Here is a 72,089-nt window from a genome sequence, read left to right as displayed (position 1 = left end):
AACAGCGGGATCTGGATACCCATGTTGGCTCCCACATGTTCCACGATGATCTCATCGGATGAACCACGATGTCGAGGATTCAATCAATCCCGTATACAATTCCCTTTGTCAATCGGTACGTTACTTGCCCGAGATTCGATCGTCGGTATCCCAATACCTTGTTCAATCTCGTTACCGGCAAGTCACTTTACTCGTACCGTAATGCATGATCCCGTGACCAAACACTTGGTCACATTGAGCTCATTATGATGATGCATTACCGAGTGGGCCCAGAGATACCTCTCCGTCATACGGAGTGACAAATCCCAGTCTCGATTCGTGCCAACCCAACAGACACTTTCGGAGATACCCGTAGTGCACCTTTATAGCCACCCAGTTACGTTGTGACGTTTGGCACACCCAAAGCACTCCTATGGTATCCGGGAGTTGCACAATCTCATGGTCTAAGGAAATGATACTTGACATTTGGAAAAGCTCTAGCAAACGAACTACACGATCTTGTGCTATGCTTAGGATTGGGTCTTGTCCATCACATCATTCTCCTAATGATGTGATCCCGTTATCAATGACATCCAATGTCCATAGTCAGGAAACCATGACTATCTGTTGATCAACGAGCTAGTCAACTAGAGGCTCACTAGGGACATGTTGTGGTCTATGTATTCACACATGTATTACGGTTTCCAGTTAATACAATTATAGCATGAACAACAGACAATTATCATGAACAAGGAAATACAATAATAACCATTTTATTATTGCCTCTAGGGCATATTTCCAACACCATTAGTATGCCTCCCAGGGGGCCATATTTAACCATGTGCTCTGGCTTACTAATGGCGCACTTGTTGATGATGCGCCACTAGTGTGCATTTTGCAGTGCGCCACTAAAGTGCTGGGTGGTGCGCCACTAGTATGAATATTAGGGATTTTTTTCTTTTCTGATATTTGCACAGGTTACAAAACATATTACTGCACAGAATATAGACAACACAACATATAAACAGCAGATTTATCGAATACAATGGAAGATTAGTCTCCGAATACAATTCATCATATTAGTCTCCGAATTCAAAAGACCGAACAAAGTTAGAACATTACAAGTCTTGCGACCGCGAGTAGCGAGTTTGTCTTCACATTACAAGTCGATATCGATCATCTAAACTACCATCACATAGAAGAGAGCTGCGGTCATCACGATTAGCATCATCGCGATGAAACTGGTCTTCATCCGGTTCCTCCTCCGCTCCCTCCTCTCTCTTGCTAGATAGCGCGCGTATCTAGCTTCCGCCTCCGCCCTAGTGGTGTACCCTTTGTAACTGTTACCGCTGAAACGGTGAACCTGTCTCCGACACTCCTCCCAGTCGTGGTAGACTCCGGGAACCTTACCCTTGTACACGACATACGATGGCATCTCTATGCACTAGCCAAAGAAAACGTTAGTAGCAATTCACAGACAATACATAAGCAATATATAAGTATGCAACAAAAGGATCGGAAGAGAAAAGCAACACATTAATAGCACGATTCATGGTCCTACTAATAAATAGCATCGATTACATATAAGTTGAACGACTATCCAAACCAAAGAGACATACAAGTTCATTAATGTTTAATATTACAACATGAGCCAATCGACATTTCAGAACTACATAGCATCACTACTTTCGACTCGACTCAGGGACCGGAGCGTGGATGAAGCCGCCGTCTTTCGTGATGGTCATGAAATCGCGGGCGTTGTCAGCCTGCATTTGTAGCGTTGTTTCTATCTCACTGTTGGACGGTTGATATCTGAGATAGAACTGCCCCGAGGTACGAAGGACATCTTGATGGATGATTTCTGCAAACTCCGACTGGATGCGAAAGAATTCTTGTCTGATGTCCGCGTCCTGCATTGCTGACAAGCGTGCGGCCCAATCTTTGAGATTATTTGGTAGCAGAAGGTGATTATGGTCCCGTACGATCGCCCGCATGTGATGGAGGGCGTAGTAGGCATCCTTCTGACCTCCAGGCGGCTGCTTGACGCAGGGGAACGTCGTATTGTGGGTGAACATGTGCTTGCCGTACCTACGAACTGGCCTGCTGAAGGTGCCTCCAGATCTAGCGTAGCCGGGGAGAACATCATCAAGAACTTTTTTGATATTTGTGTAGTCTTTCCTCGACTGACGGTCCGGGTCGAAATACGTGGCCATGGAATATTTCGGGCTTAAGAGGATGAGTGTGCAATGTGTGTCACTGCACAAAACACGGAATGTTAGAAAAAAAAAGAACGATCGAAATCTAAAAAATCATATGTTACGGGGCGGTGAGGGGATGACTTACTCGGGAAAGTAAGGCATGAGGAAGTTATCCTTATCTGGGTTTGCCAGAATGACGCCTTCTAGGTATGAACTCGCGACTTGCCGGTCCCCAGCGCTGCCCAAGATCTTGGCACGCATGTAGAAGGGGTTGACTATCACGATGTCCGGGGTCTTGTCTCTAATGATCCGCATCTCCATACTCAGCGAAAATAGCCGAACGAAGGTGTAGTGCAACGGACGAAGGTTAAACATAGTGAAGATGTCATCAAACCACAGGACGATCGTACCCCCGATGGCGCTATCCACAAAGCCCTTGCCCTCTGGCACCTTGGCCATGAAAACCGGGTATGCCACATCATTCTCAGAGAGACGCCGCTTCTCCAAAGAAAGAACACTATCATGCAGACTCCGCATAGCACCGGTTGCAGCATTGAGCAGATTAGTCGGTAGCATCAGCCTTCCCGCCACATGCACCCTCCTCGACATATCCTTAGGTGAAGGTGGCCCGTCCTGAGCACGGATCGTACTCGGTGCCGGCTGGCTCGCACCGCCCTTGTCATTCTTTCGTTTCCGTCCCTTCTTCCTCATCTGCTGCAATGGGATCGAGTTCTGCTTAGAGACCGCCTTCTTGAGTGTGTTGGGGCTGATAATATTCCGCACCTCGGCTATCTGAGGCTCGGTGAAGGTGGCAGCTGGAGGCGTCTCCTGAGAACTGAACGCCAGACGACTCCTGTTGCAATTGGATTTCTCCGCGGTACCAGCTAGATCGCGGTCGTCTTTTTCAGGGTTGGGTTCTTGAGAAGGAGGCCCGAAGAATTCGTCACCGTACCCATGTTCGGCAAAGTACTTATCGACGTTGGTAAATGTACCGTCGTCGTTGTCGTCGTCCGGATCCTGTGCCATATGCATGTCCGGATCCTGTGCCATAGGGATGTCCGGCATGTCCGGTAGCGTTGCGGCGGTCTTGCCATGGCTTGGCGCCGGCACGACTGGCGGTGTTGTCTGTGGGGTGGTGTCCCCCGCCCCCAAACGAATCTGGCTCTTCGGCCAAAGCAGGGGCCAGCTTACGCAGGCGCTGACGGTCATCACATCATCTTCGTCGGCCCCAGCGGGTCGAATCGGAGGTAACAACTCGTCGCAGCCTGGCAGCACCCGAACCAGTTCAACCCTATACACGGTGGGTGGCATCGGATTACCGTGGAACATGGGGTTGCCCGGTTGAACGATTCTGCCCTTGGCGACATCGATCAACTCGCCGCCCACGAAGTGCAGGAGAGTGCATGGAACGTCGGCGGCACCCTGCGAAAACATGTAGGGCGTCAGGGATGCCCAGTCAAAGGCAAGGAGATGAAGTCATCGGCCGAGAGGCTTAGTTACCGTGATGGCGTCGAGCTCGGCTAATGTCGAGGCACCGCCAACGGCGGGTGTGCAAGTGACGGAGGGGCCGCTTGCTGCCGAGGTGCCGGCCGGCGTACACCCGGGTGCATTAAGCTCCAATGCCCGTGCCGGCGCCGGAGACACCAATACCGCCTCCGCCGGAGACACCAATGGCGCCGCCTGCGCATTGTGCGAGTTGCTGGCCGTGAAACTGGGAACCGGGGCGGCCCCTGTTGGCCGCCCGCAATCCATGTCTGCAGCCCCCGAATCAAGGTAGGCACAATGGCGGTGAGCGTCGTTCCCAGTTGTTGTTGCACTTGCTCTTGGACAATCTCCGGAATCCGCGCCACTTGTGCCTTGAGTTCTTGAACCTCGCGCGACTGGCTTTCCGAGCTGGTCTTTTTCTCCTTTCGCCCACCAGCGTTATAGTATGACAACCATTTTGTGGACAAGCCTTTGCCGGCCACACGACCAGCTGACGACGGCTTACTGAGCTTATCCTTGTTTTTCATTATGTTCAACGCCCTATTTAGAGTGCTGTCCCAAGGGGAGCTCTGAGACGACCCCGCGCTACTGCTTTCAGTCTCCTGCGGAAGGAATGTGAACCATTTAGAAATTTGGCTTCATTAATTAGAATACAACCATATGGAGCTAATTACGCGGGGGTGTATTCCTTACCAGAACACGCTCAAGTGCCTTGGTCTTCGGATCCGTGGTAAGCTCCTTAGTTACCGGGTCCTCCTTGTACCGGGCCCTGACATAGTTCCTGGTCTGCTTGTCACGGTATTTCTCGAAGCGGTGCGGTAGGCCTTGCTCGGCACGCTCTGCGTCCTCCTTGTCCCATATAGGTTCCGCCACTCTGTAACCGCCGGGACCGAGTTTGTGGACCCCTAAGTTCAAGTCCCGCATCTCTTTCCCCCACTGACTTGATTCCTCGAATGCGCCGCTCTCGCACTTGATCTTGAACTCCTTGTAGTCATCTTCGCTGATCGAAGGATTTTTCGCCTTGATCTTCTCATAACTATCACCTTTGTTAATCATCCTCTTCACCGCGCTTCTCCAAGTAGTCAGGGTTGTGCTCATCTTCATGAGGGTGGCACTGTTCACTTTATTCCCTGAGAGGCGTGTGTTTGCAAAGTCAGCGGGGAACTTGTATCGTTCGTGCAGCTTCGTGTAGAGGAGGTTGCGCAAATTCCCTCGGTCCTTATGCCTTAGGTTCTCGGTGTTGATCGAGACGGTGCTCCGGAGAATGCACCCGAGGTGAACCGAGTACCCCTTGACTAATTCTTTGGGCGCCGTTGGATCCCCGTCGGAGTTCACTTCAGTAAATTCCTCCTTGACGGTGTCGAGCACGTTCGGGCGCCGGTCCTTCTGTTACCTCTTCGGTTAGCTGCCATCTGTGCGTGCGCTGCCATGATCAGTGGTGGCATCCTCGGTGGCACCATCAGTGGTGTCATCCCCGACACCACTAGGGGTTGTGTAGTCAGGATCAGTGTCTTCCGCGACGTCCTCATAGCGGTGAGGTTCTTCCTCCATCTCTTGGGACAGCTCCCAGAATGCCTTGCCGCCCGAACCGCCGGCCTCATCGTTTTGGGCCATGTTTCGCTCTAAATAGGAAAAAAGTTTGGTCAAAAAGTTGGTTATTGTCAAGGAACAAGATCATGGTCTCATCATTTAGGGTTTGTCGACATCGAGGCATCCTAAAAGCTAAGCTTTTATCATTTAGGGTTTGTCGATGCCGAGGCACCCTAAAAGCCTAAGCTTTCATCATTTAGGTTTTTATCGACACCGAGGCACCCTAAAAGCAAAGGTTTTAAAATTTAGGGTTTGTCGACGCTGAGGCACCCTAAATGCTAAGTTAAGTTTTCATCATTTAGGGTTTATCGGTGCCGAGGCACCCTAGGTTGACTGATATATATGGGTATCTTCTAATAATATACCCTATCAAGAAAAGGGAAGGATGATTCTAAGTTGGGCCTAATCACCTGGCTCTATTGCCACCTACGGTTTAATGCAGCAAGAATAAAGGGGCAGTTGATCCTACTTAATTAAGTACTAAGATACCCCGGCCCATGCATTAGTCGCAAGTACCCCATATGTCCTATTTTTAGCAAAGTCATGCTAAAATTCACGGAAAATTTCAGCATGACCTTTGGTGTCGGAGTAACCGAATTTGCCGGAACGGAAGTTAATCGACATGCCGGCAAACTCAAGGGCCTCTCGGGGTACCTGCAAAATCATCACGACACGATGGTCGGAGACAAAACCCAGCGAATTAGCAAAGTTACTGACGTGTTTACAGAAATTGTTTTCTGTAAAAGATGACCATCATCTTTACAAGTCTTTTTCAATGTGATCAATTGATGGATCAACACGTAAAACATGTCCAATAATAGTTCTTAACTCCTACCAAATAGTAAAACTGAACACAACATATGATCATATTTACAAGCCTAAGAGTTCTTTACAAACACGTAAAACATGTGATCATCTTTACAAGCCTAACAGTTCTGAGCTCCTGCCAAAACTGAACACAACATATACCAAGGAAAACTAACACTTCTAGAGTCATATCAGACTAACACCCAACACTGCATAACAGTTCTGAACTTCTGCCAAAGCTGAACACAACATATACCAAGGGAAATCGACAGTTTGGGGTCACAGTTTGCCCCCAAATGGACAGTTAACAGAAAGAAAAAATAATAATACTTGCATGTTCAAAGAAAAGCACAGGAACTTTATAGCCCCTTTTCTACTTTCTTTTATTCCATAGGTGAGCAAGAAACTTTGGTCTTGTAGTTACAGTCCTATAGAACAAAGCTAACATAATTCTAGATGTCGCAAATCATGTCTAGAAGATCAAAATGGCACAGGGGGCTGATGATTCAAGATACAATTGTGGAACAGTCACAGCAGTAGTAGGAAAGTAGTAGTTCACAAAGATTATGTTTCAACTAGTGTGTTAGAAGGCTAGTATATGCAACTAGGGTGTTAGTATCTTTAGTGGAGTATACAATGCAGAACCAGGCACAGAGAATTATACAGTATTAGTTTGGAAAAGAATGAAGTTGCCATCCTTTTTATTAACCTATTAAGCTTAATATTTGGTCACATAAAGTAGTACTACTTCCACTACTAAAGTAAAGCAATAGAATAAACTGTGCACGTGTACTTCGTAGCTCACTCACATTACCAGTTCACTTACAAAAATAGCACTATAGTGTTCCCTCGCACATTTGTACTAGCATATAGAGATTTTCGAATACCAGAGGAGTAGGAGCAGAACATGTATACCAGAGGAGTAGGAGCAGCACTATATGTGGACTTACTCGATCAACAAACAAACTCTCCTTCTTACTGGTCTTGAAAAGCGCCAACTGAAACTCCTCCTGCACCACGTCAACGCACAAGCATCACAATTCAGGTTATTCGTCACTCATCATATAGTACTGCATTATCTGAATCGATGAGAATAGTATGAAATCAATGCTTTCCATACGAAGGTTGTGTGTAATCATCTTTCACACTTATCTACAAGACCACAACAGTTGCCGAGAATTACCAACTCCTGACAGTTTCCGACTACAGCAGTTTCAGTTAACTATTTTTTAGACTACAACAATTTCAGTGAACTTGCAAGATGGAGCCAACAAGTAACAGTAAAGCACACATACTAAATGACATTGGAGAAATAAAAGACAATAGTACGGCAGCTCCAGCTACTTCGCATAGGTTCAAACAGATCCAAAAGTGTGTTTATGGGGTAAAGGGGATTATTATGCAGATTCAGACATGTAGGCTCCAACTAATTTATTGTGGTAATCAGGATAAATGCAGATAACAGTGCTATGCAACAAATTTAAGTCACATCAGCTATCTACACAAAAGAACATAGTAGCATGCACGGTCATCGCACAACAAGGCAGCAAATATTACATTTTACAGGAGATGAAGCATATCAGAGAGGAACGCACCTTCGGTTGGCCTTCTTCCAGTGGGTTTGCTGCTAGCCTTCTGTAGGTGGACTCGCGGCTAGCCTTCTGCGGGCGGACTCGTGGATTGCCTTCTTCCAAACCCTAGGAACGAGATTTCAGACGATTCAAGCATGAGGGTTCCACGGGATCAGTAGGAGTAGATCGTCGACCATTCTAGGGAACCATGGAGGAGGGGCGGGAAGGGGAATGATGCGCACGCACCTTCTTGCCTTCTCCCTGTGGCTTCTCTGCTCGCCTTCCGCCGGTGGATCCGCCGTTTTCCCGCAGCCGCCGCCGGGAGCGAGAGAGAGATTTGGGGGCGGCGGCGGTCTGGTGGGGGTCGGGGGCGTCGGGGGCGGTGGGGGTCGGCGTCGGGGGCGGTGGGGCGACGGGCAGTGAGGCGCCGGGGCGTTGGGGCGGTGGTGGTCGGGTGCAGCAGGGGCGGTGGGGGTCGGTGGCGGGGGCAGCAAGCACGGGGGCGGAGCGGGTGAGGTGAGGCAGTGTAGGGGGGCTGAGACAGAAAGAGATTGGGGATTTTAGTTGGGGGGAGGGTTAGCAATGGCGCACCCCCTAGCGGTGCGCCATTAGTAATTTTTTTAATAGCAACGGCGCACCTCCTGGCGGTGCGCCATTAGTAACCTTTTTTTATAGCAATGGCGCACCCCCTAGCCGTGCGCCATTAGTATTTAGTTCAGTTTGTGAATTAATATTAACTAAATAAATTATTACCCTTCATTTGTGAATTAATATTAACTAAATAAATTATTACATTTAAGTACTTATCATTTAAGTAAACTTTCGAGATATAAATTTTATTTTTTTCATATGTATTATTCATTTAATAGTTCACATACAAAAAATTTATATGTAGTGGCGATCCCGGCTGACCCGTTGGCTTACTCGATGCAGACGGAGGAGGCACGGCTCCTGGAGTGGACGGAGGGGGCCGCAATCGAGATGGGGAGGGTGCGGGTGGTCGTCGGCGGTGGTGAAGCGGGGGAGGTTGCGGGGGGTCGGCGGCGGCGGTGGAGCGGGGGAGGGTGCGGGGGGTCGTCGGCGGCGGTGGAGCGGGGGAGGGTGCTGGGAGTCGTCGGCGGCGAGGGGGATCTGGCGAGGGGGGATAGCGCGCGATCGAGATGGAGGGGGATCTGGCGCGGGGGGCGAGGGGGAAAGGGATAGAGGGGGGAAAGCTAGCAATGGCGCACCTCCCAGGGATGCGCCATAAGTAACATTTTTTTAGTTGCGTCTAATAGTTTTTTATTTGTTATTTGAAAAAAAATTATGAATATGAAAATATTTATGAATATGAAAACATTTGTCGAAATACAATCGAGAAATGAAGGCTACAATTTAAATACAATCGATCTTAGCTAGCTATTTGTTCACAATCTTCTTGCCCTTATTTTTCGCAAATGGAGTTCTTCTCTTGAACGGACGTCCTTTAGGTAGGGTGGTCCTGCTTCTTCTTGTGGTGTATGCTGGTACTTCATCGTCGTCGTCATGTTCCATCTTCGGGTCGCCGTACTTGTCAAAGTCTTGCTCATTGGCGACTCCATCCATTCCGATGATCTTCCTTTTGCCTCTCCTCACGACAACACGACTGGGCTTTGACGGGTCGGTAATGAAGAAGCATTGGTCCACTTGGGAACCACTACCCATGGCTCATTTTTCGCGGTGACGTTTGCACCCGCAGTCTTGGATTTGGCTTCGGGTATAACCATGGTGGTGAAATACCGGTCTTCTTTTAGGACGCTCTTGGCCCATCTGACACGGAACATCGGGACCTTCTCTCCAGCGTAGTCAGCTCCCAGATCTCCTCGATCCTTCTGTAGTATCTATCCTTGTCGTTACCGGTGTAGGATTCCATCGTTACCCCGGAGTTCTGATAACCATCGCTCTTCATGTCCTTTCCCTCGGTGTAGAATGTGTAGCCGTTGATATCGTACGCCTCATACGTCATCAGGTTGTGCTCGACGCCCTGTGACAAGGTGAATATGAGTTGTTCTTCCGCGGAAGAATCCTCATGTAAAGGGTACGACAGAAGCTTCCGCTTGAACCAACGCGTGAAACATGAGTTGTGCTCTTTGATTATATCTCCGTCCGTCCTCTGTTGGCCTCGGTCATTGTACATCTTCTCAATAAAGGTTTTTTGTTCTACCACCCAAGGATCGACCACATCTATGTGTTGTAGCACGACTAGGTTTGCTCTTTCAAAGTCGGCGAGCCGACCCTCGAAGTCGACATGCATTTCGCGGCCACCCTCACGGTGACCCCATCCATCGAGCCTGCCGAGGTGCCTGTTGACGGGCAGACCAACGGGGTTCTCGATGCCTAGATAATTTGTGCAGTAGGAGATGCACTCTTCGATCAGAAAGCCCCTGGCTATGCTTCCCTCTGGACGTGACATGTTGCGAACGTATCCTTTGATGACACCATTCATCCTTCCGAACGGAATCATGTTGTGCAGGAACGTCGGCCCGAGTTGGATGATATCCTCCACGATAAGGACCAGCAGATGCACCATAACGTCGAAGAATGCGGGCGGGAAGTACATCTCAAGCTCGCATAGTATCACCACGATCTCTTCCTGTAGCCTTCGGAGTTGCCTCACGCCAACCGACTTCCGAGAGATGACGTCGAAAAAGTTGCATAGGCCAAATAGCGTTTCAGGAACGTGTGCGTCCATGATCCCACGGATTGCAACTGGAAGTATGTGCCTCATCAGCACGTGACAGTCGTGAGACTTCATCCCGCTGAACTTCCACTTCGCTGAGTCTAGGTATCTGCTTATCTTCCCCGCGTAACCGTAAGGAAGTTTTACTCCTACGAGGCAGGTGAAAAACTGATCGATCTCCTCCTGACTTAGAGTGAAGCACGCGGGAGCGAAGTCATTTCCGGTCTTCTTGGCCTTTTTTCCTTTGCGACGACTTTCCGTGTCCTGCTTCGCCTCATCATCATCATCATTAGCGTGAAGCTCCTCCCTGATGCCCATTGATTTCAAGTCTGCCCTTGCTTTCGGCCCATCTTTGGTCCTCTCTGGCATGTTGAGCAGGGTACCAAGCAGACTCTCGCACACTTTCTTCGTGATATGCATGACATCAAGGCTGTGAGGCACACGGTGGATCTTCCAGTACGGCAAGTCCCAGAAAACAGACCTCGTTTTCCATACCTTCAGCAGTGGCTCTGGCGCCTTTCGCTTCTTTTCTGGCTCTGGCGCCTTTTGCTTCTTTCCCGGCAGTGGGCAATCTTTCCAATTTTTCAACAGCTCGTCTATTTCCTCGCCGCTCCTCGTACGCGGGCGTCTTCGGGTTTCAGTTTCACCATCGAACAGATCCTTGCGTTTCCTCCATGAGTCATCATCGCGAAGCCACCTTCGATGTCCCATGAACACGGTTTTCAAAGACCCGGGATCTCTATCTAGCTGGGGATACGTTGTGTCATCCATGCACCTGACGCATCCAGAAAATCCGTGGACCACCTGCCCCGCGACATATCCGTAACCGAGATAGTCCTGCACTGTCGTGAGCAGTGCGGCTCTCATAGGGAAATATTCTTTCTCTGCGGCGTCCCACGTATTGGCTGGCGTTTTCCATAGCGTGTCTAGATCCTCTTTCAGCAGCCCCAGATACAGATTGATGTCGTTCCCTGGTTGTTTCGGCCCTTCAATTAGCATACTCATGTGAATGTACTTCCTCTTCATGCACAACCAGGGGGAAGGTTGTACATCCACACAAACACAGGCCAGGTGCTATGTGTGCTTCTCTGGCTGCCAAACGGATTGACTCCATCGGTGCTCGCGCCCAGCACGATGTTCCTTGGATCGTTCCCAAATTCTGGGTGTTCGAAGTTCAACGCTTGCCACTGGCTCCCATCCTTAGGGTGACTCAGCATCTTGTCTTTTTTATTTATCTCCGGATCATTTGCGTCATCTTCTCGCTTCTTCTCCTCCCTATCCGCGTGCCAACGCAGGAGCTTTGCTACCTTAGGGTCCGCGAAATACCGCTGCAGACGAGGAGTGATCGGAAAGTACCACACCACTTTTCGAGGAGCTTTCTTCCTCTTCTTGTATCGAGTGACGCCGCAAACCGGACATACGGTAGACTCCGCGTGCTCGTCCCGATAAATGATGCAATTGTTCATGCACACATGGTACACACGATTTTCTTCGCCTCCTCGAAACTGGTTAGGCACTTGTTCCCCTTGGGAAGACGTTCATGCCAGAATGACATGTTCTCGTCGAAGCATGCGTCGGTCATTTTGTGTTTTACCTTCATCTCCAGAGCCATGAGCATTACTTTCAGGCGGGTATCCTCGGGCCCGCATCCTTCATACAATGGAGTAACCGTGTCTATCTCCAGTTGATCCAGCTTGGCTTTCTCTCGGGCGGCAGCTCTTGCGTTATCAGTCTGCTTGAGAAGCAGCTCTTGAATATGAGGGTCCTGCACCCAGCCCATCGATGGTCCATCGTCGTCTGCTCCGGCATCTTCATCTTCATGATCATGCCCTTCGTCTGCTCCAGCATCTTCCTCATCATCATGTCTGGCATCTTCTACATGATGACTGTGTACTGCATCTACTTCGTGATCACGTCCTGGAGATTCTTCGTCTTCTCACCCGCCCTCGCCGCGGTTGTCTTGCTGCCCTTCCTCATTTCTTGCTCGGCCCCCATGGACGACTTCATAATCATCTTCATCACCTTGCCACCGATAGCCATCCATGAAACCACACAAGAGCAGGTGGTCCCGCACTTGTACAGAATCCGGGTGCCTTCGGTCATCGTGCGGACCATGGTCGCCTGCGGGGTGGAGCAAAATGATATTTTAGAACCAAGAAAAAATTTGGCATGACTTTGCCTAAAAATAGGACCAAAAAGAATGCATAGTGCCAAAATTCTCACCGAAACGGAAATGAATCAACATTCCGGCAAAATATTGGCAACTATCGCATTTCAAATACCGGTACCTGCAAACACAAACATATATGCAACACCACAAACATACATAGATCTAGCTAGGCCATAAAAAGTGCATGTGCACGTTGTTGGAGGGAGAAAAAAGTAGATCTACAACATAAAGAAAGCTTTCCCCTTACTTACCTATCAAAAAAGGTAATTTAACCACTTAATTTGGATGAATCTATGGTGCAAATGAGGTGAGGAGGAGGAGGCAGCCGAGACAAGCTTGGAGGAGGAGGTGGAGAGAATGAAGTGGGGAAAGTGAGTGTGTAGGTGGCTGTCGAAAATATCTAGCTGGTCCCAGGTTACTAATGGCGCACCACCCACAAATGCGCCATTCGTAACCCTGGTTACTAATGGCGCACCAGCTGGCGGTGCGCCATTAGTAGTTTTGCAAAAAAAATGATAGTAGTGGCGCACGGGGTGACTGGTGCGCCATTACTAGTTAAAACTAGTAATGGCGCACTGTGCCCTGGTGCGCCATTAGTATTTTTGTAAAAAAAAATTGTTAGTAGTGGCACACCATGGTTGTGGTGCGCCATTAGTGTGACCAACACACGGTGCGCCACTGCTATATAGTAGTGGCGCACCGCATGTTTGGTGCGCCATTAGTGTCCATATTATCTATAGCCCTTTTCCTAGTAGTGGCTTTTGCAAGATCATATTCCATGAATATAATAGTATCATCCGCGTATTGTAGACCGGAGACACCCCCCTCTACAAGGTGGGGCACGAGTCTTCCTACTTGTCCACTCTCTTTGGCCCGACCAATAAGTACTGCCAACATATCCGCTACAATATTAAACAACACAGGAGACATGGAGTCTCCCTGTCGTAACGCCTTACGTGTCTGGAAATAATGTCATGTATCATCAATGACTTTCATTTCGACACTACCTTTCTGTATGAATGAATCCACCTGGGATCTCCAAGATTCATTGAACCCCTTCATACGTAAGGCTTGCTGTAAGAAGGGCCATTTGACCTTATCATACGCTTTTTCAAAATCTACTTTGAAGATAACACCATCTAGTGTCTTCTTATGGATTTCGTGCAGCGTTTCATGTAGGACCACAACCCCTTCAAGGATGTGTCGTCCTCACATGAAAGCAGTTTGAGTTGGTTGCACAACCGAATGGACTATCCGTGTCAACCTATTCGTACCAACCTTTGTAAAAAATCTTAAAGCTTACATTGAAAAGACAGATCGGTCTGAATTTCTTAATGCGAATAGCCTCATGAAGGAAATATGCCCTAGAGGCAATAATAAAGTTATTATTTATTTCCTTATATCATGATAAATGTTTATTATTCATGCTAGAATTGTATTAACCGGAAACATGATACATGGGTGAATACATAGACAAACAGAGCGTCACTAGTATGCCTCTACTTGACTAGCTCGTTAATCGAAGATGGTTGTGTTTCCTAACCATAGACATGAGTTGTCATTTGATTAACGGGATCACATCATTAGGAGAATGATGTGATTGACTTGACCCATTCCGTTAGCTTAGCACTCGATCGTTTAGTATGCTGCTATTGCTTTCTTCATGACTTACACATGTTCCTATGACTATGAGATTATGCAATTCCCGTTTACCGGAGGAACACTTTGTGTGCTACCAAACGTCACAACGTAACTGGGTGATTATAAAGGTGCTCTACAGGTGTCTCCAAAGGTACTTGTTGGGTTGGCGTATTTCGAGATTAGGATTTGTCACTCCGATTGTCGGAGAGGTATCTCTGAGCCCACTCGGTAATGCACATCACTATAAGCCTTGCAAGCATTGCAACTAATGAGTTAGTTGCGGGATGATGTATTACGGAACGAGTAAAGAGACTTGCCGGTAACGAGATTGAACTAGGTATTAAGATACCGACGATTGAATCTCGGGCAAGTAACATACCGATGACAAAGGGAACAACGTATGTTGTTATGCGGTCTGACCGGTAAAGACCTTCGTAGAATATGTGGGAGCCAATATGAGCATCCAGGTTCCGCTATTGGTTATTGACCGGAGACGTGTCTCGGTCATGTCTACATAGTTCTCGAACCCGTAGGGTCCGCACGCTTAACATTTCGATGATAGTTATATTATGAGTTTATATGTTTTGATGGACCGAAGGTTGTTCGGAGTCCCGGATGTGATCACGGACATGACGAGGAGTCCCGAAATGGTCGATACATGAAGATTGATATATTGGAAGCCTATATTTGGATATCAGAAGTGTTTCGGGTGAAATCGGGATTTTACCAGAGTACCGAGGGGTTACCGGAACCCCCCGGGGTTTAATGGGCCATAGTGGGCCTTTGTGGAGAAGAGGAGAGGCGGCCAGGGCAGGGCCGCGCGCCCCTCCCCCCTAGTCCGAATAGGACAAGGAGAGGGGGGCGGCGCCCCCCTTTCCTTCCTCTCTCCCTCCTCTTTCCCCCTCCACTCCTAATCCAACTAGGAAAATGGAGGGAGTCCTACTCCCGGTGGGAGTAGGACTCCACCTGGCGCGCCCCTCCTGGCCGGCCGCACCTCCCCCCTTACTCCTTTATATACGGGGGCAGGGGGCACCCTAGAGAGACAACAATTGATCGTTTGATCTTTTAGCCGTGTGCGGTGCCCCCTCCACCATAGTCCACCTCGGTAATATTGTAGCGGTGCTTAGGCGAAGCCCTGCGTCGGTACAACATCATCATCGTCACCATGCCGTCATGCTGACGAAACTCTCCCTCAACACTCGGCTGGATCGGAGTTCGAGGGATGTCATCGGGCTGAACGTGTGCTGAACTCGGAGGTGCCGTGCGTTCGGTACTTGATCGGTCGGATCGTGAAGACGTACGACTACATCAACCGCATTGTGCTAACGCTTCCGCTTTCGGTCTATGAGGGTACGTAGACAACACTCTCCCCTCTCGTTGCTATGCATCCCCATGATCTTGCGTGTGCGTAGGAATTTTTTTGAAATTACTACCTTACCCAACAGTGGCATCCGAGCCAGGTTTTATGCGTAGATGTCATATGCGCGAGTAGAACACAAGTGAGTTGTGGGCGACATAAGTCATACTGCTTACCAGCATGTCATACTTTGGTTCGGCGGTATTGTTGGATGAAGCGGCCCGGACCGACATTACGCGTACGCTTACGCGAGACTGGTTCTACCGACGTGCTTTGCACACAGGTGGCTGGCCGGTGTCAGTTTCTCCAACTTTAGTTGAACCGAGTGTGGCTATGCCCGGTCCTTGCGAAGGTTAAAACAACACCAACTTGACAAACTATCGTTGTGGTTTTGATGCGTAGGTAAGAACGGTTCTTACTAAGCCCGTAGCAGCCACGTAAAATTTGTAACAACAAAGTAGATGACGTCTAACTTGTTTTTGCAGGGCATGTTGTGATGTGATATGGTCAAGGCGTGATGAGATATAAATTGTTGTATGAGATGATCATGTTTTGTTAAAGTTATCGGCAACTAGCAAAAGCCTTATGGTTGTCTCTTTATTGCATAAGATGCAAGCGCCAAATAATTGCTTTACTTTATCGCTATGCGATAGCAATAGTTGCAAAAGCAATAGTTGGCGAGACGACCATGTGACGACACATTGATATAGATCAAGATGATGGAGATCATGGTGTCATGCCGGTGACGATGGAGATCATGACGATGCTTTGGAGATGGAGATCAAAGGCACAAGATGATGATGGCCATATCATGTCACATATTTTGATTGCATGTGATGTTTATCTTTTATACATCTTATTTTGCTTAGTTTGACGGTAGCATTATAAGATGATCTCTCAGTAAATTATCAAGGTATAAGTGTTCTCCCTGAGTATGCACCGTTGCGAAAGTTCTTCGTGTTGAGACACCACGTGATGATCGGGTGTGATAGGCTCTACGTTCAAATACAACGGGTGCAAAACAGTTGCACACGTGGAATACTCAGGTTAAACTTGACGAGCCTAGCATATAACAGATATGGCCTCAGAACACGGAGACCGAAAGGTCGAGCGTGAATCATATAGTAGATATGATCAACATAATGATGTTCACCATTGAAAACTACTCCATCTCGCGTGATGATCGGACATGGTTTAGTTGATTTGGATCACGTGATCACTTAGATGATTAGAGGGATGTCTATCTAAGTGGGAGTTCTTAAGTAATATGATTAAGTGAACTTTAATTTATCATGAACTTAGTCCTGATAGTATTTTGCAAATAATGTTGTAGATCAATAGCTCGCGTTGTTGCTTCCCTATGTTTTATATATGTTCCTAGAGAAAGCAAAGTTGAAAGATGATAGTAGCAATGATGCAGACTAGGTCCGTAATCTGACGTTTATCCTCATTTCTGCACAGAAGAATTATGTCCTTGATGCACCGCTAGGTGACAAACCTATTGCAGGAACAGATGCAGATGTTATGAACGTTTGGCTAGCTCAATATGATGACTACTTGATAGTTTAGTGCACCATGCTTAACGGCTTAGAATCGGGACTTCAAAGACGTTTTGAACCTCATGGACCATATGAGATGTTCTAGGAGTTGAAGTTAATATTTCAAGCAAATACCCGAGTTGAGAGATATGAAGTCTCCAACAAGTTCTACAGCTAAAAGATGGAGGAGAATAGCTCAAGCAGTGAGCATGTGCTTAGATTGTCTGGATACTACAATCACTTGAGTCAAGTAGGAGTTAATCTTCCAGATAAAATAGTGATTGACAGAATTCTCTAGTCACCATCACCAAGTTAGTAGAACTTCGTGATGAACTATAGTATGCAAGGGATGACGAAAGTAATTCCCGAGCTCTTCGCGATACTGAAATCGACGAAGGTAGAAATCAAGAAAGAGCATCAAGTGTTGATGGTTGACAAGATCACTAGTTTCAAGAAAAAGGGCAAAGGGAAGATGGGGAACTTCAAGAAGAACGGCAAGCAAGTTGCTGCTCAAGTGAAGAAGCCCAAGTCTGGACCTAAGCCTGAGACTAAGTGCTTCTACTGCAAAGGGACTGGTCACTGGAAGCGGAACTGCCCCAAGTATTTGGCGGATAAGAAGGATGGCAAAGTGAACAAATGTATATTTGATATACATGTTATTGATGTGTACTTTACTAGTGTTTATAGCAACCCCTCAGTATTTGATACTAGTTCAGTTGCTAAGATTAGTAACTCGAAACGGGAGTTGCAGAATAAACAGAGACTAGTTAAGGGTGAAGTGATGATGTGTGTTGGAAGTAGTTCCAAGATTGATATGATCATCATCGCACACTCCCTATACTTTTGGGATTAGTGTTGAACCTAAATAAGTGTTATTTGGTGTTTGCGTTGAGCACAAATATGATTTGATCATGTTTATTGCAATACGGTTATTCATTTAAGTTAGAGAACAATTGTTGTTCTGTTTACATGAATAGAACCTTCTATGGTCATACACACCAATGAAAATGGTTTGTTGGATCTCGATCGTAGTGATACACATATTCAAAATATTGAAGCCAAAAAGATGCAAAGTTAATAATGATAGTGCAACTTATTTGTGGCACTGCCGTTTAGGTCATATTGGTGTAAAACGCATGAAGAAACTCAATGCTGATGGGCTTTTGGAATCACTTGATTATGAATCACTTGATGCTTGCGAACCATGCCTCTTGGGCAAGATGACTAAAACGCCGTTCTCCGGAACAACGGAGCAAGCAACATATTTGTTGGAAATCATACATACTGATGTATGTGGTCTGATAAGTGTTGAGGCTCGCGGCGGGTATCGTTATTTTCTGACCTTCACAGATGATTTGAGCAGATATGGGTATATCTACTTGATGAAACATAAGTTTGAAACATTTGAAAAGTTCAAAGAATTTCATAGTGAAGTGGAAAATCATCGTGACAAGAAAATAAGGTTTCTACGATCTGATTGCGGAGACAAATATTTGAGTTACGAGTTTGATCTTCAATTAAAACAATGTGGAATATTTTCACAAATTCGTGCCACCTGGAACACCACAGCATAATGGTGTGTCCGAACGTCATAACCATACTTTATTGGATATAGTGCAATCTATGATGTTTCTTACCGATTTACCACCATAGTTTTGGGGTTATGCATTAGAGACAGTTGCATTCACGTTAAAAAAGGGGCACCATCTAAATTCGTTTGAGACAACACCGTATGAACTGTGGTTTGGCAAGAAACCAAAGTTGTCGTTTCTTAAAGTTTGGGATTGCGGTGCTTATAAGAAAAGGTTTCATCCTGATAAGCTCAAACCCAAATCGGAGAAATGTGTCTTCATAGGATACCCAAACGAGACAGTTGGGTACACCTTCTATCACAGATCCGAAGGCAAGATATTCATTGCTAAATTTGGATCCTTTCTAGAGAAGGAGTTTCTCTCGAAAGAAGTGAGTGGGAGGAAAGTAGAACTTGATGAGGTAACTGTACCTGCTACCTTATTGGAAAGTAGTTTATCACAGAAATCTGTTCCTGTGACTCCTACACCAATTAGTGAGGAAGCTAATGATGATGATCATGTAAACTTCAGATCAAGTTACTACCGAACCTCGTAGGTAAACCAGAGTAAGATCCGCACCAGAGTGGTACGGTAAGCCTATTCTGGAGGTCATGTTACTTGACCATGACGAACCTACGAACTATGAGGAAGCGATGGTAAGCCCAGATTCCGCAAAATGGCTTGAGGCCATGAAATCTGAGATGGGATCCATGTATGAGAACAAAGTGTGGACTTTGGTTGACTTGCCCGATGATCGGCAAGCCATTGAGAATAAATGGATCTTCAAGAGGAAGACGGACGCTGATAGTAGTGTTACTATCTACAAAGCTAGAATTGTCACAAAAGGTTTTCGACAAGTTCAAGGTGTTGACTACGATGAGAGTTTCTCACTCGTATCTATGCTTAAGTTTGTCCGAATCATGTTGGCAATTGCCGCATTTTATGAAATCTGGCAAATGGATAAACAAAACTACATTCCTTAATGGATTTATTAAATAAGAGTTGTATATGATGCAACCAGAATGTTTTGTCAATCCTAAAGGTGCTAACAAAATATGCAAGCTCCAGCGATCCATCTATGGACTGGTGCAAGCATCTCGGAGTTGGAATATACGCTTTGATGAGTTGATCAAAGCATATAGTTTTATACAGACTTGCGGTGAAGCCTCTATTTACAAGAAAGTGAGTGGGAGCACTACAGCATTTCTGATAAGTATATGTGAATGGCATATTGTTGATCAGAAATAATTTAGAATTATTCTGCAAAGCATAAAGGAGTATTTGAAAGGAGTTTTTTTTCAAAGAAAGACCTCGGTGAAGCTGCTTACATATTGAGCATCAAGATCTATAGAGATAGATCAATATTCTTGATAAGTTTTTTCAATGAGTACATACCTTGACAAGATTTTGAAGTAGTTCAAAATGGAACAGACAAAGAAAGAGTTCTTGCATGTGTTACAAGGTGTAAAATTGAGTAAGACTCAAAGCCCGACCACGGCAGAAGATAGAAAGAAAATGAAAGTCATTCCCTATGCCTCAGCCATAGGTTCTATAAAGTATGCCATGCTGTGTACCAGATCTATTGTATACCCTACACTAAGTTTGGCAAGGGAGTACAATAGTGATCTAGGAGTAGATCACTGAACAGTGGTCAAAATTATCCTTAGTGGAATAAGGATATGTTTCTCGATTATGGAGGTGACAAAAGGTTCGTCGTAAAGGGTTACGTCGATGCAAGTTTTGACACTGATCCAGATGACTTTAAGTCTCAATCTGGATACATATTGAAAGTGGGAGAAATTAGCTAGAATAGCTCCGTGCAGAGCATTATTGACATAGAAATTTGCAAAATACATACGGATCTGAATGTGGCAGACCCGTTGACTAAACTTCTCTCACAAGCAAAACATGATCACACCTTAGTACTCTTTGGGTGTTAATCACATAGCGATGTGAAATAGATTATTGACTCTAGTAAACCCTTTGGGTGTTAATCACATGACGATGTGAACTATGGGTGTTAATCACATGGTGATGTGAACTATTGGTGTTAAATCACATGGCGATGTGAACTAGATTATTGACTCTAGTGCAAGTGGGAGACTGAAGGAAATATGCCCTAGAGGCAATAATAAAGTTATTATTTATTTCCTTATATCATGATAAACGTTTGTTATTCATGCTAGAATGTATTAACCGGAAACATGATACATGTGTGAATACATAGACAAACAGAGTGTCACTCGTATGCCTCTACTTGACTAGCTCGTTAATCGAAGATGGTTATGTTTCCTAACCATAGACATGAGTTGTCATTTGATTAACGGGATCACATCATTAGGAGAATGATGTGATTGACTTGACCAATTCCGTTAGCTTAGCACTCGATCGTTTAGTATGCTGCTATTGCTTGTTTCTTCATGACTTATACATGTTCCTATGACTATGAGATTATGCAACTCCCGTTTACCGGAGGAACAGTTTGTGTGCTACCAAGCGTCACAACGTAACTGGGTGATTATAAAGGTGATCTACAGGTGTCTCCAAAGGTACTTGTTGGGTTGGCGTATTTCGAGATTAGGGGTCACTCCGATTGTCGGAGAGGTATCTCTGGGCCCACTCGGTAATGCACATCACTATAAGCCTTGCAAGCATTGCAACTAATGAGTTAGTTGCGGGATGATGTATTACGGAACGAGTAAAGAGACTTGCCGGTAACGAGATTGAACTAGGTATTAAGATACCGACGATCGAATCTCGGGCAAGTAACATACCGATGACAAAGGGAACAACGTATGTTGTTATGCGGTCCGACCGATAAAGATCTTCGTAGAATATGTGGGAGCCAATATGAGCATCCAGGTTCCGCTATTGGTTATTGACCGGAGACGTGTCTCGGTCATGTCTACATAGTTCTCGAACCCGTAGGGTCCGCACGCTTAACGTTTCGATGACAGTTATATTATGAGTTTATATGTTTTGATGTAGCGAAGGTTGTTCGGAGTCCCGGATGTGATCACGGACATGACGAGGAGTCTCGAAATGATCGAGACATGAAGATTGATATATTGGGAGCCTATATTTGGATATCGGAAGTGTTCCGGGTGAAATCGGGATTTTACCGGAGTACCGAGGTGTTACCGGAATCCCCCGGGGGCTTAATGGGCCATAGTGGGCCTTTGTGGAGAAGAGGAGAGGCGGCCAGGGCAGGGCCGCGTGCCCCTCCCCCCTAGTCCGAATAGGACAAGGAGAGGGGGCGGCGCCCCCCCTTTCCTTCCTCTCTCCCTCCTCTTTCCCCCTCCACTCCTAATCCAACTAGGAAAAGGGAGGGAGTCCTACTCCCGGTGGGAGTAGGACTCCACCTGGCGCGCCCCTCCTGGCCGGCTGCACCTCCCCCCTTGGTCCTTTATATACGGGGGCAGGGGGCACCCTAGAGACACAGCAATTGATCGTTTGATCTTTTAGCCGTGTGCGGTGCCCCCTCCACCATAGTCCACATCGATAATACTATAGTGGTGCTTAGGCGAAGCCCTGCGTCGGTAGAACATCATCATTGTCACCACGCCGTCGTGCTGACGAAACTCTCCCTCAACACTCGGCTGGACCGGAGTTCGAGGGATGTCATCGGGCTGAATGTGTGCTGAACTCGGAGGTGCCGTGCGTTCGGTACTTGATCGGTCGGATCGTGAAGACGTACGACTACATCAACCGCATTGTGCTAACGCTTCCGCTTTCGGTCTACGAGGGTACGTAAACAACACTCTGCCCTCTCGTTGCTATGCATCACCATGATCTTGCGTGTGCGTAGGAATTTTTTTGAAATTACAACGTTCCCCAACACCTCAACCTTCTTTGGCAACAACATTATTGTTCCAAAATTAAGGTGAAACTAGAAGAACGCCCGTGCGTTGCAACAGGGCCACATTAACTTTAAGAGTTCAATATTAATCTGTTAATATTACATTTAATATTCTCATACATATCAAGTGACATGGGCGACATTTTTTATCATCAAATCCTCACACACACACTCTCTCCCTCCCTCTTCCTCACTCTCTCTCCCCATCTTCCTCTCTCTTTCTAACACACACACACATATATCCATCTTATTGGGTACGGGACCATAATCCATCTATTTCACACACACACGCTAGTGCATAACAATATGGATTATGTGTATTATATTTGCCACCACAACTGAGGGAATTAATTTCATGTAAATTGGCCAGCCACAGCTCCATGACAAACAATACATCTAAATTCTCAGCGTTATTTTCTTGTAATATGCATTATCTTTATACTATTTCTTGTCCGCGATCAAACTATTACTTGAACTTGCTACCACCAAATGGTATCTAAATTCTCTCTCTCTCTCTCTCTCTCTCTCTCTCTCTCTTAGACACACACACACACTCTTTGATATTATAGGACCAAAAACATTTACCAATTACCATACTGTAGAACACCACACTCCTCACTGCATCGATGGGCGTTGGGTGGTGTCTCTCCTCTACCTGGTCACCTGGCATCCTCTAATTCCACGCCACCATCTCGATTATCTCCCTCGGCACCGAATTGTAAACACCCGCCCTCCTTCTCCTCCTTCCCCGTGCTCCACAACACCTGAGCTGACCGCGAATCAAATCCGGACTGCTGGTACGGGCGCCCATGAGCTAATACAACGATTCTCAATCAGACATGACAAGAATGTAAAAAAGAGCACATACCTTGATGCGAAAACTGGTACCGCCTACCAAGTGAAGACCAGCAGGTGTGCTGCTCCGCCGTGGACCTGTGCTGGCTTGAGTCCATGTCCGCCGTTGGCCGCTGCTCGCATTCGTCCCACCCATCGCCCAACCCGGCATTAGGAGCAAACTCAATAGCCTTGCCCAGCTTCATGGCTCCACTCCACGAGATCGAATCAAGCATCATAGAGTTCAGGGAGGAGTAGCATTTCCACCGTCAGCTCCTCGTTGATGTATCAGCGTAGAGTGCGGGGAGGACATGGAACGTAAATACTTGGGGTTTAGTGCTGGTGGCGGGAACGACCAACACGGCCTCCTTGCGCTGCTCCTTGCTGCCTGCCCTGCTCTGGGGATCCTAGCGCCCTGCCCTAGGGTTCCGCGCTGGTGGCGGCGGCGGCGTGGTAGTACGGTGAACTGGAGTTTCACCTGCGTCGGATGTGACGGCACAGACAGAGTACCGAGGAGCCGCCGGCGTCGGCCAGGGCCTGGGGCACAGAGGAGTCCTCCTGGTCAAGGAGATCGGAGAGAAGAAGAGGATGGCGGCGCGAGGACACATGAGGGCAGGCGTCGAGAGGATCGGCCGTCCAGGCTCGTGAGGAGGGCAGTGATGGGAGGATCGCGTTAATGGTACTGTGTACAAAAATCCCATCAAAGCAAGTAACATATACCAGCAATGCTTGATTGATTCTGATTTATTTTTTATAGGCATTTTCGGATTCGTAGGGCATGTGCCCATGATCCTCGCACGCCGTACCTTTTTTTTGACGTGTATGATTCATGATAAGAAATGAAAATCACATCAATGTAAGGAAGTATCCCATCAATGCTTGATTGATTGTGATTAAACTTTTTTATATGGTAACTAATCCGATGGGTTTATGCGTGGGCGGTGAAGCGAAAAGGCAGGTGGGAGGGGAGACGAAAAATAACCGGTCAGAAAAAAATGAATTGATTGTTGCCTTGTACGTTTGGTTTTGGTATTTGAAGATTGATTACCATCCGTTAGTTGTGTTACCAAAGAAGAAATCAATCACCATATGTGAATTCATTGTGTTACCAAATAAACGTTGGGTTTGTCCGGCCAGTGGGAGGGGGCGAATAAAAAACCGACGAAAAAAACCAACAAAATTGGGAGGTGGGAGGGAGAATGAAAAAAACCAGGGGAGGTGGGACGAAAATTAACCGCGGAGACTGCCAACTGCTCCATTAGGAGTAGAGATAGGTTTAAGTGACCATCGAACAAATCATGGAACATAGGCATAAGATCTCCCTTTATGATATGCCAGCATTTCTGATGAAATTCCGCCGGGAACCCATCCGGGCTTTATTATGCTTCATTTGCGTTATTGCATCAAACATCTCTTTCTCAGTGAACGGAGCAGACAACACCTCATTCTCTTCTAGGTTAAGTTGAGGTATGTCCCCGATCGCACTCTCATGTAGATCTATGAGACTTTCTTCGGGTGCTCCAAAAAGCTTCTTATAATAATCGGAGATGTACAACTTTAGGTTCTCATGTCCTACAATTGTACCCTCATCTTGTTCGAGCTGAATTATCTTCTTCTTTCTATGCTTCCCATTAGCTATCATGTGGAAGAACTGTGTATTATCATATCCTTGGACGATCTTAGAAACCTTTGCTCTAAGGGCCCATTTCATCTCCTCCTCTCTCATAAGAGCTTGTAACTTCTTCTCGGCTTCATTCATAATATCTCGCTCAGATATATTAAGAAGGGTGGATTCCGCTTGGGCACTGCTCTGCGCTGGCGCGCCGGCCGAAAATTTCGGCCGGTCCCCCATGGGCCACACGATATAGCTTTTATAAACCGTACGATTCAGCCTTACAAAAAACGCTAAAGAAAAAAAAGCAGAGGATAAAAAGAGAAAAAAAGGGGAAAGAGACCAGCGCCCCGCTGGTCCTCAGCCGCCGATGATCTGCGCTCGCCGAACCATGCCCGTTTGCCACGCCGCACACGCTCACCGCCGATGCTCGCCGTCGTCGCTCTCAACAAAAAGGTCGTTGACCATAGCGGCCTTTTCTCTTGCCTCCGTGTTGCATCCATGGTAGCTCCTCGGCGTCGACTGCAACACCGTCCCTCGCCGGTGCTGCCCACCGCCGGCGTGGTTACCGCCCCCCACGTCCGTCACCGCAGCTCGCCACCACTTGCCGCAACTAAGAAAATGAAAAAAGTTAGTTGAAGCAAAATTTTAGCCGGTTCCAGCCAAAAAAATTGTAGGTTCCAGCAAAACCATGGACCTTCGTCGCCGGAACGTAGCAAAAAATTTGGCCGGTCATAGCAAAAATAAAAGACGGTTCCAACAACTCACCATGGTTGCAGCTCCCCTCGCAGGCATGGTCGCCATCACCAGCATGATGACCCACCAGGTTTGAAGCTTGCCGTTGTGTCGCTTGCAGCTCGCTGGACACCGGTTGTAGCACTGCCTCGTGCCAGTTGCAGCCTTGCCGGTGGTGGGCGTCTCCGGTTGTAGCTCTAGTGTACCATGGCTTGCAGCTCTGGCACGCATGGTTGAAGCTTCTGTGCTACATGGTTGTAGCAAAAAAACTTCATCAATCCCCTTCCTCCAGCAAAAAGCTACTACCGACGAAAAAAATTGCTACAACCTATGAATCAAAAAGTTGCTACTGTCGAAAGTGGGATTGTTGCGACCGGCGAAATCAAAAGTTGGAACCAGCGACATGAAAAGCTACTACCGACGGGAAAAAAGTTGGAACCAACGAATCAAAGATTGGTGCTCGTTGATGAAAATTGCTACAACCGGCAAAATAAAAAGCTGGAACCGATAAATCAAAAAGTTGCAACTGGCTAAAAATAAAATACAAAGCCATAGCCGCACGGCGTCTTGCGAAAAAATGGTGCCGCCGGTGTGCGAGCGCCGTCGCCTCAAGCTCACAGGGGAGCGCAGAGCAGCTCGTCGTCGCCTCAATGCGTGCTTTGCGGGGGGTGGTGGTGAGGACGCATGTCGGCAGGGAGGTACAGAGGGGACGGAGGGGACGAAGGTGCTTGAAGGCCAAATCCATGGCGGTGTGGAGTTCATAGCGAGGGGAGAGGAAAGAAGACCGACCGGAGGAGAACGAAGAAGAGATAGGAAAGAAAACGAGTGGAGGAGGAGAGGATAAGGTCAGGTGAGAGATAAGGTGGTCACGTGAAAAAAAGCGGTGCGTGGGCCCTCTCATTCCGTAGGATCTACGCGTAGCGCGCGTCCGGCCAAACGTTCGGCCGGCGTGCCGATTGGAAACGGTTACCATTCCGCTTTCACATCAAGTTCATTAATAATTTGTGTCAGTCTCTCATTTACAACTTTATAAATACCACTTTGGTTTTTGGCCCATCCCCTCAAGAATAGCCGCAAATATCTAATTTTGTTTTGCCATCTCTCCACATGAGAAGTCCCACCAGAGTCCCTAGCCCATTCTGTCGCAATGAGATCCATGAAGCCCTCCCTCTCGAACCATCCTAGTTCGAAAGAAAAAGTATTTTTGTTCCTCACATGGGTCGATTCCCTGGAATCAACCAGCTGTGGGGCATGGTCAGAAATGGCCCTCTGTACTACAAGAGATCGGGCCTACTATGACGAGAGAAAAAATGTCATCGAATGGCTAATAACGTCACAAATTACCCCTAAGTGACGTTTTATGGGCGTCACAAGGATCGTCACGGAATCCCCGTCACAGATTACTCCTAGTGACGGCGCGCGCAAAGTAACGTCACTGGATATAGGACCTTCAGTGACGTTCTCTAGAACATCATCAAGTTGTTACTTTTGTAACAGTCGATTAATGTCACACGCTACGAGAAAAATTGCCATATTGCACCATATTCAGTGATGTAGCAACGTCACTAAATTCATGCCACGTCAACACCCAAGCAGACTATCCCACTGCTAGCATCATTAGTTTCATTATTGGTTAAGATGACACCACATATATTTGATTTATTTTGAATTTAAATTATGACAAATGATCAAATCCACCATAATCCAAATGCATATGACAATAAGTATTTAATTCATATGAGATTATATAAATATAAGTTAAGATCCAAATCACATCATAAATTTATGATATTATATATTTAATCGTCTCAGCCAATTCGTCCTCTTGTGTTTCGTAGTAAAAATTAACACTGACTCACGAGTTTGACAGAAGAATAGACAAGTTGAAAAGCAATATTTAGATAAGTAAAGACCACATGTGTTATCCTAATGATTGCAATGTATGATTCAACAACTATCTTTCCATCGCAAAAGGATGGCCTTCATCCACCATTAAGTTAGGATTAGGACTGCTAAGTTGCTTGCTGAGTTGCTTGAGCCCTTAAGAGAAAACCAATCGGGTTATCCGTCTCTTGTTGCTTCTTTTGCCAGGCTTCATTCTTCTCTTGCTCGATCTTCTTCACACCTTCCAATTCTTCGTGTTGCTTCCTCTGCACCTCTTCAAATGCTCTCGCTTGTGCTTCAAGTCTCACCACTAACTCCTCTCAGTGCCTATAAATTGACAAAACATAACAACATTGCATCTTGATGAGATGAAAACAGACAAGATAAAAAGGTGAGAGTACCACTAAGAAGCTTACAATCTATCAAAATGTGAATGTAAAATAGAGAGGTACATTATTAAATGTGAAGGCAAACATATGGATGGGCAAATGAAACAGTAAGTTGAAGAATAACTTTTAATGGTAAAAAACATCCATGACTAAGAGATAAATTTCATTTATCATTCTGAAAAGGAGCAAGCGTCACCGATAAGATATCAAATTAGTAACCTAGGCAAGAAGCAACTATGCTTGGACAACAACTTTTTAGATCAAACTCAACCAACCTATATCATTCTACTAAAAAGCAAGCATATAAACCAATCAACAAATCATACTAGATTTCAGGATTAGAAACCATGCATTACAATCTTATTCTCATGCCTTTGTGTTGTAGCAGCAAAAACCATGTATTTCTCATTACAAGAATTTATTATTTTTATGTTACTTTGGATTATTGGATTTATATAAACAGCGAAGCACTCCTTAGTTTGTTACAAGAACTGAAGACAAATGTCTTATTCACAAGTATTTGTGTATGCATTTTCTTACTATCATGAGGGCACTGTGCACGGGCAAAAAAGCATGAAAAAAGAAACAACAAGAACACAACAAGAAACAAGACAAGTACCTGTCATTTGCATCTCTCGCCTCTCTATCCTTTTGCTCAATTCTTTCACTCACATACTTGCTGATGAATTAGAGTTCCCAAATCTCCCGGATCTTGATGCATAACTCATGCTGGAAAGGTAGGTGTTGTGGGTGTTTTTAGAACTTCAGCCACAATCATTGAATCAAACACTGGTTGCTCACTTCTGATTGTGTTTCCCTTTTCTTTTCCATTGCATTCTATTGTATAAAGGAAAACATTGATGCTCAAGTAAGGCAAAGTTCATATGATGGATACACTCGACCAATATGAGAATCATTTCAAGTCAGAAACAATAAAGGAACAAATCTTACATAAGCTAGATGTGTCGGCTCGCTCATGCTGTTAGTATGGGTCTCTTTAAAAAACTCAATGGGACTTGGCTCCTGATTATTGTACTTGTCTTTTTCCTATATATGAAAACCTAACATTACCACTCCATATATAATGACAAGATGCGATAGACATAGGACTAGAAGTAAGGTATTTGGAATTCTTACAATTTTGCTGAAAATGGAAGCATAAGACCTAATTAAAGCTAGTAAATGCACACGATGTACACATTATTCAGGATGTAAGTCCACACGATATATTACCATTGCTTTGGACATAGCAAGAGTGGCTTCCTCTTCATCTTTCAAAGCCCCTTCCTGGAGCTTACATGAATATAATCAAGTTGATAAGTTAGGATGCAAGCACGGGATGCACTAATGTCGTGTATAACTAATTGTTAAAGTGAAATTAATGGAAAGCATTTACTCTTGCTTGCACTATGAGTAAGCATATGGATGGAGGAGTACTTGTAACGTAACTGATTGATTTAGCTGTTACAAGTTGGCTTCGCATTGGTGGTAGACAAAAAGAAACTAGATTGTGTAAAACAGTCATAACTCATAAGCAGGCTGCAGTGCCAACAAGAAGTTCATGTCAGAATGTATAAATAGAAAATGAAGATCTCACGCATTGGGATCTAACAAGCAAAGAAATCAACATGCATGATGCAGCTGGGTCACAGTCAGGGAGAAGCAGCCAGCAAGCCAAGAAAAACAAGACCAGAATGTTCAAAATAAAAAACAGCAAAAATATATGATTACCGGAGCTACTGGCATAGTTTAGAAACCAGAAAGTTTACTACTATTTCAGAATTAAGGCTCGATAGATGGTGTTGTATGTTTGCAAAGTAGGAGCAGGTTGATTTTACCCAGCTTAGTATGTCAGAATATAGTAAAAAAAAACTAAAGTTTACCATGTATCTGCTTTTATCAAGTTCTGGGCGTACTGAAAATGCTTGTGGGCTTCAGACGCTTAACATCATGGGTAGCTAAATTAGGAGAGGCATGTCAAAGATTAAGTTTAGTTCTCTTTTGACTAGTACTGGAGACAAAAGTACACTGATACAGAGCTATACATCTCCTTAAGGAGTCAAAATCAAGTGCAGTCTCAGTCCTTATAGCACGGCTCTTGATGCCACTGAAGGGGAACGCGACAGAAAACAAAAAAAATTCGACCTACGCACCAGCCCAGGACCACTATGGAGACTGCATACATGGTTTGATCTTTTTCGTTACCGACTCGTAGCGCAGCGGGAAGTAGAGTCGATGACGATCGGCGGTGCAGATCCCCGCAGCTAGGATTTACAACCTCCCAACCGCGAGGATGTATACCCTCATCTGCTCCTCAGACAGCCCTCCGGGAGGCGGTCGAACAGCCCCCGGACGGTGTCGCGGACAGCCCTTTGGGAGGACCTTCGAAACTCGAACGGTCACTCGGACAGCCCTTCGGGAGGACCTTCGAAACTCGGACGGTCACACGGACAGCCCTTCGGGAGGCACTCACGAACTAAGACCGAAACTACGATCTCTCTACAGAGTTGCACACATACGGTGTCATCTATCCGGCAGGGCTTCGCCGTCCAGAACTAGTTCCTGCCGGAACCCAGACAGCCTTACGGCTCTACGAAACTCTTTTCGTGGGAGGGAGAGAAGAAGCCAGATAATGCATGGCATGTGTATGAGAGCAAGGGATGAGTGTGGAGGGCTGCCCCTCCACCTCTATTTATAGGAAATCCCAAGGGGGTAGGGTAGTTTCACAAAAAACCCAAAATGCACATGAATGAAGTCCTTCCACAAGGACCTAGGAGTGAAACCAAGGAACAAGAGGGTCCCCAAGGGGGGATACCCCATGTGGCCGGCCACACCCCCATGAGGGGCCCAAAAAATGGCTCCTATCCATCCATGTCATCCCCAAGATCTTTTGGAGCAAAGCCCCAAAAGGTGGCTTTCCATAAAGTAACCATAAAGCTGATTTTCACTATTCACGACGACATTTTTCAGCGTCTGATCGAACTGAAAATATTTATGTGGGCTAAGAACATTTCCAGTACCCACTAAAATGATTTTCAACGCGTTCCGAAACAATTCCGGTTTTAGTGATTTTCATCTGCGAAACGCATCTGAAGTGGCTCCGGCAGCTCCGGAACATTTCCGGTTTTTATCTCAGAAAATTCCAAAAAGCTTCCAGAATGATTCTGGCATCCTCCAAGAATTATCAGGCATGTGCCGAAACCAATTTGACTTAATGGTGTATCCCGAAACAACTTTTCGGTATCATCGAAACTTATCCGATGACCTCTCTCTGCGGTACGATTCCGCTGTCCGAAACTTTTCGGTGTCCGAAACTTTTTCGGTGATTTTCTCTCAGACTCCCTGTCTAGTATTCAGCAGATAGATGACCCTTAAGCGTGTGACCCTATAGGTTCGGTGAAGTATAGACATGACCCGGAACCCCTTCCGATCAATGATCAACATCGGAGCCGTGGACACCCATATTGACCCCTATACCCACACGAATAAATATTCGAGTGAACCTCCAGTTGCCGTGTGCTATTCCTGTTGCTTCGCGATATGTTACAAATACCCGAGGTGAGACATGTTGGCATTCCCGTGGATCAACAACTTGTCCACTATGCTAGTTACCTCGTTACCGGTATTGTTCTCTTTTCTCGTTATCGTGTTCCGGCATCCCCGTGATCAAATCACAAAGTGTCTGGCCAGACGATGATGGATACCGTAACACCGAGAGGGCCCAGAGATATCTCTCCATCGTCGGAGGAGCAAATCCCAATCTTGAGCTATCAAGTTACTTGACACACTTTTCCATGAACCCGTAAGCCGCCGTAATAGCCACCCATTTACGGATGACGTTTAACAAACCCCAAAGTTCATGAAGCAAGCATGAAGAAACTCGATACTCTCATGGTCTAAGGAATCATGCAAACGTTAACCATCTCTGTGTTATGTACCAATAAACTTGTGACGAATGAATCTCATAGCATAACATCAATCCGGGTCGATTCAACACAAATGTTCTCTTAACATTGTGCCCTCAAAGTTGCTGGCATAGACATGCCCATGACCAGGAAAACAGAATCATCATGCAACACTTGAGCTAGTCTTAGAGGCCAGACTAGGAATACTTCTTACCGTTTATTATTCCACACGTGCATTTGAGTCTTCCTCCGAGCCTCGTGGATATTGCAGACTCGAGAATCATTGCAGTTATAGCATGGAACATAAACATAATTATGAACTCGGAGATAAATAATATCATTTATTATTGCCTCTAGGGCATATCTCCTACAGACTCCCACTTGCACTAGAGTCAATAATCTAGCTTATGCTAATGCACTTCACACCTGTGGCACACCGGTGTAAATATGCTTCGCTTGTGGTATAGCCTGATGTCCAACGGATCTGACGACTTCAGTTCCGTGTGTATCTTTGCATGTCCTCGCGTTTTCACGTTTTCACAAAATTCATATTTTGTGTGGACTTGGCTTTGTATGTATGTGAATCACAGGTCGAACCTGGATTCCTCAGACTGAGTTATGGAGCAACTACCTGCAGTAGTGTCCCATTGTCAAAAGCCATCTTGGAACTATACTAAGTTCATGAATGAACTATATGATTCAACATCTTCTTTGTCGCTTCTAAAGCGTCAACATACTTAGCCCTTGTTATAGAATTCGCCACAGTAACTAGTTTGAACAAATTCCAACTAACTGTGCCACCACATTGTGTGTTACACAAAACCCTTAATTTAAATCGAAAATCGCATGGAGAAAAGATGAAGACTCTATCGATGTAACATTTTACAACGAACTCTTCATGATCTCTGCTTGCGAGAAAACCATGTCATCAGTACTTACTCTAGTACTCTGTGACATCTTTCACTGTTGTCCCATGATCAGTAATTTGATCACTTTGGTATCCATACTCGCAACACCTTGGGAGTATCGGACATATCTGGTTGTTTTACATACCATGGAATACATGATTAATCCAAACACAAAAGTGTGTGGAATCTGCATCATGTATTTTACTCATCAGTGTTTTGGGACACCGAGTCTTGCAAAAACTCTTTCCATGTGACTTTGGCAAGAATCACTCCTTGGCGTTTTAAATGCTAAAAGGTTTTAGCATCTTGTCAATATGTATTCATTGCTTAGCCCCATTAGGTAAATCTATCTCCATAGATCATCATGCCTAATATTGAGGCTATTTAGCCTAAGCACTTCATCGAAAAACTATTTTCAAATGAAGTCCTAATTTGTGTCAAGAAATTTATTTCCAATTACCAATGTGCCAAGCACATAAGGTTTTTAGAAATATTATTACGCTCCCACTTACTTTCTTGAATTACAAGCATCTTCGTTACCCATTGATGAAGTCAAAACCCCTTTGACCATTTCATCAAAACACGAAGATTCCAACTCCATTTTGCTCTCTTCTGTCCATTGCTGGAACTCTGAAGTTTGCATACCTACTAGCATCCTCTGGATCGACAAATTACTTTGGACTGTATCATATACAAGTCCTAGCTTTCATTTCCATCAGATGGAAATCCTTTTATCATCCATGTTTCATATCTCATGATTGAAATATGTATTAATTGCTAGTTCAACCCGAACCGACTTTAAGCATCGCTACGATGAAAACAACCTCATCGTATTATTTCAACAAGTCGAGCTTTATGGATAAAACATTTTATCCGTATCAGTTTTAAGTTCCATAAATATTCGTTAGACTCTAAGTCTTCCGAAAGGTGTATCAAGGTTTTAATCTTGAATCACTTATATGGAAACTAACTCGGGTTGTATTGGCATTTAGCCAATTCCGGAGTCAGGGCCCATCAACGCTTCCTTGTGTATCGTAGGTATAATGTTGTCTAACAACAATATCTCGTTTGCGCACCTGAGAGGTTTGCACGAGCCTTGCCTACGTGGTTCAGCTGCAAGTTCGACCGAAGTTCATACATTTTATTGTAGAGACTTCTGTATCAGTCGCAGTAGGAAACTCTGGAATTTCTTCCAAGGTCTCTTTCCTTTGATCTGATGAAGATACTGTTTATCTCGTCGAGTTGCACTATTCTCCCACTCACCTTTTAGAAAGAACCATTCTCTTTAAAAGCACACCGTTTCGCGGCAAAACTATTTGCCTCGGTATAGTGAGGGAGGAATACCCAACATTTTGGTATAACCTACAAAGTAGCACTTGTCTGATTTGGAATAGGTTTGTAACCTTTTACACAAGCCCCATATTCCAAATGTTAAGAAAAGATATAACATGGTTGGGCGTACCATACCATGGCTTCATTTCAACAGACCCGATGTAGCTCTTTTCAGTGTAAAAGCCGCAGTCTCTAAAGCATCACTTTAAAAGGGATAATGGCAAATTTATTTATGTCATCTTTGACCTTACCATGTCATAAATGGTTTGATTACATCTCCACGGACTTTCCACTTGCAGTGGTGTTCCGGGAGGTGCAAGTTTATGAAACCCCTTTCACAACTCATCAGACATTCGCTAAACATGTAACTCAAATATTCCTTTGTGCAATCAAATTGCAGAAACATAATTTTCTTGTTACAATAACTTCTACTTCATTTTTGAGAACCTTTCGAATGATTTCAAAAGATCCAGACTTACGTCTCATCAAGTAAATATCCATATATCTACTTGAGTCATTTCTGAAGATAAATAAATCCACCACTAACAACACTTATCGGACTACACACATCAAATGTATGATCACTAATAAGTTTGTTGTTCGTTCCTTATGGCCTGTGAACGGTATTTTAGTCACTTCACTTTTCGGAGGAAAGTTGCAAGTGTCAGATGATTCAAAATCAAAAAGACTTCAAAATCCATCATAATGGAATTTTCCATGCGGGTTTCTCCAATGTGACCAAATGTAGTGCCACACTTGTGTGGTATTCTTTTAGTCTTGCGACATTTAGCGTCAGTGTTATGGATGTATCATATTACCCTCAATATTCATAACATACGTCCCATCGATGATGGAAGTATGGCCCTTATGTTATTCATAATACTTAACAACAATTGTTGTTTTTATGAACAACTCTTTTGCAACAAACATTGTGCAATGGGCTAGAGTGTATGAAACTCTAAAATGAATTATGAAAGTAAACCCAGAGGTATTGTATTATTATCAATATTCATAACATACATCTCATTCATAATGAAAGTATGGCCCTTGTGTTATTCATAACATCGAACATAAAAAGTTCTCTTATGAACAACCTTCTTGCAAGATGCCTTATGCAATGGGATAGAGTTTGTAAAACTCTAAATGAATTATGAAAATAAATACAGACGGCAATACACCGATGGAAGGTATAGTAACATTTACTATGTTCCCTGTGTATACCTTAACCTCATTTCTAGCTAGTCTTTCAGGCCATAGTAGTTCTTACATCGAGTTGCAACAGAATGCAATCGAGCGGGCATTTTTGTGATGAACTCACAATACCCAAGAATTAGTGATTAACATGTTTAACCATAATTCGCAAGAACTATATCTTTGACCAGCCTTCTATACATCAAAAACTTGTATGACATTCATACATGAGCTGGATATTCCAGTCTTCTTTCCTTTTGCCTTTATACTTCTAGCAGTTTAACTTTTAGTATTTCTCCTACTCTCAGAAGAAGCACCCAACTTAAGAGTGGCATTAGCCCCGGACTTCCTAGGCGTGTAAGTCATACTAACACCCTTTGGACACTTCCTTTCTCTTTAAGTTGTTGTTTTATTCACCTTTCATTATATGACAGGCGTTCTTCTGGATCCCTTTCCCAACAGTCAAATGCATAGTAAACACTTTTACTAATACTTGCAAACAAACATTGCTTTGTTTGTATCTGAAAATAATTTTCAGTTCCATGAATATCATATAACTATCCCAACTTTCGAAGTTTGGGTTTCATGGAAGCAAACATATTCCACTTGACCGTAACAGAATTCTAGCTTTTGGATCAAAGGACGAGAGTCACATGATCCATAGCATTAGCGGGAGGATACGGAAAGCATGCGATAGGACAAAGTCCTTCTCGGCACTTTTGAGGACAATCCTCATATTACGGTACCAATCGTAAAGTTTTAACCAGATATTTAACAGCTATTCAATTTTAACAGGGAAGGTGGAAACGCGAGCCATTATTCTACAACTATTTTGCATATAACACTTAGACAATGTTCATAATTAATTGCACTAAGAATTAAACATGTTAATTCAACAGTGCGCTCCCACTCAAATCAATATCTCTCAAAATTGATTGTGAGTGATACAAGACCCACATTTCAATTGTTCGCCATTGGTGTAACACCACTGATGACGAAAAATCTCAACCGGTAGGCCAACTTGCCAATCACATCTCTATGTGACTCTTGTTCATCTTTCGATGCGTGTGTTCCGAGCTCATGACGGTCATGCCTGAACGTCAAGACAACCAAGTGATCTCGCTGCGAGGTCTCAACTCACCCGCCTCACACTTCTCTAATCGTTCGTACCCGTGTGACACGGCGCACCCCGAAAAGATAGGTGCCGTGACGGTGCTACACTTGGGAGAACACTAACTACTTGGTATTTTAAGTGAGAGATCACCCTAATAAAAGCGACTACCGCGCAATCAAGAAGGGTGCATCATAAGGGATAAACATCTCAGGCAATTCATAATAGCATGATATGGTATAGCCCTTTCTGACGGAGAAGTCTTTCATTTCTTCGTCTTCGGCATTCGCGTCGGTGTTCACCTTCGCGAAGATTGCCACCACCTTGTCGATGCACCAGATAATATTGCTATCTCTATAGCTAACAAAATAATGCATTACAACAAGGTTGACACGCAGGTCATTAAAGTGCAATCATATGGCTCCAACCATCATGCCGAATCATGACACGCAGGTCATGTTAATCAAATTACATCATATAGTCATCTCATACATAATCGAATTAGTATGAGCACTGCTATACCACATCATATGCACATCCTGCAAAACCAAGTTAGACGCCTCTAATCGGTTTATGCAAAATTTATTTTACGTGGCTTCTAAGGTTTTGACTTAAACCGCAGCGACCAACGTTTTATCATCAAGTATGATTATTCAAGTTGCTAGATTAACATCTCGGGGTGTATGAAACACGGGATAATTAAATCTCGAGCCCCATACTAAACTTCGTCATACGCATGACCCCCGTGCAGATCATATCTGCAATGCCCTTTCATCTGCGAATTTCATCTTTCTTTTGACTACGGCAGAACCCAAAGAACTGATAGCACTTCCATGATCAATCAGGATCACGGATTGCCAGAACTTTGTCAAATTCCACCATGCTGTCTCGAGATTGAGCAAACGCAAATTCTAGGGAAGCAACAAGAACCTCGGGTAACAGATTTCATCTGTCACCCGCATAAATAATTTTCAGCAATAGATCTCATCTACTACCTAATTATATTATGCAATACCCATACATCTCCATGTATTCTAGATCGAAACCTGCATCTACGCATAGCACGGCTCTTGATGCCACTGAAGGGGAACGCGACAGAAAACAAAAATTTCCGACCTACGCACCAGCCCAGGACCACTATGGAGACTGCATACATGGTTTGATCTTTTTCGTTACCGACTCGTAGCGCAGCGGGAAGTAGAGTCGATGACGATCGGCGGTGCAGATCCCCGCAGCTAGGATTTACAACCTCCCAACCGCGAGGATGTATACCCTCATCTGCTCCTCAGACAGCCCTCCGGGAGGCGGTCGAACAGCCCCCCGGACGGTGTCGCGGACAGCCCTTCGGGAGGACCTTCGAAACTCGAACGGTCACTCGGACAGCCCTTCGGGAGGACCTTCGAAACTCGGACGGTCACACGGACAGCCCTTCGGGAGGCACTCACGAACTAAGACCGAAACTACGATCTCTCTACAGAGTTGCACACATACGGTGTCATCTATCCGGCAGGGCTTCGCCGTCCAGAACTAGTTCCTGCCGGAACCCAGACAGCCTTACGGCTCTACGAAACTCTTTTCGTGGGAGGGAGAGAAGAAGCCAGATAATGCATGGCATGTGTATGAGAGCAAGGGATGAGTGTGGAGGGCTGCCCCTCCACCTCTATTTATAGGAAATCCCAAGGGGGTAGGGTAGTTTCACAAAAAACCCAAAATGCACATGAATGAAGTCCTTCCACAAGGACCTAGGAGTGAAACCAAGGAACAAGAGGGTCCCCAAGGGGGGATACCCCATGTGGCCGGCCACACCCCCATGAGGGGCCCAAAAAATGGCTCCTATCCATCCATGTCATCCCCAAGATCTTTTGGAGCAAAGCCCCAAAAGGTGGCTTTCCATAAAGTAACCATAAAGCTGATTTTCACTATTCACGACGACATTTTTCAGCGTCTGATCGAACTGAAAATATTTATGTGGGCTAAGAACATTTCCAGTACCCACTAAAATGATTTTCAACGCGTTCCGAAACAATTCCGGTTTTAGTGATTTTCATCTGCGAAACGCATCTGAAGTGGCTCCGGCAGCTCCGGAACATTTCCGGTTTTTATCTCAGAAAATTCCAAAAAGCTTCCAGAATGATTCTGGCATCCTCCAAGAATTATCAGGCATGTGCCGAAACCAATTTGACTTAATGGTGTATCCCGAAACAACTTTTCGGTATCATCGAAACTTATCCGATGACCTCTCTCTGCGGTACGATTCCGCTGTCCGAAACTTTTCGGTGTCCGAAACTTTTTCGGTGATTTTCTCTCAGACTCCCTGTCTAGTATTCAGCAGATAGATGACCCTTAAGCGTGTGACCCTATAGGTTCGGTGAAGTATAGACATGACCCGGAACCCCTTCCGATCAATGATCAACATCGGAGCCGTGGACACCCATATTGACCCCTATACCCACACGAATAAATATTCGAGTGAACCTCCAGTTGCCGTGTGCTATTCCTGTTGCTTCGCGATATGTTACAAATACCCGAGGTGAGACATGTTGGCATTCCCGTGGATCAACAACTTGTCCACTATGCTAGTTACCTCGTTACCGGTATTGTTCTCTTTTCTCGTTATCGTGTTCCGGCATCCCCGTGATCAAATCACAAAGTGTCTGGCCAGACGATGATGGATACCGTAACACCGAGAGGGCCCAGAGATATCTCTCCATCGTCGGAGGAGCAAATCCCAATCTTGAGCTATCAAGTTACTTGACACACTTTTCCATGAACCCGTAAGCCGCCGTAATAGCCACCCATTTACGGATGACGTTTAACAAACCCCAAAGTTCATGAAGCAAGCATGAAGAAACTCGATACTCTCATGGTCTAAGGAATCATGCAAACGTTAACCATCTCTGTGTTATGTACCAATAAACTTGTGACGAATGAATCTCATAGCATAACATCAATCCGGGTCGATTCAACACAAATGTTCTCTTAACATTGTGCCCTCAAAGTTGCTGGCATAGACATGCCCATGACCAGGAAAACAGAATCATCATGCAACACTTGAGCTAGTCTTAGAGGCCACACTAGGAATACTTCTTACCGTTTATTATTCCACACGTGCATTTGAGTCTTCCTCCGAGCCTCGTGGATATTGCAGACTCGAGAATCATTGCAGTTATAGCATGGAACATAAACATAATTATGAAGTCGGAGATAAATAATATCATTTATTATTGCCTCTAGGGCATATCTCCTACACATGGCAGCAAAAGAAATCTCCCAGCTAAGGCCACACATCTCATACCTAACTGAACTTTTCCATAACGGCTAACAGTGCTAGAGTAGCATATATTCAGGTTCATCCCTTTTGACAATAGCAGGCTATAACAAATGCAAAACCATGTTCACTATTGCGGTTTTGCACACGGACCTATCAATAGGATATCAAGTAAAGTCATCTAGAAGGAGGTTCAGGCTTTTTACCATCGCAGCAGTGGCGGAGCTTGACGAAGTTCGTTGGGGGGGCTAAGTAGAATATATGAGCTAGTGGGGGGGCCAAACACATAAAATTTCATCATCTAATCTCTTTCTGTAAAATTTATGACTGCATGTGCAAATCCTTGGGGGGGCCACAGCCCCCCAGCCATGCACTAAGCTCCGCCCTTGCATCGCAGGCTGTGGCAAATCCTAATTGCAGAGAAGGACGGGATGAGTAGTACTAGTATGCATGAACCCTAATCATTGAACGCCAAGGGGTGGCTGGATGAGGAGGGCGGCATGAGGAAATCACCGAGAAGTTGTCGGTCACTGGGGAAAAGAAAGCCGGGTGCTCGCTGGGCGGGTTGATGCGGTGGATCCAACCTCGGCGGCGGGGCAGCCTCCATCAATCTGGCGTCACGGGTCGCTGCAGTTGGGGGGGAAGAGGGCCGGGTGCTCGCGGGGCAGGATGTTTGGATGGATCCGAGCTCGGCCTGTAGGGCGACCTCCCCCGATCTGCCGCCGCCAGTCGTTCCAATCGGGGCTGTAATCTTGGGGAGAAGAGTGTTCCGCAACTCCGCCGGCGAGTCCGGTCCGAGGTTGCGGAGCGAGAGCGAGCGTCGTAGACGAAGTAGTCGAAGTATGCGAAAGTAAAAGTGACACAGAGAGATTGAGGAGACCAGCTTTATTAATCAATGATCAGGTGTTACAATGATGGCTCCTCGTTGCTTTATATAGGGGGTAGGTGGTCAAGGGATAAGTACCCACTTAGCAAAAAGAGGGGAAACGGGAGGGGCCGGCCCGTGCGCGTTGCACGCGGCCGCCGCCACCCCATCCGGGTGACCCGGTTTCCCAACACTCCCCCTTGGGTAATTATCCGTATATCCATGCCTCAAAACTCCGAAAACCCCAGTGGGAAAAAATGTGGAGAAAGAGCACACAGTATACGTTGTTGTATTGCACGAATTGCCTCGTCAAAAACCTCGTGTGAGAAACATCAGGAAAACTCACTCAAGGGAAAAAGAGTACAATCCACTCAACCATCAAGTTGAGTACTCGATCATCAGGATTGAGATTTTAGCGACGAGTTTGTGAAGTTTCTCCCCCTGAACCTTGCATCTCTCTAAGTCTCATCATACCGATTCCACGCACACACCTCTCTAAGGTTGATGCCGGTAATGATTTAGTGAACATATCAGCAAGATTGTCACATGACTTAGTATGCAAAACTCTCACCTCGTTCAACTGTTGCAGCTCATGTGCATAGAAGAACTTGGGACTAATATGCTTTGTGAGGTTACTCTTCACATAACCCATCTGGACTTGTGCAACACAAGCAGCATTATCTTCATAGATAATGGTAGGGGTTTGTACGGTGTTCAGACCACATGTCTGCTGAATGTGGCCGATCATCCGCCGAAGCGATACACACTCTTTTGACGCTTCGAATAGTGCCATGATTTCCGAGTGGTTCGTGGAAGTCGACACAAGTGTTTGCTTGGACGATTTCTAGGAAAACGCAGTTCCACCACAAAGGAAAACATACCCAGTCTGCGATTTGCAATCATGCGGGTCCGACAGGTACCCAGCATCGGCATAGCCTATAATAGATAGGTCTTGATTCTTCTTGTAAAATAGACCAAGATCTTTGGTCCCTTGCAGGTAACGGAAGACGTCCTTGACACCTTTCCAATGTCTTTTGGTAGGTTCAGAACTGTACCGAGCAAGCAAACTGACGGCGAACGCAATGTCTGGCCGTGTACAATTTGCGAGGTACATGAGTGCTCCAACTGCACTCAGGTAAGGAACCTCTGGTCCCAGAGTTTCCTCCCCCTCTTCCTTTGGCCTGAACGGGTCCTTGTCTGGCTGTAAAGATCTTCCGACCATCGGGGTCTTAGAAGGATATGCCTTATCAAATCCAAATCTCTCCAACACCTTCTGGGTGTAGGGCGACTGGTGCACTAGAATCCCATCAGGGGAATGTTCAAGTTGCAGACCTAGACAGAACTTGGTTTTACCCAAATCCTTCATCTCGAATTCCGACATCAGGTAGGAACTCGCTTCCTCAATATCCTCAGGTGTACCGATTATGTTTAAATCGTCCACGTACACCGAGATTATACGGAATCCATCTTGGGATCGCCGTATAAAAACACATGGGCAATCTTTATTGCTCGTGTAGCCCTTCTCATGAAGGAAATCACTTAAGCGATTGTACCACATTCTACCGGACTGTCTGAGTCCGTACAGTGCCTTTTGAAGTTGAACACTGTATAGACCCCTATTTGCTCTATCATGGTTCGGAATAGGGATACCTTCTGGAACCTTCATGTATATGTTCGAATCCAAGTTACCATATAGGTAAGCAGTGACAACATCCATTAGTTTCATTTTCAAGCCCATGTTTACTGCCATCGAGATCAAGTATCTAAAGGTAACTCCATCCATGACTGGGGAATAAGTCTCCTCAAAATCGACACCTGGTCGTTGAGTGAACCCTTGAGCAACGAGCCTTGCTTTGTACTGTACTACCTTATTATTTTCATCTCTCTTTCGAACAAAAACCCACCTATGGCCAACAGGGCGAATGTGGGGAGGAGTTCGACAAACTGGTCCGAACACCTTCCTTTTGTTGAGAGATAATAATTCGGCAGTAATTGCCTGCTGCCAATCTTTCCAATCCGACCTTTTCTTGCAATCAGCGAGCGTGTTAGGCTCAGGGTCAAGATCTATGATTGAGGCAATTTTCGTAGCAAAGTTGATGTCGACAATCACCGTTGCTCGGTTCAGGGACTCCCCCGTATCAATATAATTTATGGCCATTTCGTCATGGAGCGCATCAGGCGCAAACACGTGCTCTACCAAATTTCCCATTATGGGAGCAAGGGCCTTTAGATTTCCCGCGCCGATGTGTGCGCTCACATCTCCGCTAGGTGTTTCCCCTATGGGAAAGTTTAAGTCCGGAATTTCGTGCACTGAATTTTCCGTACTTGTGCCAGGTCTCGACTGGCTCCCCGTTTCAATTTGGGGTACTTTGGTGACAGGCTGTGATAAATCTCTCTTATCCTTTTTCGTCGGGCGTCCCCGAGTACTTGGGATTTGAGAAGCCGGATTTCTCGTCCTTTTAGGCCTTTGGACGGGAGCGGGCATACCATCATTTTTCTTCGGTATTTCAACCCTTTCCGGTGCATTGCGCGCGTGCACATGCGATTTTGTCACAGTCTTTAAGTCACTAAAGTGGTCGGGCAGTTGATTTGCTAAAGACTGCAAATCTATTATCTTTTGGACTTCTCTCTCAGTCTCAGCAGTGCGCGGGTCATGAGCGTGGATCCCCGTGGCTTGCCACGTGATTTCTCGACTTTTAGCATCAAGGGGTTGATTCTCCCCCCCTAAAGTCGGGAAAAGATCCTCGTCAAAAATGCAATCAGCAAAACGAGCCGTGTGACAGTCTCCTGTCATGGGGTCCAGATACCTGATTATGGACACAGTCTCATAACCAACGTATATCCTCGACTTACGGAGCGGGCCCATCGCCGATCGCTGAGGGGTGGTATTGGTACATATACCTGGCAACCGAACCTACAAAGGTGGGAAATTTTCGATGCCGACCCTTGCGCAAGTTGAACAGGAGAGTGGATGTTGTAGGCCGACGGTCGAAAGTTGATGAGATTAGCCGCGTGTAACACCGCGTGGCCCCAACATGTAGTTGGTAAATTACAACCCTGAAGGAGCGGTCGGGCAATGAATTTAATTCTTTTAATCAATGCCTCGGCAAGTCCATTTTGTGTATGAACATGTGGTACCGAGTGCTCAACTTTGATTCCCATTGCCATGCAATAGTCATCGAACGCCTTTGAAGTAAATTCTCCGGCGTTGTCCATTCGAATAGACTTTATACGATAATCCGGGAAATTATTCCGCATTTGTATGATCTGTGAGATCAATTTTGCAAAGGCATGGTTCCTTGTTGACAGCAGGCAAACATTGGACCATTTAGAGGAAGCATCAATGAGCACCATGAAGTACCGAAACGGCCCCGTGAGGGGCTGAATTGGACCGCATATGTCGCCTTGGATACGTTCCAAGAACGCGGGGATTTCATCCCTCACCTTGAGGGGTGATGGCCTAATGACTAACTTCCCCTTAGCGCATGCGGAGCACACGAAATCATCAGGATTCGGGAAGTTCTTCACGTTAACATTATGGCCATGCGAGTTGTTAATTATATTTCTCATCATCCTAAGTCCGGGGTGGCCTAACCTATCGTGCCAGAGGCAGAAGAGTTCAGAGCTTCTAAAGACGGTCTTGAGGGTAGTGTACACGGGCGGTGCTACTATCTTAGTGTAGTATAGCCCTGTGTCAAACGAAGGAAGCCTTTCGATAACATGTTTACCACCTGCATCCCGCTTTGTGATGAGTAGGCATTCCTTGCCGTTTTCATCATCGGTCTCAACATGGAAACCATTAGCGCGGATGTCTCTAAATCTCAATAGAGTACGAGTCGACTCCGGGTACAACAACGCATCATTAATGATCAAAGTTGTTCCCATGGGGAGTATAATAGTGGCTCGTCCGGAGCCAACTATGTGAGAACCGCAGCCGGCGATTGTCATAATACTTCCCGGAGATTTTTTAATGGACTCAAAATACTTAGTTTCTCGTAAAATAGTATGAGTGGTGGCGCTATCAGCAAGGCACGTTTCCTCCATTCGGGCGCCACACGCGTTCTAAAATATGATATCTAATTAATGTAATGAGGAAGAAAATACATTAAAAATAAATGCACACATCTCAGAACATAACATGCTATCATGTATAAATAATGGAATAAATGAATAAATGTCATCCAATCGCCAAAGTAAAGAATAAGTTTATGCTCTCATAGAGCTTACAACCAAATCGAATTTATTCAATTTTATTGTATCAAAGCACGGAATCGTGATAACCAAAGAGGTATGCTAAGTGGACTCGGTGAAGAAGCCATTCACTTCCGCCGCAATCTCCATACTAGTGAGCTGATCCTCCTCAGAAATTATCTTGGAGGCAGCATCAATGTCTAGTGGCGGCGCCGCCGAGGCGGCCATGTGGTCAACCTCCATGGCGACGTGGGCGTCGGTAGAGACCGCCAAAGCTGCCGCGATGGGCACCACGGGGGTCGCCTCTATAGGCGCAGCAGGGGGAGTAGCAATCATCACGAGTGCCGCCATGGGCGCCGGTGGAGCTCCCTCCTGAACCAAGGCGAGGTGCGTCTCACGCGCCTTCCGAGCCTTATATGCGTCAACGACCTCCTGTGGTGCGCGGCACTGGCGGGAGAAATGCTCCACCGAGCCACAACGGAAGCAGTCCTGAGGCCTTTGCCCTCCCTTGCCTGGCTTGTTCTGCTTAGCCGGGGCGGGGGGGGTGAGGGCCCTTCTTCTTGCCCTTCCGGCCCCTCTTCTTCTGTTGAGGCTTGCGGACTTTGAGAGCGTTCACCTCCTGGCGAGAACTCCCCCCCAAGTGGTTGCGCGACAAAGTTCTTTTTGAGAACCTCGTCTTGCGCCTCCGCCACCTGGAGGACGTCAATCAACTCTGAATACCTCGTGTAGTTCCCCTGGCGGTAGTTCCGTGAGGACTGGACCGCGTCGGGGTGGAAAGTGGATAGGGTCTTCTCAATCTTCTGGGAGTCGGTAATCTCAGTACCACACAACCGAAGAGTCGTACAAATCCGGTGCAGAGCCGAATTGTACTCCCCAACCGTCTTGAAGTCCGCAAACCTCAGACGGATCCACTCTGCCTCTGCACGTGGCTTCACAGTGTACTTCAGCCGCTTGAACCGCTGCTTAAGAGCGGTCCAAAGGCCAGAAGCACTGCGCTCAGCCATATACTCATCTTTCAGAGTAGGTGACAGGTGATGACGGAGAAAGTGCAGAGCCTGCGCATTCTCAGTCTCGAACTTGGGATCAGTGACGGCCAGCTGGGCCCCCTTACCGATCGCCCTCAGGAGGGTTTTGCCCTGGGGAAAGATCTCGCAGTCCGAGGACCATGACAGGTAGTTCAGCCCTGTCTGGGCCAACTCAGGAAACTCCTTGTGGGCAATTCCGGCCATCTGCGATTTATGCAAAAATCATGAGATTACAGCAGGTAATCTTTTGCACAAAGCGATGTTGATAAACTTATTCAATAAAATGACGTTCCACTATTTAAAACATGCTATTATATGACTTACTAAATGATTAAGAGTGCTAAACAATTAATCTACATCAGTAAAATCATACAATAATATCATGTTACAAAAGATAGCATGTTAAGCGCATCTAGTATGAGAAAACTAGCCCAAAAATTGAATTCCCGAGGTATTTTTAAGCCCAAATACGCGATTTTCAGCGAAAACAGACAGTTCCAGGGGGTTCTACGCGAAATATTGCCGCAGGAATAAAAATCGCGCAAGAACTGAAAACTACAGGGGCTAAACCGCAATTTTTACGCGACAGCCGGCGCCCCTCTTTTTTTTATTGGAGGGATCCCACGGCCGCGGCCCATCCGGCCCAACAGCCAGCGGGCCGGCCCAGGCGCTGCGCTCGGGTTAGGCACGCGCCGCTAGGGTTTCCCCTAGCGCCCAGGGGCGGCGGCGGCCTGGGGCCGGCCAGCTCGCGCGGCGGGGCCTGGCGCCACCCGACGGCGGCCAAGGCACGCGCCGGCGGCGGCCGAGGGCCGGCCAGCTCGCGCGGCGGGGCCTGGTGCCACCCGACGGCGGCCAAGGCACGCGCCGGCGGCGGCCTAGGGCCGGCCAGCTCGCGCGGCGGGGCCTGCACACGGGGGCGGCCGGGGCTGGCCATGGCGAGTGGCGCGGCGCGGCCACGGGATGGCGCGGGCACGGCGCGCGGCGCGCGGCTACCTGCGCGGCCACGGCAGGGCACGGGGCGGCCGGGGCTGGCCCTGGCCAGTGGCGCGGCGCGGCCACGGCAGGGCACGGGGCGGCCAGCTCGAGCCCCGGCGACGGCAGCCGGCCGTGCACGGGCTCGGCCGGGGCGACGACCGGTGCGACGGCGGCGGCCACGCCACACGACGCGGCGTCGAGCCGACCATCGAGACGGCGGCGGCGGCGTCAGCAGGACGCGGTGCAGCGTGCTTGGTACGGCGTCATCTGGACGCCGGCCTCGGGATGCGGATCTTCGTCGTGTTCGTCCGGAACTCCGACGGCGCATGGCACATCTGGTGCATTTGCGGCGGTACCGCGACCATCGGGGTCGCGATCTGTATCGACTCCCTATAGTGCAGTCAACAAGTCCCTCGTAGTCCAAGAACATCGACATTGGTCGGCGACGTGTTCGTCCGCTCTGTTCTTGGGAGGAAAATCCGCACCATAGGTAGATCAAATCCGAATAATAATCTAATCGCAAAAACGGAATCGTAGCAACGAGAGAAATCCATTTTTGCAAAAGTGAGGATCGGATCTTATACCTCCGTGGGATCGACGAAAGCCTGCGTGATGCAGGATTGACGGAGAGTTGATGGAGCGAAGCGTGCTGATAACGTGTTCCGCAACTCCGCCGGCGAGTCCGATCCGAGGTTGCGGAGCGAGAGCGAGCGTCGTAGACGAAGTAGTCGAAGTAGTCGAAGTATGCGAAAGTAAAAGTGACACAGAGAGATGGAGGAGACCAGCTTTATTAATCAATGATCAGGTGTTACAATGATGGCTCCTCGTTGCTTTATATAGGGGGTAGGTGGTCAAGGGATAAGTACCCACTTAGCAAAAAGAGGGGAAACGGGAGGGGCCGGCCCGTGCGCGTTGCACGCGGCCGCCGCCACCCCATCCGGGTGACCCGGTTTCCCAACAAAGAGAGCCGGTTGAATCGGGGCAGAAGAAAGATGCGGGGTATGCGGTGGCTCTTCGCGGGTGAAAAAGGAGGAATTTGGCTGGGTGCTTGACGAGTAGGGACACAGTGTACACGGGGAATGATTTATTTTCAGGATTTATCTTCCACTTTAATACCATGTAATTCTTTTACTTTGAAATAAATATCAAATGATTATTAGAAAAAGGAAATCTTATATAAACATTATGATTTGGTATTTTCCATGTAGTTTTTTTAGATAATTGTAAATAAATATGCCGAAACTTGTACACAATGGTCTTCAATATGTTTTTCTCGCCCACAAGGATTCCTGCGGCATCGATCCCGACCACAACGGAACTGGTGGTTTGATTTCGATCGGAATCCGACGACAAAGAGGTCATCTGTATCTGTTGTAGAACTGGATGGTTCGTCATATAGATAAATCATTTATATTTTTTAGATAGAACGAAACAACGTCACCTCACGAGTGCCCCATTCAAGTTGTTTGTCCAACGACTATCTATTTACATATAAGAATAAAAATAAGATTTTCCATCTACTCTCATCTTTCCATTTTAATTTTACATAGAGCGAAACAACATTAGCTCATGAGCGCCCAATTGAAGTTTTCAACACAACCACTACCTATTTATTCTAGATATAAGAACAAAATAGCTATGTTAAAAATATATGTTTTTTCCATTGCCCGTTCACTTTCTTATTTCCATTTCTATTTTGAGATAAAAAACATCAGATCACAAATGCCCGATTATAGTTTCTTGCCGAGTCACTACCTATTTATATTAGAAAGAACAAAATAACCATCTCAGAAAAAAGAGAAAACAGAACAAGGTTTTCAATTTATAAAAAATAATAAATATATGTCTTGCATGGCTACTACCTACTTATATTAGTTAGAACAAAATAATTACAACGCTCAATAGCCTTTGAAAAATTATGGTGAGTACCACTACCAAAACTGATGCATGGGTCCTACCTCTCAATAACCCTTGAACTAGCTATGGCAGGTCCCACTGCTAGACGTTACATGACAAAAAAAATGACCACCCATTTGTAGTATTCGGTGACACTGGCAAATCCGTCATGAACATACCAAACTGTCACAGAAATTGGCAGCCAGGTGTGCTCAGAGACCGAGGCAATTAGGTGACGTTTATCGTCACCGATTTGCGGTAATCAGTGACATTATCCACCATCGTCATGAGGGTTTTCGTCACAGTATGTCAGTTTTGTTGTAGGTACGAACCGTTACTAGTGGAAATTTCTGTTACCACTCAACACTAGTGAGAATCCTGTCCAATTTCTCATAAGTAGGAATTGGTAAGGAATTAGCCCATGTAAATTGTCTACCAGTGAGGTCAATCTCCCTCAAGTCAAGACTTTCAATGATCATATTAAACATGAATGACCACCTTCTATCAAAGTTGTCATTATTTTTTTCATCTTGTCTTCTTATGATATTAAAATCTCCTCCAACCATAATGGGCAACCTTTCATCCCCACAAATTCTCACTAAGCTTACGAGGGAGTCGGGCTTAAGCTCTGGCTGCGCCGCACCATATACGGCCTCCAACGTCCATTCGAAGCCATCAATTTTCGATCTTACACGAAATTTGGCAGCAAATTCACCGTGAACCACCCTGAAATGGTGTTGAGAAACTGGGGAGTGAAATTATCTCTACCCGTCTCTAATAAAGCCATGAAATCCAATTTTTGCTCTACCGATGTATCATTAAGGAATTTTTTTAACCAAGTCCGCTAGACCTCTGCTATTCTAGAATATTCCTTTCATAATTCATCATGAAAATTTTCTTTTATTTAACTCTCGCACTCCTACGCATCGCCGATGTAGGATAAACCTTCCTCTTCCAGGTTCTTTTTGGTTTATCCTTCATCGCCTCTGTGTGCAGAGGATCAGTGTCAGTAGTAACAATGACATCTGGTTGCATATGGGCCTTGTACCCCTCGTCAACCACATCCTCATCGCCGCCTTCTAAGCCCTCCGTGGGGACTAGATCCCCACAGAGACTCTGAAGCGATGTTACTCCAAGATCATTAATATCTGTTTCATTCATAGGTCTTATCGCCGCTATATTTCGAATTAAATCCAGAACTCTATCCGTTTCTAAATCTAACAGATCATTAATGGATTCGGCGGTTTCTTTGCCATTAATACCAAGAGAGATTCCTAAGTTGCTGGCATTATCAATAATTTCATGTTCAAAAAAGTGCAGAATGAAACAACTTGTATTAACCGACATACCTGTATGGGCTTCGATGTCTCGAAGCTTGGCGGCCCTCATAGCACGCCCCAGCTATATGTCATCCGCGTCCGGCTGGCCCTGGATCCGATGACTAAAACGTCTGTCACTCGACATAGGATCCGGAATACCTTCAAAAGCGATCACGTCCTCCATAGCGGCTCCATCCGGGTTGTGGCCGCCCGCCATATGCCCGACCGAGTCCGAAGCGATAGGAGGCACTCATCTTCCAGACTGATCCATCGGGGTAGCGTCAACTAAGATGGCCGATGCACTGATCTCAATCGGTCGGGGTAGCGTCAACAAAGGAGTATTTAGCAGTCCTGTTTGGCTCGAGTAATGGCCATGATACTATTAATATAATGGTATGGGTTTGTCTACGTATCAGTCGACTGAGACTTGACAAAGTCTCAGTCGACGGACGTAAGCACGTATACAATCAGATGTTACGACTGATCCTCAGTACGTAGTACTACATCGTTTGTCTTTCTGTTTTAGGTGCGTGGCTGGTTTTCTATTTGGGCTGGGTCTGCTCCTGTTAGGTTATGTTTCTTAGCTTGTCTCCTCTTTTTGTCGGGCTTGCTCCCTTACTTGGGCTTTTTGTCTTTTCTACAACAGCAAAATACACTAGTAAAAGATATATTTGCTAAAAAAACTAGTAAAACATATAAAATAGTTCCATGCCACAAAAAAGGTGTACTGTGTTGTGCATGTGTTTCTTACAGCCAGCAAAATAGTTGCCTTACATTCGCCATTAGTGTTTGTTCTGCCAGCTCATGTCCTGTTTCAGCTTTTTTCATAGATCCAAAAGAAAACTATAAAAATTAATTTTAAAAATGAGAAGCAATCTATATAGTGTAAAATTAAAAAATATCGTGTTTTCGTGTATTTAAATGGTCGTCCTATATTTGTATCATCTTGTATTTATACAAAAAATATTGATCGTGTATTCATAAAAATGTTCATTGTATATTATGAAATGTTCATCACGCATTTATCTGATTTTCACCGCATAATATAAAAAAGTTCATCGCGTATTTAAATAAAATAATTATCATGGGTTTTACGGAAATGTTCACCATGTATTTACAACAAAAATGTATTAAATGTAAACCATGAAAAAACAAAGAAAAATAAATAAGACAATGATACGATGGTTGGCCCCCTCCTAGTGGCAGCACCCCCCGTAAAACACCACCAAGTTGCAGTACAGACAACACTTGCGATTGTATGCCTAGTGGCAAACATAGGCGTGATGGAAGACATCCAATTCCTAATGCGGAAAGACATACATGTATCTCTAATACTAGTTGCCATACATGTAGCTGCAGTCGAGGGCCATGACTGCAGTTGCATGCCTAGTGTGAGACATGCATCTCTCCCCCATCTCCCACCGCCCTTCGATAAAACAAAGGTCACTTGTAGTCAGATGGGTAGGCACGCAATTGCAATCGGTGGTGATACTTGCGGTTGCATGCTAGTATCAGACATGAAACTGCCCCCTTCCACACCGCCCCTCGACAAACAAAGGTGAGTTGCAGTCGGGTGGGTAGACATGCAGCTGCAGCTAGGCATCACAGTTATAGTTGCATGTCTAACATACACTTGCAACTACCCCATCTCCTGCCTTCATTTTGCAAAACAAAGCCTACTTGCATCCGCATTAGGGGACATGCAGTTGCAATCGATGCGCTACACGTGCAGTTGCATACCTAGTGACAGACATGCAACCCCCCCCCCTCTCGTGCCCCCATCAGACAAAACAAACACCAGTAGCATTTGTGTTAGGGGGACATGCATTTGTAGTTGAGGGCTACACTTGTAGTTGCATGCCTAGTGACAGACATGCAATTGCCCCCTCTCCTACGTCCATCTAAGAAAACAAATCTTAGTTGCGGGTGTGATGGAAGACATGCAATTGCACTTAGGGGGCACACTTGCAGTTGCATGCCTAGTGTACACATGCAACTGCCCCCGCCCTCTCCCACCGCCTTCTAACAAAATAATGTCCAGTTGCGGTCGTGATGGAAGGCATGCAATTGCAGTCGGGCGCGACACTTGCAGTTGCATGCCAAGTGCACATGTGCAACTGCCCCAGCCCCTCTCCCACCATCCTCCGACAAAAACAAGTTCAGTTGTGGGCGTGATGGAAGACATGTAGCTGCAGTGGGGGGCGACACTTGCAGTTGCATGCCTAGTGTACACGTGCAACTACTCCCCCCTCCCGGCGCCTTCCAACAAAACAAAGTTCAGTTGCAGTCGTGATGGAAGACATGCAATTGCAGCCGGGGCCCGACACTTGCAGTTGCATGCGTGGTGTACATATGCAACTGCTCCCCCACTCTCCCACAGCTGCCCGACAAAACAAAGTTCAGTTACAGTCGTGCTGGAAGACATGCAGTTGCAGCTGGGGCTGATACTTGCAATTGCATGTCTAGTGTACACATGCAACTGTAGTTGCGGTCAGGGCGCTACACTTGCAGTTGCATGCCTAGTGTACACATGCAATTGCCTCCCCATCGGGCCGCCCACATACAAAACCAAGTTTCAGTTCTAGTCGAAGACGGCACATGCAGTTGCATGCCTATTGGAAGACATGCAACTAACCCTCCCCACAAAACACAACTAAGTTGAAGTCGCCTTGAAGACATGTAGTTGCATTCGAGGGCAACAGTTGCAGTTTGTGCCTTGTGGCAAACATGCAACTGCGCACCCCCCCCCCCCCCCCCCCCCCCCCCCGCCCACACACATGCGATTGCAGTTGCACACCTAGTGGTAGAGATACAACTCGCCACTTCCAATCCCCCAACAAAATACTAGAAGTTACAGTCGAAGCGGACACTCGTAGTTCCTCACCTGGTGACAAACATGCCCCCCCCCCCCCCCGCGCGCGCGTGGTTTGGCATGAGAAAAACCACATCCGGAGGAAGAGAGGGAAAAGGTGGAGGAATACCATGATCCACTACTTTCATACTTCTTCCACACCTAAAACTTGGTAAGCAATGCTTTAATCAAGAAGAATAATTACAATTATAACTATAAAAGAAACAGAAACATAGAAATAATAAAATGATGCAGGAGAAAGACAAAAATGAAAAAGCATTATTATTTGAACAAAAGGGTTATGCATAATAAATAAAATAAATAATATAGTATTATGCTATATTTCCTAAAAAGAGAGGGAAAATAAAACAAGCAGTAGAAACTAAAAACCAGGAAATGTGATTAAAATAAAAATAGAAACGTGAGACAAGAAAAACAAAAGGGATGAAAAAAACAATACCAACTTCAGATGCTTCAGTAAAAACTGACCGCTCGTACAAGAGCAAAAGGTCTGTGTGCATCCCTCGTAACTCCAAGGCTACAAAATAGAAAAGAAAGATAAAAGAGCATAGGCCACGAGAAAGGCTTGTCGTATTGATTACTCTCTCACGGAAAAAAAAGTCTACCATCCATTGCGTACGGCATGTCCGCGTGTCAACTTTAACAAACAGGAAAAGTGATACACTGCACGAATCTTTGCGTCAAGGTCTTATGGCTACCGAATCGACAGAGACCCAACTAATTCATATTCGAGTGAGAATTAGCGAATCCTGAAAAAGAAAGCTAGCAAGAGTCACACTGTTAGAAAGTAAAAAAAGTTCTAAAAGATAAAAGGCAAACAAAAAATAGAACACACAAGTAAATAGAAAAGAAACAAGAAAATGTGAAAATAAAAATCAGCTTTTTAGCAATAAAAAAAACAGCTCAGGCCATATGGAACAGAAATGAAAAAGGAAAAGGAAAAGAAAAAAAGCCCACAAGCCGAACACGTTTAAACAGTGAGATTCGCTAGACAAGTTCAAATAAAGCACAGACCAACACGTACCTAAGGCCCAGAGTGAAGAAAAAGAAAGAAAAGAACAAAGCCCAGGTAGAAACGGCAATACAGGGGCCAGCGACTTGTGCGAGCGACTCGAACGTACAAAAGACAGAAGTTAAAGCGCGAATCTGATGATGGACTCGACTGAGACTTCGCTAAAACACAGTCGACTGAGTTTTAACGCATCCGATAATGGTATTATCTCTATCAGTTGCCTCATCATCGCTTATCTGGTATTACAATAGACCAGCCAGCCGCCCTCATTTTGGTTGTGGGAGTATCGAACAATACCATCATCCGTAAGTCTACACAACAGAGAGCTCTGTTTAGGTTTTCATGATACATACCCTACCTGTCGCAAATAATCGCGTGGCACCCCAGCTTTATGGCGACAGCACGCGTCACTTGAATTTCGGTCCTCCTTACGTCTGACGCCGACGACGACGACGACGAAACCTCCATTTGCACCGTGCCGGGGCTTCCACGTTCATGGCCATAGTTCGCAACTCACGACGGTCACAGATAATGTATTTTAAGGTTGCGGGTTAAGCGGTGTCAAGTCCAATCTATAATTATTATTATTTTGACGGGGAGTCAAATCTATAAATTTATTAGGTACGGAGTACAACCGTAGAAGAACACACACTGCAACACTAGCTAACAAACACCAACAGCGGCCATGGCAGAATGGGAGCACAGCATTCACGTGCTCCTCGTCTCGTACCCAGCCCAAGGCCACATCAATCCGCTCCTCCAGCTAGCGAAGCGGCTCGCCGGCCACAGGGGCATCCGCTGCACCCTCGCCGTGGCCCGGTCCGTTCTCGGCAACTCCGGCGGACCATCTCAGGCCGGCGCTGTCTACATCGCCGCCTTCTCGGACGGGTGCGACCGGCAGGGCTACGACGAGGTCGGCGACGTGCAGACCTTCCTGGCACGGCTCGAGTCGGTCGGCTCGTCCACGCTGGACGAGCTCCTCCGCTCCGAGGCGGAGCAGGGCCAGCCGGTGCACGCGGTCGTGTACGACGCGTTCCTGCTCTGGGCGCCGCGTGTGGCTCTGCGGCACGGCGCCAAGTGCGCGGCCTTCTTCACGCAGGCGTGCGCGGTGAACGTGGTGTACGCCCACGCGTGGGCAGGCCTCGTGAAACTCCCCGTCGACAAGGAGAAAGCGCCGGCGAAGCAGCCAGGCCTGCCCACGCCGCTGTCGCCGGCCGACTTCCCTTCCTTCCTCACGGACCCGGGCAGCAGCCCCGCTTACCTGCACCTGCTCCTGCAGCAGTGCGAGGGGCTCGAGGTGGCAGACCACAGCCTCATCAACTCGTTCGACGGGCTGCAGCCCGAGGAAGCCGAGTATTTGGCGTCCAGGTGGGGGGCCAAGGCGGTCGGCCCCAGCATCCCGTCGGCGTACCTCGACAGTCGCATGGCCGACGACACGTCCTACGGCTTCCACCTCCACGCTCCGATGGCGGCGGAGAGCAAGGCCTGGCTGGACGACAGACCGGCGCGCTCCGTGGTGTACGTCTCCTTCGGCAGCCTCGCCACGCCCGACCGTGCGCAGGTGGCCCAGGTCGCCGAGGGGTTGCACACCAGCGGCCACCCCTTCCTGTGGGTCGTCAGGGCGTCCGAGACCTGGAAGCTGCCCGAGGGCTTCGTCGACAAGGTCAAGTCCAAGGGGCGAGGCCTCTTCGTGACATGGAGCCCGCAGCTGGAGGTGCTCGCGCACCCGGCCGTCGGCTGCTTCGTCACGCACTGCGGCTGGAACTCCACGATAGAGGCCCTCAGCATCGGCCTGCCCATGGTCGCCGTGCCGCAGTGGTCGGACCAGCCGACCAACGCCAAATACGTTCAGGACGTCTGGCACGTGGGCGTGCAGGTGGAAGGGGCGGTGACCAAGGAGGAGCTGGCGAGGTGCGTCAAAGAGGTCATGGACGATGCCAAGGGCTGCAGGACGAAGGCTGCAAGCTGGAGTCACAAGGCCAAGAAGGCCATGAGTGAAGATGGCAGCTCGGACCGCAACATCGCCGACTTCCTTGCCAAACTTGGACTCTCAGCACATAATTAAACACTTGTCATGAATAATCCCTTGTCTCTAGTAGTATTTGTGTTTTCTTCTTTTGTATGCCATATCATGCATTTTGTGCCTTTCTGCCTGGCTTGTCTGTGCTACACGATTCTTGGGAATTTACGGTCATATGTTTCTTATTTTATGTTACTTATATCATGGACACAGTTGTTGGGATTCGAAGTGAAACAGCTTGCACTATGAAGTAAGCTTTTCCTCCATTGAGAACCAATATATTAACCCCTGGACGCTTGATTTGCTCCCAATGATCAGTACTTGCACATAACTAAGACACTTCACTTGGTCCCCAACAATCAACCTTACTAGCCTTACTAGTTACAAGTATTAATGTATTTTATTTGTCGTTGAAAGTGATGATTGGAAGCAAGTAAATAAAATGATTCAAATTGTAAAGAATAGTAAAAAGGTTTGATTGAGATTGTGATTACGAGGAATAAAGGATCGAAATCCGTAACTTAACAACCATGCCCTATGGGAGGACCCTAGTCACTGTCTCTTGACCCATGCCTCCACAACCTCCCGACATTGCCGACGTGAGGTGTTCGACAAACCAATGGTGCATGGTTGGCATCGTGTGGTGAAAACATATGTACATCAGATGCACACATAAGAAAAATAAGAAACAGTTTAATCTCTCACGACATAAAATTATACTCTAGTACAAAGTTAGTACAAAGTTGAGTCACTTATTTTGGGACGGATGGGGTAGGATATATCTGGCAAATTTGAGAAGTGTGAGAGCATCTCCAACAGCCGCGCTATATAAGTGTCGCGCCGCAAATATGTGGTTTTTACCACGCGCAATCGCTAACCCAACTCCAGTGGTGGCGCAATAACCGCGCGCGCGGCATAAAGGGTTCAGCGCAAGGTCTGAGTCGCCATCCCGCGCCGTTTATTTGGTGTGTCCGCCTCCGCGCGCCGCATACTCGAGCGCTCGCGCCGCACTCTCTCCACCGCGCCACCTTCGCCCAGCCCGCACCGCCGCCGGCGAATTGACCCGATGGACGCCCGCGCTGGCACTCCCCTCACCCCTTCCTACACCCGCGACCCCTCCACCGCCGCCGAAAACCCTAGCGCGGGGAGCTTTGGCTTCGCCTCCATCGGTGCTCCTCCAAGCACCGGTATCGCGCGCGGCCTTTTCATGCCTCCACGGACGACCTCGGCGACGGTTGGTGTTGGGGAACGTAGTAATTTCAAAAAAAAATCCTACGCACACGCAAGATCATGGTGATGCATAGCAACGAGAGGGGAGAGTGTCGTCTACGTACCCTCGTAGACCGTAAGCGGAAGCGTTATGACAACACGGTTGATGTAGTCGTACGTCTTCACGATCAATCGATCCTCAGTACCGAACGTACGGCACCTCCGCGTTCAGCACACGTTCAGCTCGGTGACGTCCCGCGAACTCACGATCCAGTAGAGCTTCGGGGAAGAGCTTCGTCAGCACGACGGCGTGGCGACGGTGTTGATGAAGTTACCGACGCAGGGCTTCGCCTAAGCACTGCTACGATATGACCGAGGTGGATTATGGTGGAGGGGGGCACCGCACACGGCTAAAAGATCAATGATCAATTGTTGTGTCTCCAAGGGGTGCCCCCTCCCCGTATATAAAGGAGTGGAGGAGGGGGAGGGGTCCGGCCTCCTATGGCGCGCCCCATGAGGAGTCCTACTCCCACCGAGAGTAGGACTCCCCCCTTCCAAGTAGGAGTAGGAGAGGAGAAGGAAGGGAGAGACGGAGAAAAGGAACCCCCCGGGGAGAAGGAAGGGAGGGGCGCGCAGCTGCCCTGGCCGCCCCTCCTCTTCTCCCACTAGGGCCCATTAGGCCCAATATACTCCCCGGGGGGTTCTGGTAACCCCCCGGTACTCCGGTATATGTCTGAAACCTTCCGAAACACTTTCGGTGTCCGAACATAGTCGTCCTGTTGGGGAACGTAATAATATCAAAAAAATTCTTACGCACACGCAGGATCATGGTGATGCATAGCAACGAGAGGGGAGAGTGTTGTCTACGTACCCTCGTAGACTGTAAGCGGAAGCGTTTATCAACGCGGTTGATGTAGTCGTACACCTTCACGATCCGTCCCGATCAAGCGAACGTACGGCACCTCCGCATTTAGCACACGTTCAGCTCGATGACGTCCTCGCCTTCTCGATCCAGCAAGAGGGGCGAAGTAGTAGATGAGTTCCCGGCAGCACGACGGCGTGGTGACGGTGTTGGTGAAGAACAATCTCCGCAGGGCTTCGCCTAAGGACTACGAAAACTATGACGGAGGATAAACTAGAGGGGACGGGGTAGCCGGCACACGGCTTGGTGTTTCTTGATGTGTCTTGGGTGCTAGCCCTACCCCTCTATTTATATGTTGAGCCTTGGGGTCGAAACTTGGAGTAAAAGCCTCCACAAAGTCGGTTTCACCCGAAAGGCAAGAGTACTTCTCGGACTCCAGGGCCAAACGCCAGGGACCCTGGCGTCTGGCCCCTGGACTCCGCAAAACTTCCTTTTGCTCTTTCCAAAAACCTCGTGGGCTTTCCCTTTTGGCCCTGATAAAGTGTTCTCGTGCCCAAACATTTCGGGAAACATCCGGAACCCCTTCCGATGGATTCCGGAACCCTTCCGGAGATCAAACACTACTATCCACATATCAATCTTTACTTCAGGACCATTCCGGAGTTCCTCGTCATATTCGTGATCTCATCCGAAACTCCGAACAACATTCGATCACCAACATACATAACTCATAGTACTATATCGTCAACGAACGTTAAGCATGTGGACCCTACGGGTTCGAGAACTATGTAGACATGACCGAGACACCTCTCTGGTCAATAACCAATAGCGGAACCTGGATGCCCATATTGGCTCCTACATAATCTACGAAGATCTTTATCGGTCAGACCGCATAACAACATACGTTGTTCCCTTTGTCATCGGTATGTTACTTGCCCAAGATTCGATCGTCGGTATCTCAATACCTAGTTCAATCTCGTTACCGGCAAGTCTCTTTACTCGTTCCGTAATACATCATCCCGCAACTAACTCATTAGTTACAATGCTTGCAAGGCTTACAGTGATGTGCATTACCGAGTGGGCCCAGAGATACCTCTCCGACAATCGGAGTGACAAATCCTAATCTCGAAATACGCCAACCCAACAAGTACCTTCGGGGACACCTGTAGAACACCTTTATAATCACCCAGTTACTTTGTGACGTTTGTTAGCACACAAAGTGTTCCTCCGGTAAACGGGAGTTGCATAATCTCATAGTCATAGGAACATGTATAAGTCATGAAGAAAGCAATAGCAGAATACTAAACGGTCAAGTGCTAGGCTAACGGAATGGGTCAAGTCAATCACATCATTCTCCTAATGATGTGAGACCCGTTAATCAATGACAACTCATGTCTATGGCTAGGAAACATAACCATCTTTGATCAACGAGCTAGTCAAGTAGAGGCATACTAGTGACACTCTGTTTGTCTATGTATTTACACAAGTATTATGTTTCCGGTTAATACAATTCTAGCATGAATAATAAACATTTATCATGATATAAGCAAATAAATAATAACTTTATTATTGCCTCTAGGGCATATTTCCTTCAGTCTCCCACTTGCACTAGAGTCAATAATCTAGATTACACAGTAATGATTCTAACACCCATGGAGCCTTGGTGCTGATCATGTTTTGCTCGTGGAAGAGGCTTAGTCAACGGGTCTGCAACAATCAGATCCGTATGTATCTTGCAAATCTCTATGTCTCCCACCTGGACTTGATACCGGATGGAGTTGAAGCGTCTCTTGATGTGCTTGGTTCTCTTGTGAAATCTGGATTCCTTTGCCAAAGCAATTGCACCAATTTTGTCACAAAAGATTTTCATTGGACCCGATGCACTAGGTATGACACCTAGATCGGATATGAACTCCTTCATCCAGACTCCTTCATTTGCTGCTTCCGAAGCAGCTATGTACCCCGCTTCACATGTAGATCCCGCTACGACGCTTTGTTTAGAACTGCACCAACTGACAGCTCCACCATTCAATAAAAACACATATCCGGTTTGTGATTTAGAATCATCCGGATCAGTGTCAAAGCTTGCATCGACGTAACCATTTATGACGAGCTCTTTGTCACCTCCATAAACGAGAAACATATCCTTAGTCCTTTTCAGGTATTTCTGGATGTTCTTGACCGCTGACCAGTGATCCACTCCTGGATTACTCTGGTACCTCCCTGCTAAACTAATAGCAAGGCACACATCAGGTCTGGTACACAGCATTGCATACATGATAGAGCCTATGGCTGAAGCATAGGGAACATCTTTCATTTTCTCTTTATCTTCTGCAGTGGTCGGGCATTGAGCCTTACTCAACTTCACATCTTGTAACACAGGCAAGAACCCTTTCTTTGCTTGATCCATTTTGAACTTCTTGAAAACTTTGTCAAGGTATGTGCTTTGTGAAAGTCCAATTAAGCGTCTCGATCTATCTCTATAGATCTTGATGCCCAATTTATAAGCAGCTTCACCGAGGTCCTTCATTGCAAAACTCATATTCAAATATCCTTTTATGCTATCCAGAAATTCTATATCATTTCCAATCAACAATATGTCATCCACATATAATATCAGAAATGCTACAGAGCTCCCACTCACTTTCTTGTAAATAGAGGCTTCTCCATATGTCTGTATAAAACCATATGCTTTGATCACACTATCAAAACGTTTATTCCAACTCCGAGAGGCTTGCACCAGTCCATAAATGGATCGTTGGAGCTTGCACACTTTGTTAGCTCCCTTTGGATCGACAAAACCTTCCGGTTGCATCATATACAACTCTTCTTCCAAAAATCCATTCAGGAATGCAGTCTTGACATCCATTTGCCAAATTTCATAATCATAAAATGCGGCAATTGCTAACATGATTCGGACAGACTTAAGCATCGCTACAGGTGAGAAGGTCTCATCGTAGTCAATCCCTTGAACTTGTCGAAAACCTTTTGCAACAAGTCGAGCTTTATAGACAGTAACATTACCGTCAGCGTCAGTCTTCTTCTTGAAGATCCATTTATTCTCGATGGCTTGCCGATCATCGGGCAAGTCAACCAAAGTCCATACTTTGTTCTCATACATGGATCCCATCTCAGATTTCATGGCCTCAAGCCATTTTGCGGAATCTGGGCTCACCATCGCTTCTTCATAGTTCGTAGGTTCGTCATGGTCTAGTAACATAACCTCCAGAACAGGATTACCGTACCACTCTGGTGCGGATCTTACTCTGGTTGACCTACGAGGTTCAGTAACAACTTGATCTGAAGTCTCATGATCATCATCATTACCTTCCTCACTAATTGGTGTAGACGTCACAGGAACCGGTTTTTGTGATGAACTATTTTCCAATAAGGGAGCAGGTACTGTTACCTCATCAAGTTCTACTTTCCTCCCACTCACTTCTTTCGAGAGAAACTCCTTCTCTAGAAAGGATCCATTCTTAGCAACAAATGTCATGCCTTCGGATATGTGATAGAAGGTGTACCCAACAGTTTCCTTTGGGTATCCTATGAAGACACATTTCTCCGATTTGGGTTCGAGCTTATCAGGTTGAAGTTTTTTCACATAAGCATCGCAGCCCCAAACTTTAAGAAACGACAACTTTGGTTTCTTGCCAAACCACAGTTCATAAGGCATCGTCTCAACGGATTTTGATGGTGCTCTATTTAACGTGAATGCAGCCGTCTCTAAAGCATAATCCCAAAACGATAGCGGTAAATCAGTAAGAGACATCATAGATCGCACCATATCTAGTAAAGTACGATTACAACGTTCGGACACACCATTACGCTGTGGTGTTCCGGGTGGCATGAGTTTGTGAAACTATTCCACATTGTTTTAATTGAAGGTCAAACTTGTAACTCAAATATCGTCTCCGCAATCAAATCGCAAAAAAACTTTTATTTTCTTGTTACAATGATTCTCCACTTCACTCTGAAATTCTTTGAACTTTTCAACTGTTTCAGTTTCATTTAGATATACCCATATCTGCTCAAATCATCTATGAAGGTCAGGAAATAACGATACCCGCCGCGAGCCTCAACACTCATCGGACCGCATACATCGGTATGTATTATTTCCAATAAGTCAGTAGCTCGCTCCATTGTTCCGGAGAACGGAGTCTTAGTCATCTTGCCCATGAGGCATGGTTCGCAAGCATCAACTGATTCATAATCAAGTGATTCCAAAAGCCCATCAGCATGGATTTTCTTCATGCGCTTTACACCAATATGACCTAAACGGCAGTGCCACAAATAAGTTGCACTATCATTATTAACTTTGCATCTTTTGGCTTCAATATTATGAATATGTGTATCACTACGATCGAGATCCAACAAACCATTTTCATTGGGTGTATGACCATAGAAGGTTTTATTCATGTAAACGGAATAACAATTATTCTCTAACTTAAATGAATAACTGTATTGCAATAAACATGATCAAATCATATTCATGCTCAACGCAAACACCAAATAACACTTATTTAGGTTCAACACTAATCCCGAAAGTATAGGGAGTGTGCGATGATGATCATATCAATCTTGGAACTACTTCCAACACACATCGTCACTTCACCCTTAACTAGTCTCTGTTCATTCTGCAACTCCCGTTTCGAGTTACTAATCTCGGCAACTGAACTAGTATCAAATACTAAGGGGTTGCTATAAACACTAGTAAAGTACACATCAATAACATGTATATCAAATATACCTTTGTTCACTATGCCATCCTTCTTATCCGCCAAGTATCTAGGGCGATTCCACTTCTAGTGACCAGTCCCTTTGCAGTAGAAGTACTTAGTCTCAGGCTTAGGTCCAGACTTGGGCTTCTTCATTTGAGCAGCAACTCGCTTGCCATTCTTCTTGAAGTTCCCCTTCTTCCCTTTGCCCTTTTCTTGAAACTAGTGGTCTTGTCAACCATCAACACTTGATGTTTTTCTTGATTTCTACCTTCGTTGATTTCAGCATCATAAAGAGCTTGGGAATTGTCTTATCCATCCCTTGCATATTATAGTTCATCACGAAGCTCTTGTATCTTGGTGGCACTGATTGAAGAATTCTGTCGATGACACTATCATCCGGAAGATTAACTCCCAGTTGAATCAAGTGATTGTTATACCCAGACATTCTGAGTATATGTTCACTGACAGAACTATTCTCCTCCATCTTGCAGCTGTAGAACTTATTGGAGACCTCATATCTCTCAATCCGGGCATTTGCTTGAAATATTAACTTCAACTCCTGGAACATCTCATATGCTCCATGACGTTCAAAACGTCGTTGAAGTCTCGGTTCTAAGCCGTAAAGCATGGCACACTGAACTATCGAGTAGTCATCAGCTTTGCTCTGCGGGACATTCATAACATCTGGTGTTGCTCCTGCAGCAGTTTTGTCACCTAGTGGTGCATCAAGGACATAATTCTTCTATGCAGCAATGAGGATAATCCTCAAGTTATGGACCCAGTCCGTGTAATTGCTACCATCATCTTTCAACTTTGCTTTCTCAAGGAACGCATTAAAATTCAATGGAACAACAGCACGAGCCATCTATGTACAACAAACATAGACATGAAAAATACTATCAGGTACTAAGTTCATGATAAATTTAAGTTCAATTAATCATATTACTTAAGAACTCCCACTTAGATAGATATCCCTCTAATCATCGAAGTGATCACGTGATCCAAATCAACTAAACCATAACTGATCATCACGTGAAATGGAGTAGTTTTCAATGGTGAACATCACTATGTTGATCATATCTACTATATGATTCACGCTCGACCTTTCGGTCTCAGTGTTCCGAGGCCATATCTGCATATGCTAGGCTCGTCAAGTTTAACATGAGTATTCTGCGTGTGCAAAACTGGCTTGCACCCTTTGTAGATGGACGTAGAGCTTATCACACTCGATCATTACGTGGTGTCTGGGCACGACGAACTTTGGCAACGGTGCATACTCAGGGAGAACACTTTTATCTGGAAATTTAGTGAGAGATCATCTTATAATGCTACCGTCAATCAAAGCAAAATAATATGCATAAAAGATAAACATCACATGCAATCAATATAAGTGATATGATATGGCCATCATCAGCTTGTGCTTGTGATCTCCATCTCCGAAGCACCGTCATGATCACCATCGTCACCGGCGCGACACCTTGATCTCCATCGTAGCATCGTTGTCATCTCGCCAACTATTGCTTCTACGACTATCGCTACCGCTTAGTGATAAAGTAAAGCATTACAGGGCGATTGTATTGCATACAATAAAGCGACAACCATATGGCTCCTGCTAGTTGCTGATAACTCGGTTACAAAACATGATCATCTCATACAATAAAATATAGCATCATGTCTTGACCATATCACATCACAACATGCCCTGCAAAAACAAGTTAGACGTCCTCTACTTTGTTGTTTGCAAGTTTTATGTGGCTGCTACGGGCTGAGCAAGAACCGTTCTTACCTACGCATCAAAACCACAACGATAGTTCGTTAAGTTAGTGATGTTTTAACCTCCTCAAGGACCGGGCGTAGCCACACTCGGTTCAACTAAAGTTGGAGAAACTGACACCCGCCAGCCACCTGTGTGCAAAGCACGTCGGTAGAACCAGTCTTGCGTAAGCGTACGCGTAATGTCGGTCCGGGCCGCTTCATCCAACAATACCGCCGAACCAAAGTATGACATGCTAGTAAGCAGTATGACTTGTATCGCCCACAACTCACTTGTGTTCTACTCGTGCATATAACATCTACGCATAAACCTGGCTCTGATACCACTGTTGGGGAACGCAGTAATTTAAAAAAAATTCTTACGCACATGCAGGATCATGGTGATGCATAGCAACGAGAGGGGAGAGTGTTGTCTACGTACCCTCGTAGACCGTAAGCGAAAGCGTTTATCAACGCGGTTTATGTAGTCGTACACCTTCACGATCCGTCCTGATCAAGTACCGAACGTACGGCACCTCCGCATTCAGCACACGTTCAGCTCGATGACGTCCACGCCTTCTCGATCCAGCAAGAGGGGCGAAGTAGTAGATGAGTTCCCGGCAGCACGACGGCGTGGTGACGGTGTTGGTGAAGAACAATCTCTGCAGGGCTTCGCCTAAGGACTACGAAAACTATGACAGAGGATAAACTAGAGGGGACGGGGTAGCCGGCACACGGCTTGGTGTTTCTTGATGTGTCTTGGGTGCTAGCCCTACCCCTCTATTTATATGTTGAGCCTTGGGGTCGAAACTTGGAGTAAAAGCCTCCACAAAGTCGGTTTCACCCGAAAGGCAAGAGTCCTTGTCGGACTCCAGGGCCAGACGCCAGGGTTCCCGGCGTCTGGACCCGGACGGCAGGGACCCTGGCGTCTAGCCCCTGGACTCCGCAAAACTTCCTTTTGCTCTTTCCAAAAACCTCGTGGGCTTTCCCTTTTGGCCCAGATAAAATGTTCTCGTGCCCAAACATTTCGGGAAACATCCGGAACCCCTTCCGATGGATTCCGGAACCCTTCCGGGGATCAAACACTACTATCCATATATCAATCTTTACTTCCGGACCATTCCGGAGTTCCTCGTCATATTCATGATCTCATCCGAAACTCCGAACACATTCGGTCACCAACATACTTAACTCATAGTACTATATCGTCAACGAACGTTAAGCGTGCAGACCCTACGGGTTCGAGAACTATGTAGACATGACCGAGACACCTCTCTGGTCAATAACCAATAGCGGAACCTGGATGCCCATATTGGCTCCTACATATTCTACGAAGATCTTTATCGGTCAGACCGCATAACAACATATGTTGTTCCCTTTGTCATAGGTATGTTACTTGCCCGAGATTCGATCGTTGGTATCTCAATACCTAGTTCAATCTCGTTACCGGCAAGTCTCTTTACCCATTCCGTAATACATCATCCCGCAACTAACTCATTAGTTACAATGCTTGCAAGGCTTATAGTGATGTGCATTACCGAGTGGGCCTAGAGATACCTCTCCGACAATCGAAGTGACAAATCCTAATCTCGAAATACGCCAACCCAACAAGTACCTTCGGAGACACCTGTAGAGCACCTTTATAATCAACCAGTTACGTTGTGACGTTTGGTAGCACACAAAGTGTTCCTCCGGTAAACGGGAGTTGCATAATCTCATAGTCATAGGAACATGTATAAGTCATGAAGAAAGCAATAGCAGAATACTAAACGATCAAGTGCTAAGCTAACGGAATGGGTCAAGTCAATCACATAATTCTCCTAATGATGTGATCCCGTTAATCAAATGATAACTCATGTCTATGGCTAGGAAACATAACCATCTTTGATTAACGAGCTAGTCAAGTAGAGGCATAATAGTGACACTCTGTTTGTCTATGTATTCACACAAGTATTATGTTTCCGGTTAATACAATTCTAGCATGAATAATAAACATTTATCATGATATAAGGAAATAAATAATAACTTTATTATTGCCTCTAGGGCATATTTCCTTCACGTCCAATATATCGATCTTTATGTCTCAACCATTTCGAGAGTCCTTGTCATGTCCGTGAACACAAAAACTCATAATACTGATCGTCACAGAACTTTAAGCGTGCGGACCCTACGGGTTTGAGAACTATGTAGACATGACCGAGACACGTCCCCGGTGAATAACCAATAGCGGAACCTGGATGCTCATATTGGTTCCTACATATTCTACGAAGGTCTTTATAGGTCAAATCGCGTAACAATATACGTTGTTCCCTTTGTCATCGGTATGTTACTTTCCCGAGATTCGATCATCGGTATCTCAATACCTAGCTCAATCTCGTTACCGGCAAGTCTCTTTACTCGTTCTGTAGTGCATAATCCCGTAATTAACTCATTAGTCACATTGCTTGCAAGGCTTATAGTGATGTGCATTACCAAGAGGGCCCAGAGATACCTCTCCGAAAATCGGAGTGACAAATCCTATTCTTGATCTATGCCAACTCCACGAACACCATCGGAGACACCTGTAGAGGACCTTTATAATCACCCAGTTACGTTGTGAAGTTTGGTAACACAGAAAGTGTTCCTCCGGTATTCGGGAGTTGCATAATCTCATAGTCATAGGAACATGTATAAGTCATGGAGAAAGCAATAGCAGTAAACTAAACGATCAACTGCTAAGCTAACAAAATGGGTCAAGTCAATCACATCATTCTCCTAATGATGTGATCCCGTTAATCAAATGACAACTCATGTCTATGGCTAGGAAACTCAACCATCTTTCATCAACGAGCTAGTCAAGTAGAGGCATACTAGTGACACTATGTTTGTCTATGTGTTCCCACATGTATTATGTTTCCGGGTCATACAATTCTAGCATGAATAATAAACATTTATCATGATATGAGGAAATAAATAATAACTTTATTATTGCCTCTTGGGCATATTTCCTTCAGTCTCCCACTTGCACTAGAGTCAATAATCTAGATTACACAGTAATGATTCTAACACCCATGGAGTCTTGGTGCTGATCATGTTTTGCTCGTGGAAGAGGCTTAGTCAACAGTCTGCAACATTCAGATCCGTATGTATCTTGCAAATCTCTATGTCTCCCACCTAGACTTGATCCCGGATGGAATTGAAGCGTCTCTTGATGTGCTTGGTTCTCTTGTGAAATCTGGATTCCTTTGCCAAGGCAATTGCACCAGTATTGTCACAAAAGATTTTCATTGGACCCGATGCACTAGGTATGACACCTAGATCGGATATGAACTCCTTCATCCAAACTCCTTCATTTGCCGCTTCCGAAGCAGCTATGTACTCTGCTTCACACGTAGATCCCGCCACGACGCTTTGTTTAGAACTGCACCAACTGACAGCTCCATCGTTCAATAAAAACACGTATCCGGTTTGCGATTTAGAATTGTCTGGATCAGTGTCAAAGCTTGCATCGACGTAACCATTTACGACGAGCTCTTTGTCACCTCCATAAACGAGAAACATATCCTTAGTCCTTTTCAGGTATTTCAGGATGTTCTTGACCGTTATCCAGTGATCCACTCCTGGATTACTTTCGTACCTCCCTGCTAAACTAATAGCAAGGCACACATGAGTTCTGGTACGCAGCATTGCATACATGATAGAGCCTATGGCTGAAGCATAGGGAACACTTTTCATTTTCTCTCTATCTTCTGCAGTGGTCGGGCATTGAGTCTGACTCAACTTCACACCTTGTAACACAGGCAAGAACCCTTTCTTTGCTTGATCCATTTTGAACTTTATCAAAACTTTATCAAGGTATGTGCTTTGTGAAAGTCCAATTAAGCGTCTTGATCTATCTCTATAGATCTTTGATACGTCCATTTTGCATCATGCTTTTATATCGATATTTATTGCATTATGGGCTGTTATTACAGATTATGTAACAATACTTATGCCTATTCTCTCTTATTTTACAAGGTTTACATAAGGAGGGAGAATGCCGGCAGCTGGAATTCTGGGCTGGAAAAGGAGCAAATATTAGAGACCTATTCTGCACAACTCCAAAAGTCCTGAAACTCCAAGGAAGTTATTTTTGGAAATAATAAAAAATACTGAATGGAAGAAATACCAGAGGGGGCCCACACCCTGGCCACGAGGGTGGGGGCGCGCCCTACCCCCTGGGCGCGCCCCCTGCCTCGTGGGCCCCCTGTTGGCCCTCCGGTGCCCATCTTCTGCTATATGAAGTCTTTCGTCCGAAGAAAAATCATAAGCAAGCTTTCGGGACGAGACTCCGCCGCCACGAGGCGGAACCTTGGCGGAACCAATCTAGGGCTCCGGCGGAGCTGTTCTGCCGGGGACACTTCCCTCCGGGAGGGGGAAATCATCGCCATCGTCATCACCAACGCTCCTCTCATCGGGAGGGGGCCAATCTCCATCAACATCTTCACCAGCACCATCTCCTCTCAAACCCTAGTTCATCTCTTGTATCCAATTCTTGTCTCTAAGTCTGGGATTGGTACCTGTAGGTTGCTAGTAGTGTTGATTACTCCTTGTAGTTGATGCTAGTTGGTTTATTTGGTGGAAGATCATATGTTCAGATCCATTATGCATATTAATACTCCTCTGATTATGAACATGAATATGCTTTGTGAGTAGTTACGTTTGTTCCTGAGGACATGGGAGAAGTCTTGCTATTAGTAGTCATGTGAATTTGGTATTCGTTCGATATTTTGATGAGATGTATGTTGTCTCTCCTCTAGTGGTGTTATGTGAACGTCGACTACATGACACTTCACCATTATTTGGGCCTAGAGGAAGGCATTGGGAAGTAATAAGTAGATGATGGGTTGCTAGAGTGACAGAAGCTTAAACCCTAGTTTATGCGTTGCTTCGTAAGGGGCTGATTTGGATCCATATGTTTCATGCTATGGTTAGGTTTACCTTAATACTTCTTTTGTAGTTGCGGATGCTTGCAATAGGAGTTAATCATAAGTGGGATGCTTGTCCAAGTAAGGACAGCACCCAAGCACCGGTCCACCCACATATCAAATTATCAAAGTACCGAACGCGAATCATATGAACGTGATGAAAACTAGCTTGACGATAATTCCCATGTGTCCTCGGGAGCGCTTTTCTCTATATAAGAGTTTGTCCAGGCTTGTCCTTTGCTACAAAAAGGATTGGGCCACCTTGCTGCACTTTATTTACTTTTGTTACTTGTTGCTCGTTACAAATTATCTTATCACAAAACTATCTGTTACCTATAATTTCAGTGCTTGCAGAGAATACCTTGCTGAAAACCGCTTATCATTTCCTTCTGCTCCTCGTTGGGTTCGACACTCTTACTTATCGAAAGGACTATGATAGATCCCCTATACTTGTGGGTCATCAAGACTCTTTTCTGGCGCCGTTGCCGGGGAGTGAAGCGCCTTTGGTAGGTGGAATTTGGTAAGGAAAATTTATATAGTGTGCTGAAATTTATTGTCACTTGTTACTATGGAAAGTAATCCTCTGAGGGGCTTGTTCGGGGTATCTTCACCCCGACCAGTAGAGCAAAGAGTTGCTCCTCAACCTACTGAACCTACTGAAAATGAAAATGTCTACTTTGAAATTCCTTCGGGTATGGTAGAAAAACTGCTAGCTAATCCTTTTGCAGGAGATGGAACATTACATCCTGATGAGCACCTAATATATGTGGATGAGGTTTGTGGATTATTTAAGCTTGCAGGTATGCCCGATGATGTTATCAAGAAGAAGGTCTTCCCTTTATCTTTGAAGGGAGATGCATTGACATGGTATAGGCTATGTGATGATATGGGATCATGGAACTACAAACGATTGAAATTGGAATTTCATCAGAAGTTTTATCCTATGCATCTTGTTCATCGTGATCGCAATTATATATATAATTTTTGGCCTCGCGAAGGAGAAAGCATCGCTCAAGCTTGGGGGAGGCTTAAATCAATGTTATATTCATGCCCCAATCATGAGCTCTCAAGAGAAATGATTATTCAAAATTTTATGCTCGGCTTTCTGACAACAATCGCACCATGCTCGATACTTCTTGTGCTGGCTCTTTTATGATGAAGACTATTGAATTCAAATGGGATTTATTGGAAAGAATTAAACGCAACTCTGAAGATTGGGATCTCGACGAAGGTAAGGAGTCAGGTATGACACCTAAGTTTGATTGTGTTAAATCTTTTATGGATACCGATGTTTTCCGTAAATTTAGCACTAAATATGGACTTGACTCTGAGATAGTAGCTTCTTTCTGTGAATCTTTTGCTACTCATGTTGATCTCCCTAAGGAGAAGTGGTTTAAATATCATCCTCCCATAGAAGTAAAAGTAGTTGCACCTATTAAAGTTGAAGAAAAGACTATCACTTATAATGATCCTATTGTTCCTACTGCTTATGTTGAGAAACCACCTTTCCCTGTTAGGATAAAGGATCATGCTAAAGCTTCAACTGTGGTTCGTAAAAGCAATATTAGAACTTATACACCTCCTGAGCAAGTTAAAGTTGAACCTAATATTGCTATTGTTAAAGATCTCTTGGCTGATAATATTGATGGGCATGTTATTTATTTCTGTGATGAGACTGCTAGAATTGCTAAACCTTGTGCTAAAGATAAACATAGACCTGTGGTAGGCATGCCTGTTATTTCTGTTAAAATAGGAGATCATTGTTATCATGGCTTGTGTGATATGGGTGCTAGTGCTAGTGCAATACCTATTGACTTATACAAAGAAATTATGCATGATATTGCACCTGCTGAGTTAGAAGATATTGATGTCACAATTAAACTTGCCAATAGAGATACTATTTCACCAATTGGGATTGTTAGAGATGTTGAAGTCTTGTGTGGGAAAACTAAATATCCTGCTGATTTTCTTGTTCTTGGTTCCCCACAAGATAGCTTTTGTCCCATTATATTTGGTAGACCCTTCTTAAACACTGTTAATGCTAAGATAGACTGCGAAAAGGATGTTGTTACTATTGGTTTAGGTGATATGTCTCATGAGTTTAATTTCTCTAAATTTCGTAGACAACACCGTGAAGAGGAATTGCCTAGTAAAGATGAAATTATTGGTCTTGCTTCTATTGCCGTACCTCCTAGTGATCCTTTAGAACAATATTTGCTAGACCATGAAAATGATATGTTTATGAATGAAAGAAGGGAAATAGATGAAGTGTTCTTTAAACAGGGACCTATTCTGAAACACAACTTGCCTGTTGAAATCCTAGGGGATCCTCCTCCACCCAAGGGTGATCCCGTGTTTGAGCTTAAACCATTGCCTGATACTCTTAAATATGCTTATCTTGATGAAAAGAAGATATATCCTGTTATTATTAGTGCTAACCTTTCAGAGAAGGAGGAAGAAAAATTATTGAAAACTCTGAAGAAGCACCGTGCTGCTATTGGATATACTCTTGATGATCTTAAGGGCATTAGTCCCACTCTATGTCAACACAAAATAAATTTGGAGAAAGATGCCAAACCAGTTATTGATCATCAACGACGGCTGAATCCTAAGATGAAAGAAGTGGTAAGAAAGGAAATACTAAAGCTCCTTGAGGCAGGTATAATTTATCCCGTTGCTGATAGTCAGTGGGTAAGTCCTGTCCATTGTGTCCCTAAGAAGGGAGGTATTACTGTCGTTCCTAATGATAAAGATGAATTGATTCCGCAAAGAATTATTACAGGTTATAGGA

General features: G+C 45.7%; 1 protein-coding gene, 1 long non-coding RNA gene and 1 pseudogene across 2 annotated transcripts; 1 reads left to right on the top strand and 2 right to left on the bottom strand.

Annotated features, from left to right (window-relative positions):
* LOC123142690 (uncharacterized) overlaps positions 1-4,189 on the bottom strand; it is a 14,720-nt pseudogene extending 10,531 nt beyond the window's left edge.
* Positions 4,190-27,469: 23,280 nt separating this feature from the next.
* On the bottom strand, positions 27,470-30,076 carry LOC123141945 (uncharacterized). The gene is made up of 4 exons (XR_006470476.1): positions 29,152-30,076; positions 28,870-28,965; positions 28,538-28,755; positions 27,470-27,856 (listed from the first exon to the last, which is right to left on the bottom strand). It is a non-coding gene; the product is annotated as an uncharacterized lncRNA (long non-coding RNA).
* Positions 30,077-54,445: 24,369 nt separating this feature from the next.
* LOC123141943 (UDP-glucosyltransferase UGT13248-like) lies at positions 54,446-56,024 on the top strand. Its single transcript, XM_044560997.1, has one exon. The coding sequence runs from the start codon at positions 54,474-54,476 to the stop codon at positions 55,851-55,853; it is 1,380 nt and encodes a 459-aa protein (XP_044416932.1). The 5' UTR covers positions 54,446-54,473; the 3' UTR covers positions 55,854-56,024.
* The last annotated feature ends 16,065 nt before the right edge of the window (positions 56,025-72,089 follow it).

This window comes from Triticum aestivum, chromosome 6D, assembly GCF_018294505.1.
Source record: "Triticum aestivum cultivar Chinese Spring chromosome 6D, IWGSC CS RefSeq v2.1, whole genome shotgun sequence".
NCBI classification, from domain to species: Eukaryota; Viridiplantae; Streptophyta; class Magnoliopsida; order Poales; family Poaceae; genus Triticum; species Triticum aestivum.
Note: the sequence above shows the minus strand (reverse complement) of the source record. Positions and strands in the feature narration are given on the sequence as shown.

Coding starts and splice junctions, on each gene's coding strand:
- LOC123141943 (XM_044560997.1), top strand. CDS start 54,474: ATGGCAGAATGGGAGCACAGCATTCACGTGCTCCTCGTCTCGTACCCA.